This window comes from Neovison vison, chromosome 13 (assembly GCF_020171115.1).
Source record: "Neovison vison isolate M4711 chromosome 13, ASM_NN_V1, whole genome shotgun sequence".
In the NCBI taxonomy this organism is placed as follows: Eukaryota; Metazoa; Chordata; class Mammalia; order Carnivora; family Mustelidae; genus Neogale; species Neogale vison.
Genome location: NC_058103.1, coordinates 36,097,239 through 36,166,903, shown reverse-complemented (window position 1 = coordinate 36,166,903; position 69,665 = coordinate 36,097,239). Strand labels below are relative to the sequence as shown.

General features: G+C 51.3%; 1 protein-coding gene across 5 annotated transcripts; it reads left to right on the top strand.

Moving 5' to 3' along the window:
- The first annotated feature begins 26,419 nt into the window (after positions 1–26,419).
- Positions 26,420–67,654, top strand: PLEKHG3 (pleckstrin homology and RhoGEF domain containing G3). Of its 5 annotated transcripts, none has more exons than XM_044232214.1 (19): positions 26,420–26,630; positions 51,519–51,905; positions 53,024–53,121; positions 54,277–54,346; positions 54,697–54,743; positions 54,856–55,006; positions 55,111–55,242; positions 55,450–55,632; positions 55,998–56,090; positions 56,356–56,442; positions 56,690–56,723; positions 57,032–57,130; positions 60,062–60,151; positions 60,585–60,623; positions 61,050–61,075; positions 61,557–61,916; positions 62,373–62,486; positions 64,182–65,568; positions 66,280–67,654. In XM_044232214.1, the coding sequence occupies exons 2-19, from the start codon at positions 51,558–51,560 to the stop codon at positions 67,011–67,013; spliced, it is 4,092 nt and encodes a 1,363-aa protein (XP_044088149.1). In that variant the 5' UTR covers positions 26,420–26,630; positions 51,519–51,557; the 3' UTR covers positions 67,014–67,654. The 5 variants fall into 5 exon arrangements, with proteins under 5 accessions (XP_044088149.1, XP_044088147.1, XP_044088148.1 ...); XM_044232212.1 differs by lacking the exon at positions 26,420–26,630 and adding an exon at positions 47,016–47,092; XM_044232213.1 differs by lacking the exons at positions 26,420–26,630; positions 60,062–60,151 and adding an exon at positions 47,017–47,092.
- The last annotated feature ends 2,011 nt before the right edge of the window (positions 67,655–69,665 follow it).

Below are 69,665 nucleotides of genomic sequence, written 5' to 3'. Positions count from 1 at the left end.
TAAATTGGGGAGGTGTCAAAATTACATACTTCAGAAAAAGAGAAATTTAGCCTCTTTATTTTTTAGAAATGATATAAACTTCTTCACAAATTCTTCTTTCCATTAACATTATGTGGGAGAATTTAAACTTGCCAACTAAAAGAAAACTAGCCTCTTCTGCTTTTTTTTTTTTTTTTTTAAAGAGATTTTATTTATTTACTTACTTGAGAGGGAGAGAGCAGGCAAGGGGAAGGGAGAGAGAGAATATCAAGCCAACTGTGTCTGGAGCCCAATGTGGGACTTGATCCCATAACCCTGATATCATGATCTGAGCCAAAATCAAGACTCAGATCCTCAACTGACTGAGCCTCCCAGGCGCCCCAGCCTCTCTAACTCTTCTAACTACTTTAATACAACTTTAAAATCATTTTATTAAAGTAGCTCAGCTCAGGGCGCCTGGGTGGCTTAGTGGGTTAAGCCTCTGCCTTTGGCTCAGGTCATGGTCTCAGGGTTCTGGGATTGAGCCCCACATCAGGCTCTCTGCTCAACAGAGAGCCTGTTTCCCCTCTCTCTGCCTGCCTCTCTGCCTACAATAAATAAATAAAATCTTTAAAAAAAAATAAAGTAATTCAGCTCCTTTTGCATACATATGCAGTCCAATCTGTCTGCATTATTACCTGCTGTCTAGGTGTGCCCCTTCTGCCCCTTCCCCTGCGCCCCTCCCCTGTGGCTGGGTCTGGAGCAATGGTAGAGGGAAGTCTGGATGCTGGACCTGGTGCTGTCGTCTGGTTCTCATTGGCCTCTGTGGGGCTGTCCTTCACCCGCCTTGTCTGCTGGTGTCCGTGGTGAGGCCCTGACTGGTGGGGCCTGATGGCTCACTTGGTTCACTGGTCCTGTCTCAACTCTGCTGGTTCTGTCCATACAAACCTACACCTGTTCCATGTCTTTGCATGTTTTCCATTTCCCAAGGCAGGTCCATGGGCTCTCAACTCTCCACACCATTCTCTATTCCCTAGCAGCTCTAGAAGCTTCTGGGTTTCTCCTGGGCCACCCTCAAGCCAAGGGGAATTAGGATGGGGCAGGGTAGAAGGAAGATACCTAAAGACTCTCCCAGACTAAACATGCCATGCAGTTGTCTCTACTTTGCTGCATCCACCCCTGGTAGACATAGGGACCCATGGCAAGGGTGACCGCCTCAGGGCTCCATTCAAGGAGCAGGGCACAAGTTGTTTTTGTTTCTGGCATGCTCTCAAGCCTGGGGAGGTTTTCTACTCTTCTCTACACTGCCATCAAAGTTTAACATGAGTGGGAGAGCATGAACTTCTGGTCTCCCCATCCCCTTCCTCTCTCCCTCCAAATGCCAAAACAGTTTGTACTTCTTCCTGATGTTTTTCAGAGACTTTTTCTTCATCATATCTCCATCATATCCAAAGCACAGGATTTTATTGTAGACGATCTACCTTGCTCCTTCACTAGAACATTAGGCCCCATGGTGCAGTGAGAGAATATAGCTTAATGATAATGAAAAAACCTTGGGCAGTATTGAGAAACAGTATCTCCATTGCTGTAGGATCTTAGGAATGAGGCAGCTGTTTCCAAGTGAGTGTTTTTGCTGGCATGTTAAGGAACTGTCTTTGAAATGATGCAGGTTTTCTATAAGTAGAGGAATTCTCATTCCCGTCAGCTATATAGCACATTCTGCACCATCTTTGAGACTCCTCCTAGACTACTTTCTTCACACCCCGTGTATTACTATATATTCCTTTTCTTAACCTGGAACAAGCCTTGTCTGTGTGTCCTCTCCCATCCCCACTGCTACTACCTTAGTTCATGTCCTAATATTTCTCACCTAAATTGTTGAAACGGTTTTTTGATGGATCTTTCTATCCCCCTAGACATGTTACCTGCTTTCTTCTACCCATCCTTGCCCCTGGTCTTTCCAAAGACATATTTTGGTCTTTCCAAACACATATCAGACTGTGTTCTTCCTCCACTTAAGAGCCTTCAGTGAGGGGCGCCTGTGTGGCTCAGTGGGTTAAGCCGCTGCCTTCAGCTCGGGTCATGATTTCAGGGTCCCGGGATCGAGTCCCGCATCGGGCTCTCTGCTCAGCAGAGGGCCTGCTTCCCTTCCTCTCTCTCTCTGCCTGCCTCTCTGCCTACTTGTGATCTCTCTCTGTCAAATAAATAAATAAAATCTTTAAAAAAAAAAAAAAGAGCCTTCAGTGGGGTCCCCGTGCCTCTATGATGGGCAGAAGCCCATCACTCAAGATTCATCTCCTTTTCTTGTGAACAAAATCTCTGCTCCACCCATATCAAGCCAGTGCAGTGCAGTGGACTGGCTGTGCTGTGCTGGTGCCCACCTCTGTGTCTCTGCACCTCCTGCTGCTCCCTCTGGTAGGAATATGCCTCCTCACCTTCTTACCATGCAGCGCTCAGCTCAAAGTGTTCCTTTCCTCACATCTTTACTTATCCCTCCAAGCGAGACTCTATGGTTTGGGTCATTGTGATACCAACTTGCCTCTGTTAGGACACTCACCACGAAGAACTGTGTTGGAGTGCTGGGATGTGAGCTCTTTGGGGCCAATGATGGGCTATTGTAATCTCCGTTTCCCCAGCCTGTAGCACATTGCCTGGTCCAGGCTCATGGAATGAATGAATAAACAATGAGCATCAACCACGCAGTGGGAAGAGACTTTGAAGGTCACTGGGTTCAATGTTTGCATTTTCTAGAGAAGTCTCAGAGAAGTCAAATCACTGGGTTGACTTTGCACAGGTAATTATTACATAACTTAGTCTGGGGCACGTGGCTGGCTCAGTTGGAAGAGTGTGCCATTTTTTATCTCAGGGTTGTGAGTTTGAACCCCATGTTGGGTGTTGAGATGACTTAAAAATAAGATTTCTTTTTTCAAGTTTGTTTATTCTTCTTAGTAATCTCTATGCCCAATGTGGGGTTTGGACTCATGACCTCAAGATCAAAAGTCACATGCTGAGTCAGCATGGTGCCCAACTGAGTCAGCCAGGTGCCCCCAAAATGGAAGCTTAAACACACACACACACACACACACACAATATAGAGCTCTTTCAACTCTCTACAGGGCCTCTAGACACAGGAGGGGGGAGTGGTGGGGATAAGACTGTGGGCAGGGGTCAGTGAGAAGACACCAGGGCCAAAATAACTCAGAGCCTGGTGTAACCTATTCTCAAGCAGAAAAATGGGTCAACTCCCCCAAGGGGTTTTGTAAAACCCTCTCACCTGTGCAGCTGGAGTGATGTACACAGTGTCAGCAGGAGCAGCTGGCATCTGACGTTACAATAACAATGTTGTGAGAGGAACTTAAATAGAAGCCTTGCTTGTTCACTGCTGATTTGTTTGAGGCCCAGCCGTGTATCTTGGCTGATGATATTACCATCATCACAGGGATGTTATTGCTTCATTTCCTTAAAAACAAAATTTGTATTTTATGATTTTAAAAAAGCAGTCATAGGGGCACCTGGGTGGCTCTGTTCATGAAGCGTCTGCCTTTGGCTCAGGTCACGATCTCGGGGTCCTGGGATTGAGCCCCACATCAGGCTCCCTGCTCAGTGGGGAATCTGCTTCTTCTCTTCCCTCTGTGCTCTCTCCCTCTTTCTCAAGCAAATAAAATCTTTAAAATATATATATATATATATAAATAAAATAATATATATTAATTATATATGTGTGTGTGTGTATATATATATATATATATATATATATATATATATATATGTATGTTATATATAGCAGCCATACATCCTAAGCCCTCACCTTGTTTATTCCTGGAGATTCGCTGTGGGATGATAGAAAGAGCTCTGGGGACCCAGGCTGAATTTGGAGTCTGTGGCTTACTTACATAGGGCAAGTCACTTAACTGCTCTTCACCTTAGCTTTTATATTTATAAAAATAGAGGCCATGCTAGTGCTCCCTGCGGTTGTCATGGGGTTGAGAAGAAGGCACTAGGGAAGGGACCAGCAGGGTGGGGAAAGCCTGGCCCTGGGGCCAGAAGGTCCGGGTTTGAATTTGGATACACACCTTTCAAGGGATGTGAGCTCAGACATGTTCCTTGTCCTCTCTGTGGCTCAGCTTCCTCTCTTCTGTACTTAGTATCCATGTGTCACTGGGATGGAGCCCAGTTGGTGAAAATGCCAAGCCAGGTGTCAGGCACATGATATGGTGATAGTTCCTTTCTTCTCCCCTCCTGGAGGGAGCTATGTGTGCATCCATCTGACGGATGCTCAGGACCCTGGCCTGTGCCCCTCAGCCCACCTGTGTCTGCTTGTGGTAAATCTGGAGAAACCCAGCCTTCTCTGTGGAGCCAATGACATACAAGCTTTTTTGGTTGGTCCCTGAAGTCACCACAGGGTGGCCCACCCTGACCCTATGGGTAGAGCTTGCTCTCTCCCCACCTTCTGGTTTGCATATCAGGGATGACAAATGCGAACCCGGTCCAGGGCTGGTGCCTGCCCCCAGATCTAGAACCCTGTGGCCTCCCATCTGGCTTGACTCAGGGTGTTTTGTTCAGTTCTGTGGCCTGGGCTCGGGCTCCTGAAACCTCCCTGAGGCTTGCTTGGACCTGTTGTTTCTTGGGCTTATTAGTCTCGGCTCACTTGCTCGCCTCTCAACTCTGCATTCCAGCCCCAGTCGCCTCCTCCATTTGGACACACCCCAGCCTCTGAGAGGGGAGGCCAGCCCCAGCCCCCTGCTGCAGCCCTGGGGCTGGTGGAGGGAGAGGTGGGGGGCAGGCAGGGGCCAGACCTGAACTGGGAAGAGGAGCAGCCTGAATCCAGCTGCCCAGGAAAAGTTGAAAACAAAGACAGTCCAGGTCGGCAGGTCTGGCTTCTGTGTCTCTTGGAAGCTCCTCTACCTCGGGGCAGTTCTGGGCCTAGGATTCCAGAAACAGAAGAGACTTTAAAGCTTCTTGAGGCCTGCTCTTGCCTCATTGGAAGCAAAAGGCCATGTTCTGGCATCCCAGACAGGAGGTCTTCTGGGCCCTGCGTGAATGTGCTCCATACTAGAGCTCTCTACTACTCCACCCTGTCTGTGCCATGGCCGAGCCCCTCCACCAGCTGGAGATGGGGCTTCTGGGACTTTGACCCAGCGCTCCTAGTCCCTTTCCCATGTGCTGGTCGGTTTGAGCGATTATCATACGCCCTTTATCCACCCCGCCCCCGTCCCACTGCCCTCAACTTCCCCAGGCTGAACACCCTCACAGTTCCTCATAGAACACGATTTCCAGACCCTTCCCCATTCTGCCCGTGATCACTGGGCTTCTTTCATGTCCACAGAAAATCAGATGTAACAATAACAACAAAGCCAGCAAATATTTAGGGACCTCTTGTGTGGTGGGCGTCTCAGCAGGTGCGGGGGTGGGGGGCAGGGAAGCACACAGGTATCGCCTCTAGTCTCTGTCCTCACGGAGCTGACCACAGAGGTGAGAGGGAGATAGCTTACCCTCACATTTGCAGGCCAGTGGGGGCCACCTGCCATATACCTAATAGTAAAAGTTTAACAGTCCTGTGATTGAGCCCCACATTGGGCTCCCTGCTCCATAAAGACGGAGCCTGCTTTTCCCTTTCCCCTCTGCCTGCCGTTCTCCCTGCTTGTGCATTCTCTCGATCTGTGTCAGATTAAAAAAAATGATTATAGTGAAGGTTGTACACATCTGTGAATATACTAAAAACCACTGAATTCTAGAATTGAAGTGAATTCTACTAAAATTCACTTCAAATGGGTGAACTGTATAGTATGTGAATTACATCTCCATAAAGCTGTTTAAAATTTTAAAAAGTTAAGGGTTAGTAGAATTATATTCTACTTTCCTATCATGAAAGTATTCCTTCACATAATAACCTGGAAAGCCAGGTTGGAAGTGAAGAGTTCTCAGAGTCTTTGGAATTCTGCATGAGAATACAGCAGCACAGGGAGAGCTGGTCTGGTCCTCCCCGCAGTCCCCTCCACCTCCCCACGCCCAGCCCCTGCACCTTGAGAGCTTCAAGATGCCAGTGGATTCTTAAGTTCTTGAGTTCTAGCTCCATCCACAGCACGCCTCCTTGGTCACCCTTATGAGTAGGGGTGTGCCCATTGGCAGTAGGGTCTGGTCTTGGGGAGTCACACCCAAGGAAGACATCAATTATCACAGACCCAAGTGGGCTAGTGACTTTTGACCAGGGAATTCCGGAGTGCGGTACAGAGCAGTGCTCTACGAGAGAACATTCTATGTATTGGAAATGCTCCATATCTGTGTTGTCCTGTATCATAATCATTATCCTCAGGTGGCAATTGAGCCCTTGAAATGTGGCTAGTGCACCTGAGGAATGGAATTTTTAATTAGAAATTTTTAGTTAAGTAACACTTAAATCTTAATTTCTCATGTAGCTGCTGGCTACCATATTAGGTAGCATGGGTCTGGAATGCAGTGGGGTGGGGTGGCTCTGAAAGGATGCGTCCTGTCCCCTGTCGACTGGGTTGACTTTGTCTCATGGGTGGGGGTGGGCGCCTGGAGAAGGATCAGAGCTGAGCTCCCAGGGCTCAGGATGATATGGGAGATGGAAATGAGATTTGTTCTTGAAAGGAAACTGCCATATGAGGCTGCATATTCGTGGCCAGTGGAGCTTTCTGGATCTCAGAGGAGAGGGAGGCAGATGGCTGTGAGCTGGGGGAGGGTAGGTGACTTGAGGGCACCCCCAGACAAGTCCTCCTGAGATCTTTGCAGGGACCTGTTTCACATAAGAAGCCTGCTTTGGTAGTTCAGGCCTGCTAGTACTGTGGGTCTTGGCAGAGAGAGAAGGCTCTGTTATTTTTTCTGCTGAGGCCATGTGAACGGAGCAGGCCGTGTGCATAGTTTCCATGGCATAATCTGACTATAAAGCCCTGTGTGTCTGTGGGGGAGGGATGAGGAGAGGCCCTCAGCCCAGCCTCAGTCAGGACCGGGCATGGGCCCAGGAGGCACATTCTCTCCTGATTCCTGCAGGGTCCTGAGCCGTGATGCAAGGAGGGCCGGGCCTGGCTGGCCTGAGCCCTTGGACGCTCATTTGGTTGCTGACTGGGGTGAGGGTGTTGGCTCTTTCCGACGCCTGGATGGGAGGTAGAGGAAAGATAATCTCCCAAGAACTGGGCCGGGTGGAGGCTGGGGCAGAACACAGGCTGTGGATTCACTGGGAGGCAAAGCCGAGGCAGGCGAGGAGAGCCTCCTTGTCTGCACTTGGCTACCAGCTCCCACCTGCAAAACAGAAGCTCTCTGCAGGCTGGCTACAGCCCAGCCCCAAACAGGGTGATTTGCTTTGAGTGATTCTAGGCAGGTTCCTTGAGCACCTTTCCCTGCTGGGCCCCTCGAGAGCCCACCCTGTTCACTGCAGAAACCTGGGGCTTCTCAGACAGAAGTCAGGGGTACAGAGCACGGCCTAGCAACATTTATTAAGCAACTGTCATGTACCAGGCTTTGCGTTAAGCATTTTGCCTTTCTGATTTCACTTGGAACAATATAGATTAATAGTCATCGTGATAGCTATAATTCTTGAGTGCCTACCAAGGTAACAGACATCCATTTGTTTGATCCTCACAACCCCCCTGTCAACAGGGTGAGAATAACTGTGGCCTCATCTGTCATTTTGTTTTGCCCTATGTCACTTAGCCAGGAAATGTGCCAGTTGGGATTTGAACCCAGACGCTCTGACCCCACACTCCCTGCTCTCAACCATCAATTTTCCCAACAGAGATTCTGAATGTAGGTTTTGTGAGGCTCCAACCTGGGACCTTCAGAATGGTCCCTCAGCTCTGAATGATCCAGATTGTCCCCAGGTTCCCTCTTCTGGTCTCTACCCTGGCCCCTTGGGGTCTCGAGGGCACCCTGTCCTGGGAGAGTGGCTGTCCCTCTGCCTGCTCTGGGTTTGTTGTGACGTTCAGGATGGCAGCCCCAGGCCGCGGACGTTGCCTGAGACAAGCCTGCCTTTCTGAGGGGCGCAGCTCGGGCTGGGGCGCCCGCACACAATGCCCTCTGTCTCCACTGGGGCAGAAAGGCTCATTATTGCGGTCGGGTGACTCGGGCTCTGGAAGGAGGGGTGGTGATGTCTGTGGTCTGCACATCCCCCACCCCATACCTCCCTACTCCAGTGGGTTGGCCAGAGGCTGGGGCAGGGGCTCAGGGGAGGGGCCCTTCCTCTTGAGGCTCCTGCCTTGCCTCCCTGTCAGACTCGGCCCCTCAGGCTCCAGCCCCTCCGGGAGGCCCTTCACTGAACCCACAGCTCACACTTCCAAGCCTTTGAGTGCTCAAATTTAACTTATTCTGGAATGCACACGGCACTGTGCCTGGTACAGCCGGCTCTCCGCAAATGTGACCTTCTGTTCTGTTCAGGAGGTAATTTTGTCATCAGGAACTTTGACAGAGGGGCCCCTGGGAGGGTCAGTGGGTTAAAGCCTCTGCCTTCAGCTCAGGTCATGATCCCAGGGTCCTGGGATCCAGCCCCCGCATCGGGCTCTCTGCTCAGTGGGGAGCGCTTATCCCTCTCTCTCTGCCTGCCTCTCTGCCTACTTGTGGTCTCTGCCTGTTAAAGAAATAAATAAAATCTTAAAAAAAAAAAAAAAAAAGGAATTTTGACAGAGACCCTGAAAACCAAGTGTGTTCCTCAGAGCAGTAGAAGCCCTCCCCTGGCATCCAGATTCTTATGGCAGCTCCGGGTGGGCCGTGCCCTTTCCAGTCCCATGTTAAAAGTCAGAAATGAAGGCTCAGAGGACTGGAGTGTCTTCACCAAAGCGGCAAAATGAGTAAATGGCACAGCGGGGAGTCAGACTCCGTGCTGACTGAGCTTAGGTACACGTGTTTGGCCATGGTAGGATTGTGCCAGTCCTAGCTTCCCTGGGCTGCCGTAACAAAGTACCCAAAACTGGGTGGCCTAGAACAACAGACATGTATTGTGTCACGGTTCTGGAGGCTAGAAGTCTGAGATCAAGATGTTGATAGGGCTGTTTCCTTTTGAGGGCTGGGAAGGAGAATCTGTTCCGTGCCTCTTGCCTAGTTTCTGGTAGTTTGCTGGCAATCTTTCGTGCTCCTTGGCCTGTAGGCGGATGGTCCCGTGTCTGGCAGACCCTCACGTGGTGTCCTCACTGAGTGCCTGTCTGTCTCTGTATCCCAGTCTCCCCTGATTGTCAGCATGTCAGTTGTGCTGGATTTGAGCCCGTCCTCCTGACTCGTTTTAATTTGATCATCTGCAAAGATCTTATTTCCAAATAAAGTCCCATTCACCGGTACTGGGGGTTAGGACTTCAACGTCTTTTGGGGAATCATAATTCAACCCATAGCAGTGCCCTTCCCCCACTCAGTTCCCTGGTGACCCAGGCTTTTTTAAAGAGAATTAAAAGGAGGTGATATTTCCCTCAGCCCCAAGGGCAAGAAGATCTCTTGTCAGGACCCCCTTTTGCTTGCTCACACAGTGTACACAATGCACACAGTGGCAGCAATGGTCAGGACAGAGTGGACAGGCTGAGTGGCCACATTCACATCTGGACCCGGCGTTGGTGGCCCATGTGGCCCAGGCGAGGCATGGAGGATGCCAGGTGCTCTGGTGGGACAGAGAGAAAACGGCTGGCAGAGCAGACGCTCTGCCCTCTGAGCCCAGCAGTTTGCACACAGCCACACCAAGATTGTTCTCAAAATAGACCCCTTTCCCCTCCAATCCTTCTACCCTTCCCAAATCCGCTCCCTTCCCCTCCCCGCACTGGGCCTCAGGCCCTCCTGGCAGTCCGATTAGGGTGGAGGTAGGGGGCCAGTCTGTCTCCGCAGCTCTAGCTTTGGGTGCAGAGTGAGTTTAGTGAGTTTACGGGGCATGGAGGGCAGAGGGAGGCAACCTGCCAGCCCCGATGTGGACCCTTCTGTCCGGCCCACTTACTGCTTTCCCTTACTGGGTCTCACCCTGTTTGGTGGGGCCAGGGAAAAGGAATGCTGGGCTAGGGATGTTGCTTCCTGGGTCCCTGGCTTGAGGGATGCCGTGGCAGTCTTTCAGCCCCAACGCATGGAGAGGCCCTTGTAGCCTCCAGCTGGCTGCCATGGGGCCTTCTCTCCCAGGCTCTCGCCACATCTCCATCCGTGTCCAGCCCATGCCCCCCTGCCTCTTCCCACTCCCCACATAGGCGCCCATTCAACTTTATGTCGTCTCAGCTTCCTGCCCACTTCAGTGACTGGTTTCCCCTGGGTCAGGGCTCCACGGGCTTCAGTACAATCACTCATACACATGTTCATAGCCCCACACTTTACAAGTCACACACTCATACACTCACATGGTTTGCATGCTTACACATGTGCACACCTTCACACATGCTCACACACACACACCCATAATACTTACACACATGCTCATACACATTCACACACACACACACAGCCTCACACAGGCTCCTAGAACCTCCCTGCTTAGGACTCTGCCATGGCTAAGGAGGACCTTCCTTGAGCTGGCTCCTTAGGGGTCTTATAAATGGGCCCCCCGGGGTAAAGCACCCATAGCTAGGAGAATGAGAACAGACAGGAAGTGTTGGGCCCTGAGATGGAGGCACAGGAGACCGACCAGAAGCCTGCCTGACTTTCCGGTTAAACCCCAGCTCCAGTGTTGTATGTCCGCGGGAACTGGGGTACTTGCTTTATTTCTCCAATTCTCAATTTTCTTATTTGGAAAATAGAGATTATGCTATGCATTTCACAGAGTTGTGCTAAAACTAGAAAATGCGTTTGAAAGATACAGCCTGGCATACAAGAGGCATTTGTTATTATTTATTGAAAATTTTTAATTGCATTTACATTTAAAAATAAATAGCAGTTACATGATTTAAAATTCAAAAGGCAGAAAAGGGTATACAGTGATGTTTCCCTTCTACACTGTCCCCAAGCCACCTGGCCTCCTTTCCCCCAACAAGTGTTATAAAATTCTTATGTTTCATTCTGGAAAGATTTTAATATCATGAGTAACTATATATGCATATATTACTATTCTTCCTTTTTTCCATGAATGATATGTACTGTACATACTGTTCTGTGCCTTGGTGTTCTTACTCAGCAGTATATCTTGGAGGGGCACTTGGGTGGCTCAGTCATTTGACTGACTCTTGATTTCACCTCAGGTCATGATCTCAGAGTTGTAGGATCAACCCTCACATCTGGCTCTGTGCTCTGCAGGGAGTCTGCTTGGATAGTCTCTCCCTCTGTCCCTTCCCCCACTCACCCATTCACTTTCTCTCTCAAATAAATAAATAAATTGAGAAACAAAAACAAAAACAAAAATCACCCAATCTATCCTGGAAAATGTTTTATGTCAGTACTAAAGGGCTTCCTCCCCGTTTTACGGCTGCACTGAATTCTACCATATGGAGGTACCATCATTTATTTAACCACTTCTCAATGGATGAGACATTCAGGCGGTTTCCAGTCATGCTATTTCAAAGCTGCAGTGAAAAATCTCGTATAGATGTCATTTCCCACAGGTCTGAGGCTACCCATTAATACTGTAAATATTAGACATCAAAAAGCTGCTTTTCTAGGCCATGGGTCACTCTTCCTCTTACATAGGCAGCCTCAGGCTGCAAGAAGTCTGAGCCCTACAGGCAAGCCCTAGAATAACCCAGAAGACCCTCGCTTTGGTGATAAAGACAATCCTCTCCTTTCCATTTCCAGCCTTTCTGCTGGGCTCAGTTCACAGGTAGTGAGCTAACACGGCCTGGAGGCCTAATGACAGTGAAGGGTGACAGTGAAGGAGCAGTTCGAGAAGGCATTTGCAACCCAAAGAGCCTAGTGCTCCTGCATTTTCCTGTGGCTTCAGCAGCTGCTTCTGCCTACTGGACACACACTGCCTCCCAGGCACTGTCCTGGGGACTAGGGGTGCAGACAAGGCAGGCAGGCCCTGCCTTCAGGGAGCCTGCCTGTATGGTGGAGATAGATACAAAGCAAATAATTCACACACTAGCTGTGACTGTAAAACAGGGAGTGGAAAGAGTATTCCTCTTTTAGGCCAACCCCAGAATTCTGAGAGAGGCAGGGGCACCCCTTGACTTCTTTCCAGAAGCCCCTTCAGCTTTTCTCTGGAACCATCCCAGAGCCTCTGCCTTCTGTGCTGGTTATCTTTCTATCTGTCCCCCCTTTCTCTCCCTGGCTCTGGGCAGGTGGAGTCCTGTGGGCTGGCTTGGGAGGTGCCTCAGGCTTCTCCACTGCTGACATAGGCCTCCCGGGCTTGAGAAAGTAGCTTGGGTCACTGGTGAGAGTGGGGACTATGAAGTGGGGAGAGCTCAGCTGTCACCCACTCGGGTTTTCAGGGAGGGAGTACTCAGCCGTGGCAGCTGCCTGGGGCTGTCCTTATCGGGGCCAAAGCAGGCTCGCCCTTCCTGACACACAGGAAAGTGGCTATCTGATAAACTAGATCTCACTGAGGTGTCAGCCACTTAACTTGGTAGCCCTCCCAGAAATATTTGCATAGTAGATGACACCACCGTGAGGACTTCGCTTCTCACAAAGGAGGGAATTGCTAATTACACAGGGGAGGCAGGCGGGCTAGTGCGAAGATTTTATTTGGGTGGATCACAGGGGACCTTCCCATATTGGCAACCATTCACTTCTTCTCTGATGGTAAACTCCATAATCTCTGCCCTGATTTCATTGTTTTTTTAACTGGGAGGAATCTGTCAAAAGGAAACATTTGCTTAAGTGTGGGAATCCTGCATATTCTGAGCCCTTGGCTGGAGTGGTCCCATGCAGTAGGAAGTGTAGCCTTGGCACATGGAGAGAACCACACCCACAAAGTCACAATTCTGTGAGCACTATAGGTTATGGTTAACTTCTAGTATCAATCTATAGTGAGAAAGAAAGATGGAATTAGAGGCCATCAACCATAACAGTGTAAATGTAGAAATACAGCTGGCAGAAGTCGGGGGTAGAGGGGGACATCTCTGTGGGAAGATAGGTAAGGAGCTCATTTAGCTGAGCAAGGGGAGTGTTGAACACGGACCCAATAAGAAACCAGGCGAGGGGTGCCTGGGTGGCTCCGCGGTTAAGCCTCTGCCTTCAGCTCAGGTCATGATCTCAGGGTCCTGAGATTGAGCCCCACATAGGGCTCTCTGCTCAGCGGGGAGCCTGCTTCCTCCTCTCTCTCCTCTCTCTCTCTCTGCCTGCCTCTCTGCCTACTTGTGGTCTCTGTCTGTCAAATAAATAAATAAAATCTTTAAAAAAAAAAAAAAGAAACCAAGCAAACTGTAAGCGCATTGCTTACAGTTACGAAGATAACCAAACAGAGGAACTGACAGCTGTCTGTAATGACTAAACCCGGGAGGATTGGGGAAGAACGTGAGGGTTGGGCTAGGAGCTAAGTCCTCCCGTTTCTCAGTCCGGAGTCACCACTGAAGTTGAAGGGAAAAGTTTTACAGCAAACTACGTAGTGTTAGGTTGATGACCATCTAGAAGCAGAAAAGTCTAGAACTGGCTGTCTCTGGAAGGGGAGGAGAGCGGGGGTGGGGGAACCCAGAGTGGGGCAAGGATCTGTTTTTTTTCTCTGTAATCCCTATTAGGTCACATTTCATTTATGGTCAGGACTTACTTTCACAAAACTTACAAGAAAAACCTCAATTTTCTGTGTTTTCCCTAATGGGTATGTAGGACAATATAGGATAAGACAATAGATAAAAACCTTTATTTATTAATTATTTCAAAATTTTTAATTGTGCGAAAAACACATGACCAGAATGTACCATCTTAACCACTGTCTCGTGTTCACCATATTCCCATTGTTGTGCAGCAAATCTCTAGAACTTTTTCATCTTATAGAACTAACACTATCCATCGAACAACAACGCCTCATTTTTCCTGCTGCACAGTCCTGGCAACCACCATGCTACTTTCTGTTTCTGTGAGTTTACTACTTTAGATACCTCATATAGGCGGAATCATGCAAATTTGTCTCATTTTACTTAGCATAATGTCTTTAAGTTTCATCCATGTTGTAGCGTGTAACATGATTTCCTTCTTCTTTTTTTTTTTTACTGTTGAATAATATTCCATTGTATATATGGACCACTTTTTCTTTATCCATTTTTCTAAGGATGAACATTTGAGTTACTTCCACCGCTTGGGTATTGCAAATAATATTGCAATGAACATGCACGTGAGCTTAATTTATTTTTTAAAAAGGACACCTCAAATAGATAGTCAGAGAAGACCCTGAATTTATTTAAGCCTCTCCTGGGCCAGAGCAAGCCAAGTCATGGAATAGCATGGAAAGTGCACAGAAAGGAACCAGCTTGGCGGAAGCCTGGCACACAGTCTGCCCTGCCGACCACCCTGCTCTGCCTGGGCTCTTACAGCCCTGCTGAATCTACCCAGGGCCAGGCCTGGCTTCTGGTAGCTCTGTGCAGCTGCAGGGGGAGTTCAATGGGAAGACAGTCTCCACATGACTGACCGGCTGCCTTTCCCACAAGCTTACTTTTGTCTTTTGGTCTTGGGCCCGTGGCTTGGTGCTCATTTGCAGGGGTGGTTTAGGTCTCTCCTGGGTTGGTCAGGACTCCTTCACCTAGTAGCCCCTGATGGTCCTGATAGCGCCGATCTCTTTCTAGGCTGGAGGCTGTGGGTGGGGCCATGTCACACTGCTGGCTGGCTTGGACAGTTTCCCACTGTGCTAGGTGACAGATTGTTCTTGGACAGGAAATTATTTAAGTTCAGCTTTTCCTCTGATGATCTGGGAGGCACTCAGTCAACAATGTGGAACTGAGATCCCTTAGAGATCTGCCCATTTATGGGGTCCTTAGGCATAGCATGAGATACTTTCCATAGTGAGGGAAGAGTATTGGGATACAGGGTCTCCCGTATCAATGGTGGGAGGGTGTTCCCTTTGGGGCTATGGCAAGGTGTGGAAGTTATTTCCTTCCTCACTGGACTGTGGGTTTGGAGCCACCTGGTAGCCTCAGATGACCTTTTGTGAGGTTCTTTTCGGAGGCAGTGGCTCTCAGAGGGAGGGGGTGGGGGACAGTTGCCAGAGTTCAGGCAACCGATGTCTGTGTCTAGGAAGGAGGTTGACACCAGGGGTCTTCTTCATTTCCCAGTTCTGCACCATCTGCCTTGCCTGACGTAGATGGTTGACTGGGATGTTCCATTCCAACTTATCCTGCCTTTTTCCCTTCCAGGCCCTAGAGGTGCATGGAGGAAGGATGTTCTCTAAGACTTAGTATCGAATACATAACCACTAGCCACATGTGGCCATTGAAATTTAAATTCATTTCAATTAAATAAAACAAAAAATTCAGTCTCTCGGTTGTGCTAGCCACATGTACATGCTCAGCAGCCGTCTGTGGCTCCCGTGGGGGACGTTGCAGTTATAGAACATTTGCATCCACATAGAAAGGTCTTTCCGCCAGCATGGCCCTAAGCCTCCACTCTGTTTTTCCCTCTGTGATTCTGCTCTGGAGGGATGCATAGCTGCTGCTCCCTTGCCCTGGGGACCCCCAGCGTGCTGCCTACTGAGAACTCAAGAGCAGATGATGAGCAGGGTGGAAATGCCTTCAGTGTCTGCTCAGTATTGAGTCTGGTCTGAAATCTTGCTCTTCCTGAGTAGGACACCTACTGGGTCCTTGCTCTTCCTAGTATGACCTCTACTGCCCTGAAAAACCCTACCCAAGCCCTTTAAGTGAGTTCTGGCCTGCAGTGAGGATTCCGTTCTGCTCACCACCTGATCCATTTCAGGATTTTTCCACGGTGTAAGGGTTTACCAGCCTAACCCAGTCTTTGGAGCTAGGTCCCACCCCTAAGATACCTACAGCCCTTTGGATGTTTATCCAGTTACTAACCCTACCCCAGTGTCTTGTGATGGGTAGCTGTTAACCATTTGTTAACCTTTGGGTAGATGTTAACCATTCCTAGCAATTAACCATTTGTTTCCCCACAGAAAGAGCCTGGCTATTAGGGATGGGAAGAACTGGGGACATGTGTCTATCTGGGAGTCCGTAACAGGGAATGGGGTCTTCCAGAATAATGCAACACAGCCTTGCCTGCTTCCCCAGGCCAGCCCTATATTGTCCTTTTAGTGTTTGGGTCTACCTCACAGCATAGGTATCCCTCCACATGACAGCCAACTTTGGGACTCTGTAAGTGAAACTCTTCTACCTCCTTCATCAGGGATGCTGGCTGGGGACTATGAAGAGGGAGTAGTTGGTGTTGATAAGTTCAGAGAATATGAATCTCAGGTGACTGGCAGCCATTTTCTCTGCCTCCCTGTGAGAGCCAGCGTATAAGGTGATTCTGAGTACAGTAGAACAAGGGAGAGAAAACAGAGCCCTGAGATAGTATTAGATCACTTAGAGGCAGCTATGCCTTAGTACTCTAGTTAACTAATGTGCCTTCATACCTAGATTTTCCAGTTCTAAGAGACAAAGCTCTTTCTGCTTAAGTTAGTTTTATGTTGAGTTACTGTCACGTGCAACTCAAATAAGTCTAACTCATACAGAGTCATTAGATCTGAATGTTTGGAAGGAGAAGCCCCTGCTTGATGATAAAGTTCAAGTCTTTGCCAAGACAACTGGGAAGAATGACTAGCCTGGACTACCAGTGAACCAGAGAAAACTCACATGTATACCAGCGCCACACACAGACCAACCTTGAGCAGAGGTTTGCCTTCCCAGCACTGTCTTCTGTCCCTCATATTTCCTCTCCTCTTCAGCTCCCCCAAATCCACTCTTCCTCTCAAGACTCTGGTCAGAGGCCGCCTCCTCCAAGAAGTCTTTCCTGACTACTCCGGCCTCTAGACTACAGTAAGCTCTCTGCCCTCTGGCTTTTAGTACCAATTAGAATTATCCAAAAGTTGCTAACTGTCTTGTACCATGCCTGCTTTCATTGTCTAGAATGGCACTTTAAAGATTTTACTGTTACATGTTTAGAGTTTGTCACCCTTTCCCACCTGGCTGAGGTCAGAGATGGGGTCTGATGCTTTCATGTCCTTGACAAGAGCCAGCATAATGGCTGACACATAACAGAACTGCGATGAATGTCTGTGGATGAGAAACTTGTGGAAACAAGTGTGAGAGCTACAGCAGTCAGGTCTGTGTGCAGCTCTCCTCAGTGGGAAATAAGCACTCCACTTAAATGCCCAGGAGGAGGAGGGGTGGGGGGTTACATCCCCCAGTAAGCTCTGTAGTCTACCAAAAAATTATTTTCCACCTCAGGGAGTGAGGATGAGGGAGAGGAGGAGCCTGGGAAGGAAATGGAGAGGAGGTGAGAATGTAGATCTTTGTTTGATGGCGAAACATCAGGGAAGGGTCCCTAGGTCACATGGGCTGGTGGAGACTAGAAGTGACTCTGGGCCTCAGACTTCTCTCAACTTCTCTGTCCTGGGAGAGGAGAGCACCCCTGGAGGGTGGGCACAGGTGGGGGAAAGGCACAGTGGGCATCACCTCCTCTCTGGAAGCACCTTTAGAATCGGCTCATGGGCCCCCTGGGAGAGACTAGTGTCCTCACTCCACTGCATCGTCTCATTCCGGATCCATATTAACGCAGCCAGAGATTACATTTTCCACCTGACTAGGGTCTGAATGGTATTTGGCTATTTCCCAAGCATCCTATCCCAGCAGCTGAGGCCCAGGGTTTGCCAATATTAAAGCCATTATAATCATCTGAAGGAGGCTTCCCCACCCCCAGGGAGGGCAACCCACTTTACTCAGCCGTCCCATTCAGATGCTAGTCTCTTCTGGAAACACTCTCATAGACACACCCAGAAATAACATTTAACCAGATGTCTAGGCATCATATGATCCAGTCAAGTTGACACAGAACATTAACTAGCACAAACCCTAACATCTCCTAAGCACTTACTATATCCCAGGCATGTGCTAAACACTTTCCTGATATTATTTCATTCTCAGAGAGAGCAATGTATGAAAACTACATAAGGAAACAATACTTACCTCAGGTGACTTCTAGTCTCTAACAGCTGTAAGATTCTTTGACTTGACAGGGCATTAGTGAAACCAGGGTGTTGACATGGTGCTTGGGGGAATAACCCTTAGAGGCAGAAGTCCAAATAGCATTAGAAGCCACCTCTTTCTGCGGATGAGGATCTATGTGTTCCTTACAAATATTTTCTCATGAATTCCTGGAAAACATCCTGTGAGATAGGTATCACTACTCACCCCATTTTCAGATGAGGAAACTGAGGCCCTGTGAGGTTAATGGCTTGACTAAATATCGAGTGTGCAGGTCTGTTGATTCTGAAGCTTGCCCTCTTAACCACCGTGCTTGCAGAGGGAGTGCAAAGCCCTGCATGTCTGGTCTGGATACCTGGGAAGTTGCCCTGCCATGAGGCCAGGGGATAGAGGTGAGCTGGGGGATGGGGGAGGGCAGAGGGAGTGTTGTCATAGGGACCCTGAGTTCCACCATAAGGACAGGTAGCAGGCAGTGCAGCTGGGGTGGAGGCAGGTTCTAGAGACAGTTCTGCAGAAGTCTCTGAGCCCAGCAGGGACCTGACTCCGCACTCCCTTCAGCAGCTCTTGGTAAACTTTAGCTCTGTTCCCCGTCTTTCCAGGGGCAAGCAGGACAGGATGTTCTCTGAGTTCCAGCAGCCCAGTGATTCCTAGGGAACAGGTGGCAGGGCCATGATTAGGGCTCCAGAGACTGTTTTTGCCAGGCAGATGTCCTGCCTTCCCTTTTATGGCTGGCTTGCTCGAGATGTCACAATTCCTTAGAGATTTTCGCATTTTTCCCCTTCTCATCCTCTTTATGACCCTGAACTACATTCCTCCTTCTGTCCCCATCACTTGATTTACCAGCCCCTTGAACAAGTCTGGAACTCACTTGTGAACCTAGTAGGCTTTCCAGTCAGTCATGAGGCAATTTGCAGCAGTTTGGTTGGGCAGAACCGGGAGGGGACATTTCTTTTCTTGGGTTGAATTCTTTAAGTTGCTCCCATCTGCTGCAGTCTAGTGACTCCTTGGGAACTGGGTGGGGTATTTTGGTGGCAGGCTGACAGTTAAGAGGTTAAGTTCAGGCTGCAGAGGGGCCTGGGAAGATGTTCCGGCTCTACCATTAAGAGCTACATTACCTGGGACATGTGATTGACCTCTCTGAGCCTTGATGTTCTCACCTGTAAAATGGGAGAGAACAATTACTTGCCTCCAAGGATTGTTGGGAGGATGGAATGAGAATACTCGCGGAGCACTGAACACTGCTCCTGGCACAGAGCTAGCCCCATAATCTTCCTAGCAGGCTGAGGACGGCCACAGGCCCGAGATAAGGGCATTTGGATTATGGAGTCAAAGGTTGTGAAGTCAGACTTGTCTCCCTGATCAAGCTTGGAGGTAAAAAGATAAGAGAGCTTGTTGCTGAATGGTCAGTTTGGGATTCCTTAAGATGATAGAATCCAAGATTTTCAGGATTGGAAGAAACCCTGGCAATCCTGAGAAGAATGCAGTTCTGTAGCATTGGAGTGAAGAGTGGACCTGGGTGACCTCCACAAAGCACCACCTGTGAAGGGAGGTGAGGTCTCCATGGGAGTGCCCGGCAGCCGAGAACAGAATAGGACTGCGTGGGCTCCATGAGCCTGCTCACTGCTTGGGTGGAGGAACACTTATTCCTTCTACCCCTGGGTCAGTTCCTCATTTCTCCTGGAGGAGTTGCTGGTGACTTAGGAAAATAGATGGACTGGGTCCCAGTTGCCCCCATCTGGTTATTACCATGTTTCCTGTAGGGTCTGGCACAGAGACCAAAGAAAGGGTATGCCAGGTGGCTCAGATGGTTAAGCATCTGCCTTCCACTCAGGTCATAATCCCAGGGTCCTGGGATTGAGCCCCACATCTGGCTTCTTGCTCAGCGGGGAGCCTGCTTCTCCCTCTCCCTCTGCTGTTCTCTCGCTCACTCTCTCTAATAAATAAATAAATTCTTAAAAAAAAATAGGACTCTTTCTCCCTTTCCCCCCAATATATAAATCTTTAAAAAATAAAATAGGAAGGAAGGAAGAAAAGGCAGGAAGTAAGGAAAGAAAGAAAAGAGAAAGAGAATGCCAATCTGGGCCCCACTGGTTTCTTGGAACAACAACTACTCTGTACTCTTTGAGCAGGATGCTCTGGGGAAGCCAGGGCTGAATCTACCTATTATAGGCCCCTGTCTAGGAGGAAAACATCAACAACCAAAATTATAGTCAGGAAGAACTGCCTCCATCTGCAAGTAACTGGGCAATTACCTCCTAATTAAGCTCTTATTAATTTGTTTTTTGAGTGTTACAGTCTAGTACTTGGGAGGTGCACCCCGCCCTACCTGTCACCAAGGTGTGGAAGGTTAAGCATTTCACATGAATCAAGGTAGAACCCTTCATCTGATTAAATCTAAGAGCTTGATTTGTTCCAACATCGTGAGAGCCGTAGCCTTTCATCTTTGGAGCACTGGGTTTGCAGGGTTTCTGTTTTGAGTCCTAAGTTTCAGGGGAGGAAGAGGAAGCATCAGGAGGGGAAAAGGCAAAAGGCAGAATTCAGACCACTGTTTTCCCAAGTGTGGTCTATGGGTCTCCCTTGCATCTGAATCATTTACTGTTAAAAAGCAGATTCCTGGGGTAGGCTTCAGCTGTGAGTCAGAAACCTCCTAGGTGCTTCTTATGAATACCCAGGTCTGAAAATCTCAGAAGCAGAAAGTCTTATGGGATATTAACAACATAGATAAAGAAGTACACGGACAACTCACAATACCATTTCAGCTAATAGTTCCTGAACACTCCCCAGAAAATCTTTTGCTTTAGCAATAAGCTGGGGAAAGCTTGACACATTTATACTTTATCTACGGGCAGCGTTGTAAATAGAAAAATGTCTGGCCCAAAGGCCAGAAGTCCAAGAAGGGACGGTCACTGTATTAACCAACCCCTAGACCATTAAAGGCTTATGTCTTAGTGCCTACTCTCTGGCCTCAGGTGTTGTAAATGCTGCCTTACAGCCCCTTTATCTGCTGATAGCAAAGGTGGATGTAAGTGGATCTCCAGAAATGGTTCACATGAGCCTCCCAGGTTCTTGAAAAACCACAAGCGATTGGCAAATGTTTCTGTTGCAGACACAAACTCAAACAAACAGCTCATTTCCGTTAAGAGCTCCTCACAGCAGTGGCTGGGAGCCTGAAGGTACTAAGGAGTGGGGGGAAGTCTTCCTCTCCCTTCCCCCATACCTTCTTCCCCTTTCTTACTTCTTCTTCTTCTTCTTTTTTTTTCTTTTTAAGATTTTATTTATTTATTTGCCAGAAAGAGATTGAGTGAGCACAAGCAGGGGGAGAAGCAGGCTCCCCGCTGAGCAAGGAGCCAGATGCCGGACTCAATTCTAGGACCCAGGGATCAAGACCTGAGCTGAAGGCAGACGCTTAACCTACTTAGCCACCCAGGCGTCCCCCTTCTGATGTCAGATTTTTTTTTTTTTCAAAGATTTTATTTATTTATTGGACAGAGAGAGACCACAAGTAGGCAGAGAGGCAGGCAGAGAGAGAGAGAGGAGGAAGCAGGCTCCCCGCCGAGCAGAGAGCCCGATGTGGGACTCGATCCCAGGACCCTGAGATCATGACCTGAGCCGAAGGCAGCGGCTTAACCCACTGAGCCACCCAGGCGCCCCTGTCAGATTTTTTTTTGACACTATGGAGTTTATTTAGGCTGGGGGAAAGAAGCCGCTGATAAAGAACTTCACGAAGGGGATTTCTATTTTCCCACCCTCCCAGCTCCCAGGTTTTGACCTCTCAGAGCGCCTTACAGACCTTCCATTTCACTCATTTCAGGAAGCCTGGAACCACAAGGCTCCGAATCACAGTCTTGTAAAGCACGGTGTTAGGCTGAACTTCAGTGCGTTCTGGGGGAATGCGTCGCAGGGGCCTGCCCACCAAAGATTCTGACAGGATTCTGATAGATTCTGATAATATGAGGTCTGGTCATTCTGGAACTGGTGGTTGTAGTTCACAATTTTAAAAAAATGAGTTAACAGCTTTATTGAGATATACACAGTTCACCCACTTAAAATATACAATTCCATGTGTGTTGTTGTTGTTGTTGTATTTCATTTTTTGGGGTATAATCACTATTTTGTTGTAGGGCTGCAGGGTCCTTGTCTCAGAGTCGGAGAATGACTCTCGAGGACACTTAAGGGTGAAATGAAGTGAAAGTTATATTAAGTGAAGGTGAGAACAGGAAGGAAAGAAAAAAGAACTCGGGAGGAGCCCCTCCCGAGTGGATTGCCACTGAGGTTTTTTATGGTCGGTCTTTTACAGAAGACTGACCAGGGAACTGAAATCTTGACGTCACCACTGATAGCACCATGATTATTTCTCCTTTGAATACCTCATCTCTGATGTTTAAGGCCAACGAGGTGGTCTGGTTTTATTGCCTTATCTCTGGTTCCCTTATACCTCAGCATTTCTGGGATTTTTGGTGCGCCTGATCACGTAGCCCCCTACCTATCTTTCCCCACCTGACCCTTCTGTCCCTTACTCATTTTTAGCAGTCCGTTGCCTTAACCACTCGGCCACTTCGTCTCCACCCTTACTCATTTCTAGTGTTTATAGCACTCCTAATAGAAACCCCGAACACATTAGTAGTCACTCCCCATCTCCTCCAACTTCCCACCATCCCAACCCCAGCTCTAAAGCAGGCACAAATGGACTTTGTCTGTATAGATTTGCATATTCTGGACTGTTCATATACATGGAATTATACAGATGTGGTCCTTTATGGCTGACTTCTTTCACTTAGCATAATGACTTGAGAGTTCATCTATGGTGTAGCTTCAACCAGTACCTCATTCCTTTTATGACTGAATATTCCATTGTAGAAATATACATTTTGTTTATCCATTCATCATTAACTGGTGGACATCTGGGTTGTGCCTACTTTCTGGTTATTATGAATAATGATGCTGTGAACGAACACTCCTGTACAAGGTTTTGTGTGGACAGATGTTTTCAGTTCTCTTGGACACACGCACACACACACCTGGGAATGGAATTGCTGAGTCATATGTTCACTGGGTTTAATCTTTTATGTATGAGAGTTCTAATTCCTCCACAACCTCATTAACACTAATTATTACACGTTTTGATTTTAGCCATCCTAACAGTATAAATGAGATTTCATTAAAAAAAAAAATTTTTTTTGAGGTGGGGAGGGGCAGAGGGAGAGAGAGAAGGAGAGAGAAAACCTTAAATAGGTTTAACGGACTGAGCCTCCCAGGCATCCTCATTTAAAAAAGTTTTTTTTTTACTTTTTATTTTTTTTTAAGTAGACTAGACTCCACACCCAACATGGGGCTTGAACTCATGACCCTACAGATCATGAGTCACATGCTCCACTGACTGAGCTAGGCAGGTGCCCCTCATTTTTAAATTTTCATTTCTATGGTGGCTAAGGTTGTTGAGCATCTTTTCATATACTTATTGGCCATCTGTATATCTTTGGATAAATGTCTGTTTAGATTTTTTGCTCAGTTTTAAATTGGGTTGCTTTTTTATTTGGGTTATTTGCTTGTAGGGATCCTTTACACATTCTAGATAAAATCTCTTATCAGATACATGATTTGCAACAATTTTCTCTCTCTCTCTCTCTTTTTTTTACTTTCTTGATGCCTCTTGAGGCATAAAAGTTTTAGATTTTTTATGACATTTCGTTTGTTTATTCTCTTGTTGCTGTGGCGCACACTTTGGGAAATATTACTAAAATGCCACTCGATACTCTGGAAGCTTTGAGACATTAAAGCTTGTTTGGGCTTTTTAGGTCACCTTGGAGGAGGACTTCCTACCCCATTCCAGTCAGCCAGGGTTCCTTCTCAGAGCTGGAAGCACAGAGCCTCAGGACCTTGGCAGTTTTTACATCCCCTCCCTCTCCTGAGGTCTACCACAATAGAGCAGCTGAAATGACAGTTTGGAAATGTCCTTTATTGTGAAACTCAATGGTCTTTGTCTCTGGGATTTGAAATTTTGATGCAGATGTTGGCAGCCAAGAGTTAGGAAGGAGGAGGGCAAGGGCTGGGAGAAGAAACCCTTCCACTGACTTTCATAGTGAGTCATTTCAATTCTCTGTGCCATCCTGGTTTTCTCACCCATAAAAATGGGGGAGAATACCTCCATCTGCCCATCTCAGTGGGGGTACTGTGAAGATGAATTAATCTGTATTTTTAAAAACACTTTGAGATCTTGGATTAAAGACATTACTGGAGCACAAGGTATTATTATAATAATAAATGATTTTATAGCAGGGAGAGTGCAGACACTAAAGCAAGGATTGGAAGGGGCAGGAAGGAGAGAGGCTCTGATCGCTGGAGCCTGGGCCCAGACACAGGTTTTTATCCTTAGAGGTGAGATATGATTTCAAACTGTTTGGGTTATTTCACCTGAATTGCTTTACAGAATGCTTCCTATATAACTTCTGCCATAAGGAAAGATTAAAATCTTTTTAGGAAATAGGTTATGTACATTCAAACAATTAGAAGCAATGCAACGCCTGAATATAACAGGTGTCAAAAAGAACGCAGAATAGATGGTGACGAAGATCGGCTTTGCCCAGGTCTATCACACACTAGCTGTGTGACCTTGCCTCTGTTTCTTCTGTGACCACAACTGTTTGTACAAAGGGCTTAGAATGATGGTTAGCAGATAGTAAGTACTCAGATGTTAGACGTATCTGGGATCTTGTCAGGGTCTGTTTTTGCTGGTTATGTAATCTTGGTTAAGTTGCTAGTTACCTTCTGATCCTCAGTTATCGATCTGTAAAATGGGCATAAGGATACTGACTAGCTCACAAGGTAACTGTTAGGATAGAGGGAGACAATGTAAATAGCATAGCACTGGGCCCTACAAATGGTAAGCATCCACCAAATGAGTTATTATTACTGTCATTGGCACTATTCCCTGCCGGAGGTGTGACGGGTGCCCTCAGTAATGGCTTAGATAAGTCTAGGGCCTTCTTTGGAACCTGGAGTTTGAGGTGGACAGAACGGGATTGATAGGATTCAGGTGATCAGAGAAGAAAGCAGGCTCACAGAAAGGCCGAAGTATGAGGAAGGACTGCCTCCCCCACCCCCAGCCCCAAGACAGGAAGGGACTCGGGGCTTCTCACTTTTCTCTTCAGCGGGGGGCCCTGGCTGGCTATATCTGGTAGAGCCGCGGCGGCTGTTTACCCCCAAACTCCTTCCGCAGTCTCGGCTTTCACCTTCCCGGGAGGCAAAGGTAGGGCTCTGCAAGGTTGGAGCCGACCCTCCCTCCCCGAGGAATGTGGGTCCCGTTTCCACTTAACCTCTTCCCGGGCAGTCGGGAGCTAGGAGCCCCTCTGTCTTCACCCCACCCTCTGCCAGGATCCAGTTTCAAAGTCACCTGAAAGCCATTTCCTTCCGCTCCAGTCCCTCTCCTCCCCTCCCCTCCCTGTAAATCACCTGGAGTTTGCTCCCCTCCCCTCCCTGTAAATCACCTGGAGTTTGCATTAGCCTGGAGCAGATTTTCTTTTTTTTAAGCTTGTGTTCTTTAACAAGAACTCTCTTTGCCATTTACTATACACACTTGTCTACACAGAACCCAGTGATTCGATATCAGAGTCCCATTCCTCCTCCCCAGATGGTAATGTCTAAGCAGTGGGATCTCTTCTGGGGCCCCACCCTGGCCTCCTCTCCTGCCTTGTGCTGAAACAGACAGCATCTTTTCCCCATCTTTACTGATGAATTATTTTGCGTTTTAAAATTTATGATCTTGCTCAAGTCCTTACTGAGTGTCCGTGACCCCCTTCCAGGTGTGTACCTTCCCATGGCCATAGGATTACATACAGCCGTAAAAACAAGAGACAGGGTCTCTATTACACAGGTTTCTGCATCTTGTTTTATCCACCTAGCAGCCTTTTAGTGGACTCCCGCCAGGTTACCCGTTTCTTCATCTCCTCAGCTTCCCCGAGGCCGGGATTTACATTTGGAACGGATCACAGGGACCGAGTTGAGGCGAGAAATTCGTGACGTGCCTTTCTGACTCAGAAAAGCCAAGGTGACCTGCTCTGGTAGGCTCGAGACCGCCCCCCCCCGCCCCAAGCCGAGAGCAATTACTGTCTTCCTAAGCCCCCTTTCCTATCCGCACAACTGGGGCTATTTGGCTGTGACACCGGCGTGACCCCCACCACGTGCGTCTTTGTATCTGCGAGCATCTAGGCGGCCCGGGAGCGGCTCGCGTGGGGCGGGACGGTCACCGTCGGGGCGGCGCGCTCGCCCCACCTGCGGGCGTTAATCATTAGCGGCGCCCGTTCCCCTTCACCCCGGGCTCCGGCTCGCCGCGTCGCGAAGGTTCTCCGGTCCCCGCGGAGCCGCCAATTGCTGGATTCCAGCGGCCGGCCCGAGTCTCCACCCACTGGAAAAATTCCTGGCCCGCCCCTCCCTCCCGCTCTCCCCTCCCTCCGCAGCTCCGGCCCGGCTCGCCCGGCCCCGACTTCCTGCCGGGCGCTGGGAAGGCGCGCGCGGGCTGGGGTCCCGGGGGCCCGCGTCAGCAGCTGGCCGCAACCCCGATCGCGGAGGGGCCGTACCGTGGGCGGGAGCGGCCGGCAGCCTCAGCCCCTGCGGAGAGCGACTTTCAAACTCGCGCCTGCGTCGCGGCCGCACCTGGGCAGCCTCGCGCGCCGAGCGTGCGGGACCCGGCGGGGCGGCGACCGCGCGGTGAGTGGCCCTCGCTTCTCCCCTCTCTCTCGGCCAGTGGCAGTGCCTAGAGCCCCTCCGAGGTCCCCCACCCTCCCGGTCCCTCGCTCCAGCCCCCCGCCGGGTGAGGACTCGGGACGACTGAGGAGGGCCCGGGGCTGCGTTGGCGCCTTCCAGGGCGACCTCCCCCTCTCCCCCAACGCCAGCAGAGGACCAGAGCGCGGGAGGCTCGTACACCGAGACCTTTTCTGTCCTGTAGTCCCCACCCCGGAACCAAAAGGAGCGAGCGCGCCAGGTGGCTCCGGGAAACTCCGTTTGAAAGCCGGGAAGCCCGCGAGGCTGCGCCCGCCCGCTCCCCCTGCGCGCTCGGGCGCCAGAGAGCTGGCTCTTCCCTGGGACTCTGGGACTTGGGCCGGGTGGACCCTTCTGGGGAAGGACCTCAGCCTCTGGTCCTGGGAGCCCAACGGGCGCCTGCAGCTTGTTCCGGGTTGGTACTCCACAGTGCTCGTTCTTGAGAATCTCAGCTCCTGTCCTGGAAGGGTTAGAGTGGGTGCCAGAAAGGGAATGTCGGGAGCCGAAGGCATAGAGGCCACTGCCTGCCACTGTCGGCCTCAACATCGCCCACTCCTGAAATCTATTTGGTTTTCTCCCCATTCTCAGCCCTTTGGTTTGGAAAGCTAGGAGGAGAAGGGCAAACTTAAAATTTCAAGATATTTTTAGGTAGCTCCTTTTACTCTTCGGAGCTGCTTTTGAAAACAAAGAGAAGAGTGGGAAATGTAATGGTAGGAGGCTGGGGAGGTGTGGCCTGGCGGGGGTGGGGGGAGCGGCGCGGTGTTTGTGGCCGCGGTAAGAGTTTTATCCGCTAGGCCACTTGCTAAACTGAGGGCAGGTGGAGGAGGCTGTCTTCTCCAGGGCCCCTGGGGAGGCAACTCAGACTGCATTATCCTACATGGAACCCTAGACTGGGTTCTTAAGAGTCTCCCTAGCCCTGCCTCTTCTTGAAACCCAGTCACATAGACCTTGCTTAAGAAATAATAAGTAGGGAGAGTAATGACATCGCCTGCTTCCTTTTAGGAGAGTGCTTTTCCAGCACCTCCCTTGATGGACTGGAAGTGGAATCCTCATTGACTTAAGCTGGGAATGACTTCATTTCAACCTCCCAGCAGAAAACCTAGATAGTAAGAACCAAAGGAAGGTGTATCCCGTCCTGCGATCCCAGGGTGCCCCGTCTCTTCCTTCTAAGCCATGTTAGATGCTCCTGGTGCTTTTGCTGAACCTGTTCCCTTCTCGGGGGGCTGGATGACCCCTTGGCTCCCTGGTATCTTGCTCTGGGGATAGAGCAGGGAGTCAACATGGGGTAAACCAAGTCCTAGAAGCAGAGGGAGTGGTTTAAGGGTTGTTTTATTAGATGTGGCCTATCAGGAAAGTGGAAAGAGCACTGGCCTGGGAGTCCAGCACAGGATTTTGCTTGAATTTTAATCCTGGCTCTACTGCATACCATCAAAGATTGTTAGAGTGGCTAGTGCTGGAAGGCGCCTCTCATTAGCTTACGCTACACATGAAGGAAGCAGAGACCAAAGATGTGAGGTGATTTGAGCCTGATCCCTGTTGGCCAAACAGGGACTAGAACTCAGATTTCATGCTCTGGCTAATCCCTGCTTTCTCCAACATGACCTGGGCAAATCACATATCTTTCAGACTCAGTTTCCACGTGAGTAAAGCAGGGTACTTGTGTTCTCTTCCTTATAGAGGTTGTGGTAAGGATCAAATAAAGCAGACATGTAGAAAGCGCTCCATAAACTCTTATACTGAATAAAGAGCTCACTGTGGCTAGAGGGGCTCTCGAGAGCTTTAACGTTTACTGGATATGTCCCCTGTGTGCCGCAGGAGATGGTAAATACCAGGGTCCTATGGTGGAGGTTTACATCTGTGGCCTGCAATATCTCAGCTCCAGAGTAAACATTTGGCTTACCAAATCCACAGCTAACCCAGGGTCACTGTGTTTACACCGGAGGAGGCCAAAGGCCATGGCTTGAGGGATGACTGGGGCTAGAGGGGAAAAGGGACTGTGTTCCAGACGCGTGGCTTGCCCCTTCACCTCCACCCCCTCTCAGAACCTTGTGAAGGAGGGCGCTGGGCTGCTGACTTTGGAGGGTTAATCGTGGAGCTATCTAGTTATTCTCTGTTTTATTGGGGTTGAGGGGACTCTGGGCTTTGGAGGGGTGTTGCCTTTGCAGCTGCACTGAGGCTGTCTTCAGCGACTCATTTGCCTCCCTCCCCCTTCCCCAGGCTGCCCCTCTGGCCCCGGCCTCTGCTCTGTGCTGGCTCTCTGGCCAGCTGCTTGTCCATAGGCCTTTGTTCCAGAGCTGCTTGCCCACCCTCCCCAGGAGAAGCCCTCAGGCTGGAGGCTAGGCAGCTGGAGGTCACTCCTGGGCAGGAAGGCTCTACTGGAATCCACAGGGGACCTGGCAGACCCTCATTGCCTCCTCCCATCCAAGTACTAACCAGGCCCGACCCTGCTTAGCTTCCGAGATCAGACGAGATCGGGCGCGTTCAGGGTGGTATGGCCGTAGACACCCTCATTGCCTCCTGTTGGGCTCCTCTTAGGGCTGCTAACTTGCTCCTGGCCACGCACTCTCACTTTCTTTTCTCATCTCTTCTTTCCCTAAATGGTTGGATTGTCCCTTTTTTTTCTTCCTACAATTACGCTTCTTAGTTCTATTTTTAAGTATTCATTCATTCAACATTTATTTGGCACCTACTGTATATGAATATAGATGTAGTGAACAAAATATACAAATATTGACCGGGAACTGACTTGTAGTGGGGGACGCTGACAGTGAGCAAGATAGAAAATGAAATAGAAAGCATGTCAGTAAAAAATAACAACAACAAAAAGAAAGAATTTCAGTGATAAGTAGAGACATGTGATAGGGAAGGAGGTGGATATGCATTGCCATGGAGGGAGTAAGATGGCATTTTGGATGGAGTGTCCTGGGAAGCCGCCTGAGCAAGGGATATTGGAGATAATGCCTGGAGGAAGAATGTCCCTTCGGCTCTTATCGCCTTTACTTGACTCCCACTTAGAGCAACCCACTGTGGGATTGAGGGGCTGGATTTGGAATTGGGTGCGCCCGGGTTCGAATTCCGGCTTTGCAGCTTGCTAGCCCCTTGGTGCTGAACTCCTCTGAGCCTGTGTTTTTCTCGTGTAAAATGGAGTTAGTCATCATATCTACCATGTATGGTATTCTGTGAGAATGAACAATGAGAATGTGTTAAACGCTCAGCAAAGCCTGCAGAGGTGTTCAGTAAATGATAGTTGTATTATTTCTCCAACCAAAGTGTGTGGGGTTGGGGTAGCCCAAGATAGTTCATGCCATTGCTAAGGACTTAGGATGAAAGGCTTTGTGTTTCAAGTGTTGGGCAAGGGTGAGGAATTGGAGGGAGATAAAACAGAAATCCTGGTTAGTGCAGACTTTGTTAGTGAGACTTTTCTACCGTATCCTAGATTTCCGATGGTTGCGCTGAGGATGCCAGGCTCCCAGGTGTGTGCTGCTTTCCCCTGGATAGGCTGAACTGGGGGTAGCCCTGGCCTTCCCTTGCTCTGGAATTCCCCCAGCATCTAACCAACGCTGATGAATCACAGCATGGTCCCTGGCCTCTCTAGGCGGCCTCACAGCGGGGAAGGCTATCTGCCCCTCTCCCAGCCTCCTGTAGATAAGTTATGTTCCAGAGAGGGAGGGAAAAGGGTAGGGGAGATGAGAGAGAGGGAGGGGAGGGCTGGGGAAATTGCATGGGGGGCAGGAGGATTCTGATGGAGCCTTATCTTGGGTTCTGCCCAGACTCTAACTGCTCAGCTCCCGCCGTGTCCACCCAGCCAGTCTGCAGAGTCTCTTCTCCGAGGGAACCACGGCCCTCAAAGGGAGGGGCCGGCTCTAAGACTGCTGTCAAAGCTGTGGTGAGCGGTTTCCTGGGGGCCCTGCCCTGGCTCAGGAAGCAGGGATGGGCTGTGGAGGGTGAGGTCTAGGGAAGTGGTCATCAGCCAGACCACACCCCCTGCAGGCCCCGTGGCACAGGCAGGACAGGCAGGCAGGCCCTGTGGTGAAGGAGCTTTCTGGGCCTGCCAGCTGGTGCCTAGAGACTGCATAAAGCTAGTTATAATCCGGCCTCAGAGGAAGTTAAAAAGATAGATGGCCCTGAACAGCCCAGGCATTTTTGTTTTTGTTTTTTGGGTGACTGTAGTCAGAGGAGGAGGAAACCTGGGCAGGGTCCACTACCGCATGAGAAGGAGGTGCACCTGGAGACGCGTGGCAGTCCCCCTGGGAGTTAGCTGGCGGGAATGATGGCTGGTCCTGTTAACTGGGACCCCGCTGTGTGCTCCTTATTTTGATTGGAAGCTGTCTGAGGGCAGGAACTGTGCTGGCTTCATCTTTGTTCTGTGGCACCGAGAGCTGTATGAAGTGTAATCACAAGGGTGTGAGCAGCTTGTGCTGAGGTCCGGGCCGGACACTGATCTGGGCTCTGTGGGCTCCTTGGCTCCGGCTTTTGTTCTGTGGGAGCTGAGTTGGGGGGTGGGGGCGGAGAAAGCAGTGGTGAGGGTTAGGCCCCTCCGGGTGGGCTGTGGCCATTTGGGAACGTAGGCAAGGGGAAAGCTAGGCTTTTTACAGTTCTCTTACAGGCCTTTGGGGAGGGCTCTCTGGTTTAAGCTGAGGGAATGGATTTATAAGGACCTTAAACTTCTTTCCTGGTGAGCAGATTGTGGGGCTGGACACAGGACCTGCACAAAGGCTCTGTCGGGCTCAGTGGCGGCTGTCCATGCAGCCTTTTGGAAAACCCAGTCTGAGAGTCCTTGAAGTTGCTGATTGTTGCTGGGGTCTGGCTGAGAACGCAGGGAGAGGTGTGAGAGGAGTGAGGTCTAGTTCTTACTGTGGTAACAGGATCTCAAGAGGAGAGATGGGTCCTACAAGTCCCGGAAGCGCTTCAAAACACATATCCTCTACTGTCCCGGCTGCAGGACTGTGCGTGTCTGTGTGTGTTTGTGTATATACATTGGAGGTTCTGGAGCAATAGTTGGCAAGTGTTTGTTGGCAGGAAAAGGGAACCAGTATTCATGCAGCGTCTTTCTGTCCTGCACGATGCTACATCCCCAGTGCTTGCTGCATAGTAGGAGTCCAGTAAATATTTTTTAAAAAATTTGTTTATTTATTAGAGAGAGAGAGAGAGAGAGAACATGAGTGGGGGTGGGGCAGAGGGAGAGGGAGAAGCAGGCTTTCGGCTGAGCAGGGAACCTAACATGGAACTTGATCCCATGACCCCAAGATCATGACCTGAGCTGAAGGCAGATACTCAACTGACTGAGCCACCCAGGCGCCCCTACCAATAAATATTTTTCATATAAGTGAAACCCTATTGTGTGGCAAAACCTTAGGAATTCAAGAAATCTTCACAAATGTTCTATTCCTGTCTAAAGACGCCTAGGAAAGTTACGAAAGTTAACCCGTGGTGGGCTGCTATGGTGCTGGGGGGGCGGGCAGGCAGCTCTGGATTTCTGCACCCTGGAGGAGAGCACGGCTGCTGGGATCACTGGGTCCAGTCCTGCCAGGTGCGCTGTGGGCTTTGCCCCCCTGCGGACAGGCGGGTGTACATACAGTTTTGAGTATAGTTTGTCCCATACTAGGTCCCATATTATGCCATTGAAGGCAGTAGTGGTCACCTCTGTGCTCTTTAGGACCTGTCCTCTCTGCAGCCTCGCTTATCTGCATCTAGCCAGTGAGCCTCAGAGCAGCCAGATTCCTACATTATTATTCAGCCCAGCTCCCTCAGACTCTTAACTTTTATATGTACGTTATGCTATCCTCTTTCCGAGCCAGCAGCTGAAAGGAAGTAGCCAAGGAAAGAGAGTAAAGAGGTGAGCACAGAGAGGAAAAATGACCCCCTAGTTGTGGAAAGTCGGCAGTGAGAGTGGACAGAGGTCAGAATAGCAGGAAGGGCCAATGCTGGTGGAAGCCAGGGTCTCTCATTTAGGAGGAATGGCCTGGCACACCTGGGCCCTGGGCCCTGGGGGAGAGGGGGTCATCATTTTCATAATTGATGCTTTGCTGTAATTGTGACCTTGAGTCATCCAGAAAAGGTTAAATTATGCTCCCTTGACTGTTGAGGAAGGCATGCAAGGAAGCCCTTACTGTGTTTTTTTTTTTTAAACTTTATTTATTTATTTGACCGAGGAAGATTGAAAGTAGGCAGAGAGGCAGGTAGAGAGAGAAGGAGGAGGAAGCAGGCTCCCTGCCGAGCAGAGAGCCCGATGCGGGACTCGATCCCAGGACCCCGAGATCATGACTTGAGCTGAAGGCAGCGGCTTAACCCACTGAGCCACCCAGGCACCCCCTTACTGTGTTTTTTAAAAAGATTCCCAACCTGATTGATGAAAAGTTTCAAAAATGCTGATACTCAGATACTAGTATCACTCTTCCTCTCAACAAGGCAAAATAAGTGGTGTCACCCCCAACCACAGATAAGGAAGCGTAGTCCACCCGAGGTTGGAAATCGGTCCAGGATCCCAAGCCAAGACTTAGCAGGAATGAGATTTGAACTTTTGAATGACTCCCGGGCACAGGCACTCAGCTTTACTGAAGACTGGTTCAAAACTCTCTTAAAAATGTGGCTTTTTGGACAGCAGTCTCCACGGGCATCCAGCCAGGGCGGTTTACTGTGTTATGGCCCCACCCAGGTAGATTGCCAGCTGCCCCACAGGGCACTTGCCTTAGGAGAAACAGGAATGCTTTCACTCCATTTGCATTTTAAGCATTTCCTGGGTGCTGCGCAGCACTTTCGGAGGCCAGAAAATAACAGGGAGGAACTGCAGTTTCAGACATCACAGGCCTCTTTCCATCAGGAGCTTTGTTCCTTTGTTCTGGTCCGGGATGCTGCCGCAGAGTGCTTTGGTGTGCAGTCTTGGTGCTGGTTGTTGGGTCAGTCTCTGGGAGCCTGGGACCTGCCCCTGCCTAGGAACCCCGACATGACTCCCTGTTCCCACTATCCAGTCGCGGCAAATGGTCATGGTATCATCATACTTGCCTCTCATTTATCATCGAGATAGAATGTTACGCATGCAATGGAAGCTTCCTTTTTCTTGGGGAAACCTTTCTCTGGCCTCCCTCCCCAGAAGAGACATTCTCCTAAATATCTTGTTTATTATACCTTTGCAGCATGTTTTTATACTTTTTACTGTTGTCTATAAGTCATGTATGGTATTGGGTTGTTTTTAGTTTGACTATAAATAGCATCACGTTCAGTGTGGTTTTCTTGAACTTGAATTTTTTACCCAACATTGTTATCTAGATTTATCCATATTGATGTGTTTAAATCACATTTATTCATTTAACTGTTGTGTGGCACATATTGTATAATTTTGTCACAGTTCCCTTACTGATGGACATCCATTTTTGCACCACTTTAAATAATACCACGTCGAACATCTGGGCACCAGTCTTCTCTGCCCCGTGTGTCGGCAATAAGTTGTGCTTTTCAAGACGCTGTGAAACAGTGTCCCAGAATGGTTTGGAACTAAGTTACGTTCTTACCAGAAATATGAGAACTGCTGTTTCACTAACTTTTGTACTGTGTCTTTAAATCTGGTAGGTATGAAATGGTATTTAAAAATTATTTAAAGCAAGGGTTTTTAAAATTAACACTTTGATTATAGGTAGGGATGAACACTTTTCTTGTTTTTTTTGGCGAGTCATGTTATTCTGTCTTTGCCCTTTACATTAAAAATTTCTTTTTGTTTTTAAGTGAGTAAAACACGTGTGCTCTGCAGTCCCCCAGCTCCCCTGCCCCCACTTGGTATAGATTCTGGTGCACTTTACCGAGAGTTGCCTTTGCCTTGGGGTGTCTGGGCGGCTCAGTCTGTTAAATGTCTGACTTGGGTTTGGCTCCTGTCATGATCTCAGCAGTTTGTGAGATTGGCCCGCATCTGGCCACATGGTCACGGAGCAGCCTGGTTGAGAATCTCTCCCTCTCCTGCTCCCTGCTCTTGGGCTCTTTTGTCTGTGAGTGCTCCTTCTGGTGTGCGCTCTTTCTCTCTCAAATTTAAAAAAACAAACCGTAATTGCTATTGCCTTTTTCTTTTTGATTTAAAGTAATTATATATGTTGAGTAACTGCTCTTTGGTAGGTTATATTCATTATAGCACTGTAAGTTATCGTAACTATTAATAAATGTCTTTTTATAAGGAAGTTTTAATTTTAATGTCAGATTTACTGATTTTTTTCTTTGTACCTTTGTCTCTTGTTCAAGGAATCTTTTTCTATTCTGATTTTATAAATATATTAAAATATTTTCTTTTAAATTTAAGTTTCGCTTCTCATGGTTACGTTTTAAATTCACCTGCAGTGTATTTTCTTTATATGAAACCGGATCTCAACTCTGGCTCCACACTAAAGCCTTACAAAGAGCTGTAAGAAAGAAAGGACTGATGTCTGAGTCTCACCTCCGATCAGACCAATAAAATAAAAATTATCTTGGGGTGGGGCCCAGGCTAGGTTATGAAATGCTCCAGGTGACTTTTATGTCTAGCTGAAGTGGAGAACCACCCACCCTTGTAAGGTTTTTTCCAGAGGAATAGCCAGATTTTCTAGGATTAGTTATTGAATAGTCTATACTTTTCCCACTGGCTTACTACTTTTCAGATTTGATTGATTTATATCTTTGAGATATATTTCACATATCTTAAAATTCATCCATGTAAAGTGTTTAGTGGTTTTTAGTATATTCACAGAGTCCTGCAGCCATTACCATGAACTGATCCTAAAACATTTTTATCCTCCCCAAAAGAAACCCTTGCCCCTTATTTGTCATTTCCTGTTCTTCCCATCTCCCATCCCCATGCAACCACACATCTTTCTCTTTCTGTGCATTTGCCTCTTCTGGATATTTCACATAAATGAGTTCGTAAATACGTAGTTTATTATGACTTCTTGCCCTTATCATGGTGTTTTCGAGTTACGCATGTTGTGGAATGTAATCAGACCCTTCTTTTTCTTTTTATTGCCCAATGATCCATCATATGGATAAACTACATTTTGTTTATCTTTTTTTTTTTTAAGATTTTTTATTCATTTATTTGACAGAGATCACAAGTAAGCAGAGAGGCAGGCAGAGAGAGAGGAGGAAGCAGTCTCCTAGCTGAGCAGAGAGCCTGATGTGGGGCTCCATTCCAGGACCCTGGGATCATGACCCAAGCTGAAGGCAGAGGCTTTAATCCACTGAGCCACCCAGGCACCCCTGTTCAAATCTTTGCCCATTTTAAAATTGAGTTTTATTATTGTTGTTGTTGTTGTTGTAAAGGTTCCTCAGATATTCTGGTTATAAGTGTGTTGTCGGATATATGATTTATAGCTACTTTCTCCCATTTTTGATTTGTCTTTTCACTTTCTTGATAGTGCCCTTTGTAACACTGGTTTTAATTTTGATATAGTCTAATTTATCTACTTGTTTCGGTCCGTGTGATTTTAATATTTAAGAAGCTGTTGCTCACTCAGATTTACCAAGATTTACTCCTAGGTTTTTTTGGAAGAGTTTTATAGTTTTAGATCTCACCTTTAGGTCCATGATACATTTTGCCTTGATTTTTGCATATGGTGTGAACTAGACGTCCACATTCATTCTTTTGCCTATGAATATCCAGTTGTCCTAGTACCATTTCTTGAAAGTCTGTTCTTTCCCTGTTGAATCATCTTGGTACCCTTGATGAAAATCAGTTGGCTGTAAATGTGAGGTTTTATTTCTGTACTCTCAATTCTGTTCTGTTAATCTAGATGTCTGCCTTTATGCCAGCACAACACGATCTTACGAAGTACAGTTTCCTAGTTAGTTTTGAAATCAGGAACTGTGAGTTTTCCAACTTTGGTCTTTTGCAAGATCATTTTGTTTATTCTGGGTCTCTTGCTTTTCCACAGAAATTTTAGGATCAGCTTGTCAGTTTCCATTAAAAAAAAAACCCAGCTGAGATCTTCATAGAGATGGTGTTAAGCTGGTAGATTGATTTGGTGAATACTGCTAGTTTAACAATGTTAAGTGTTCTGATGGATGAGAACATAAAATTTTGTCCCATTGATTAAAATCTTTAATTCTTTCAACAGTGTTTTGTGGTTTCCAGTATAGAAGTTTTACACTGCTCTTGTTAAATGTATTCCAAAGTATTTTATGCTTTTTGCTGCTCTTAAAAATGGTATTGTTTTCTTTGTTAATTTCATTTTTGGATTGTTCACTGCCAGTGTGTAGGAATAAAATTGATTTTTGTGTGTTGATCTTGTATCCTGCCATGTCGCTGAACTCTTTCATTAGGACGAGTGGTTTTATAGTGAATTCCTAGGGTTTTGTATATATAAGATTATGTCATCTGTGAATAAGGATAGTTTTACTTCTTCCTTTTCAATCTGAATGTCTTTTATGTTTTTTTCTTGCTTAATTGCCCTGGCTAGAACTGTAGTACAGTGTTGAATAGAAATGACATGAGGGGACATCCTTGTTTTGCTCCTGATCTTAGGGGAAAGGCATTCAGTCTTTCTCCATTAAGTATGAAGTACCAAAAAAAAAAAAGTATGAAATACTTACAGTTTTGTTTTTTTTTTTAAAGGATTTTATTTATTTGACAGAGAGGGAGAAAGAAAGGGAATACAAGCTGGGCTAGTGGGAGAGGGAGAAGCAGGCTTCCCTCCGAGCAGAGAGCAGGGTGCCTGATGCGGGGCTACATCCCAGGACGCCAGGATCATGACCTGAGCTGACCTGAGCTGAGCGCAAGGCAGACACTTAACGACTGAGCTACCCAGGCACCTCCTGCAGGTTTTTTGTAGATCCTCTTTATAAGGATTGGAATGTTCCCTTCTCTTCCTAGTTTGTCGAAGTGTTTTTATTGTGGAAAGGTATCAGATTTTGTCAAATGTTTCTTCTGGGTCTACTGAGATTATCAGGTGGTTTTGTATTTTATTAATATCTTGAATTCTGTTAATTAATGTTTAGATGTTAATCCAATCTTGTATTTCTGGGATAAATTCATATGGTCATAGTGTATACTCCTTTTTATGTATTACTGGTTTCTATTTGTTAGTATTTTGCTGGGGATTCTTTGCATCTTTATTAGGGATTTTAGACTATAGCTTTTTTCTTGTGATATCTTGTCTGGTTTTGATTTCAGGGTGATACACTCATAGAATAAGTTGGGAAGTGTTCCTTCCTCTTCTATTTTTAGAAGAGTTTATAAAGGATTGGTATTAATTCCTTTAAGTATTTGGTAGAATTCACCAGTGGGGCCATCTAGTCCTGGGCTTTTCTTTATTGGGAAATTTCTTTATTTCTTTATTTTAAGATTTATTTATTTGAGAGAGACAGGAGGAGGGGCAGAGCGAGAGGATCTTCAAGCAGACTCCCTATTGAACATGGAGCTCTCCAGAGGCTTGATCCCACAACCCATGAGGTCATGACCTGAGCTGAAACCAAATCATGTGCTCTATTGTCTCAGCCACCCAGGTGCCCAGATTTTTCTTTTAGCTAATGGAGTAACAGTTTGTTCCATTTTTTTACTCCCTTGTGATGGCTTATTTTGTTGTATGGTTATTAATGTTTATACTCCTCTTCAGTGGTTGCAAAGAGTGGGATGCTTAAAAGTAAGGTGTTTTGGAAGTCTGCACTTACTGTTGATGATGATATCTAGGGCATAAAAGGGGTGGGTGGGTGGCTGAGGCAGAGTAGAGGAAAGGATTGTTGGAAGGCTCTTCCAGAACTTTGCATGTCTGTCTGCTTCTTAAACAGGACTCTGCTCAAGAGTTACTTCCTCAAAGTTGAGAGGCAACGTGGGGGGGGCTTGGGGGATAGGAAAAGAATGAATGAAACAAGATGGGATCGGGAGGGAGACAAACCATAAGAGACTCAATCTCACAAAACAAACAGGGTTGCTGGGGGGAGGGGGGTCAGGAGAGGGTGGTGGGGTTATGGACATTGGGGAGGGTATGTGCTATGGTGAGTGCTGTGAAGTGTGTAAACCTGGTGATTCACAGACCTGTACCCCTGGGGCTAATAATCCATTATATGTTAATAAAAAGATTTAAAGAGTTACTTCCTCAGAGTCTTCCTGGACTTCTTGACCAAATAACACCCGATCCCCCCACTTACTCCTTTTTTTTTTCCTAAACATTTATTTTTATATTTTTGAGAGAGAGAGCCGGGGAGTGCGTCTGAGCAAGGGGAGGGTTAGAGGTGGAGGGATAAACAGTCCCGCTGAGCAGGGAGCAGGACTCCACCCAGGACCCTGAGATCATGACCTGAGCTAAAGGCAGAGGCTTAACCCACTGAGCCACCAGGCACCCCTCCATCATTTTTTTTAAGAGATTTTATTTTTATTTATTAGAGAGAAAGCCCTACTCTTTTCTCTGCTTTATCTTCTTTATGACACTTATCACTATCCAGAAATATCTTAGTCATTTGTCTGCCTTTTAAGTCCTTCTCCACTGAAAGGTAAGCTCCTCATAGCAAGGGTTTATCTTACGTATTGCTGTGTTCCTATGACTGGGCATGTGGCTTATACTGCCAGTAAATGTTAGGAGTTGGAGTAATCCTGCTTGCAGATGGAAGTCATCTCAGCCTTGATTCTATAGCCCTCAGCTGGTCTGGGTCTGACCAGGCAGTCAAGAAGAGGTGAACAGCTTGGCTCTCTGTTCCCAGACCTTTTTCTGGGCCTCCACTGGGTTTGTCTTTTTGTCCCATAAGATCTCAGAAAATACCATCCACCCTGTGTGCTTTATTTCGGCCTTTTTCTGTGTTTGCACAGCTCCCCAAGTAAGCAATAGGCATTTGAGTGTCAGAAGACATGGAGGCAAAAATGTACAACAAGATCTGGTTCTTAGCTTAGGAGGCTGTAACTGAGTTAAGAAGAGAGAGCATTCACAGAAGACTCTTCAGGGACTTGCTCGTCACAGAGCTGCTGTGAGGATGAGTATCCCTCGCAGTGACAGGGTGGAGAAAGGGCACATAAGCCATTCCTTCTAGAAGCTTCTAAAAGGGAGTTATAATTTGCCAGGTGTCTCCATTTTGCCCCCTTAGATTGCCCTGCATGGGAGAACTTGTTTTGAGCAAAGTTTGTAAAACTTAAAGTGCCCGAGGGCGGGGCTCCTGGGTGGCTCAGTGGGTTAAAGCCTCTGCCTTCCGCTCAGGTCATGATCCCAGAGTCCTGGGATCCAGCCGCATCTGGCTCTCTGCTCATCGGGGAGCCTGCTCCCCACCCCCCTGCCTGCCTCTCTGCCTACTTGTGATTTCTGTCTGTCAAATAAATAAATAAAATCTTTAAAAAAAAAAAAAGGGCCGTAGGGCATTGGTACAAAGTGGGCTGAGGGAGTGCCATCTGCCTCTTTTAAGGCCCTGGGATTCCAGGAAACCCTGGCTGTCCCTCCTACGTCCCTGTTGGCCCTTGGGTAAGTGAGCACATAGCTCTGGACCTTGGGGTTGTTGGGAGGAGATTCCGTAGGGACTGTGTTGAGCACAGGGCCTGGTGCAGCCTGATGACAGGCTAGTTGGGATTCCAGGCTGGCATTTTGGGAGCCTCTGGTACCTCTGTTTCCTGATCTGTGAACCGCCTGCTGCCCACCTGCCCCTGCCCCTGGCTCCTCGATCTTGTAAGGACAAGGGTTAATATCCTTCAGCTGAGGACCTGGGGTGGGGGAGGAGCCACATAAATGGAGTATTGTTGTGCTGGTCAATGATCTGGCTTTGTTCAAGTGTCTTCGGGGTTTGACTTCCTGCAGTCAGTGTCCCCTTGTGTTGAATGGCTCAGAGATTTGCATGTCCTCACTGGGGCAGTGCTTACCTGCCAGATGTGATGGGGGTCCTCACTCAGGGGGACCTGCTGAATGAGGGAGAGAAGCCTCATTTCCTCTGTCAGAGTCCTCCCAGGAATCAGGAATGAAAGAAATGCAGCAAGTAGGACCCACACGCGGAAGTGGTTCTGAATAGGACATTTATTGAAGAGGTTTTGCAGGAGGCGGCGGGCACTTTAATTCCCGAGGCTGTTGGTGGCAGCTCGCTGCTTGCCCCAAGCCTGTTAACTGCTCGGCTGCCAGGCCCCAGGTGGCCCTCCCGGTGTGCTCCGATGGGAGCCCTTTTGAGGAAGGCGGTAGGTACCCTGCCGAGGCCAGGCTGGGGAGTACAAGGGGGCCTGATGAGGACTCTGAGCTCTGGGCCTCCAGGCCTTTAAAAACTCTCTCGTGAGTTTATAACCTGGCCAGCCACAGGTTTGGGGTCAAAAGGTAGGTTTCTCCCTTGGGGGTTCAGAAACTGAGGAACCCCATGGATGCAGGTATAGGAGACCTGTTTTTGTTTTTCCTCCTCTCCTGCCCTGCTTTCTTCTAGTGGATTGGTCAGTTGTGGCTGGGTGAGAGTGAGATAATCCAGGGTTCCTTTTTAGAGGAGACTGCGGGCAAATCTGCTGGGGTTTCGGAGGCCCTTCTGGTTTCTGAACATGCAGCGTTGGGTGGTTTAGAGAAGGGGCTGCTGTTGGAGGGACCAGCACCAAAGTGCACACACGCTGGGAAAATCAGAGTTAATCTCTAACTCTCTTCCTGAAGTTTATTTTTCCCAGAATCCATTTATTTAGTTTGGATAAAATCAAGTGGTGGCAGGACAGCAAGTGAAAGGAAGTTCTCCTGACCCTGTCATCCCAGTTGGACCCTGCTGGGCAGGGCTGTGCCCACCACCACCACTTCCGGAGCTCTGGGCCACAGGAGTGGGGAGAGCGGGGGCCAGGCTGTTGCCCTGTCTTGGGTGGATTTTTACCTTGAAGCAAGGCCTTGCTTTTCCAGGAGTGGGAGCGGGCTGCCTGGGCTGTGCTGCTCCACACCACGTGCATCCCCTCACCTGAGAACCTGGGGTTTGGTGACAGCCACGTCTCTGGACTGTGTTCTGGTCTCCTGACTTCTCAGCTGAGGGACAAATCTCCTTTTCTCCCACCTGGGAACTGGTTGGATGAGTTTCTTGGGCCTCCCTGGTTGAGGCCCCTTAGAGGGGAAGGTGAGGGCCCTGGGGGGTGGAGGCAGGTGCTGTGGGGCGGAGAGTGGAGAAGGGGCCGCCTTGGGCTCTGGGAGAGGGTTCTGTGAGGGGAAGTCTGTGAGGCCTTGCTATGTGAAGGGCTGGTACCTTTGAGAGTCGACACTTAACGGGAGTCTATGAAGTCTGTCTGACCTCTCTGGGTCAGGCACCAGGCCCGAGATCAGCATCTGGGGAAAATATTGGGGTGGGGGTTCATCAGTGCACTTTTGCTGTAATGCCCAAGAAGTGGGGCAGGCCAGGGTGGTTTGATGGATGGCAGCAGTTCACAAAAGGGGTTTGCTCACGTGAACGAACACACTTTTCTGGGTCTGGATGGTCATGCTTGGAATTAGAGAGGAAATTGTGTTTGGGGGAGCCGCCTTGTTGGCAGCCTTGTCCCCTAATTCTGATTTGCTTGGGGAGGGAAAGTGAGAATTTGGGGGAAGGGAAGAAACCCTCAGGTGGTGAGATGTATTCTGACCAACCCCTAGCCTTTGGCCTGGAATCCTAGTGGGACATTTTTTTCCAGCGAAGCCCCCAGATCTCAGTTTTCTACAGTCGGTGTTCTCTTCCTGCTGTCAGAAGCATGTAATTTACACGAAACTTTGTTTCTTCACGTTTTCTTGGATCCTAGTTGCTCCCCCCGCCGCTGCACAAGGGTTGGAATAGGTCTTGTTCTTTCTAGCAGATGCTTCCTTGGGTCATTCTCTCTTTCTCCTCCCTGATGCTCTCTCTGAACAGTCAGCACCTTCTTGGGCCTCTGGATTCTTCCCGAGCACTTATTTGGCTCTACAGACACCTGGTGCCAAAGCCATGTGTGGTTTGTGCTTTCCTGGGGTCCATGCTCACACCTCAGCTCTCAGTCCGAGAGTCTCTGTGGTTGGTAGTTTTTCTTCAGGTGTGGCTCTGGTGTGTCCTTCCCACAGAACTACTGCCCATGTGTTCTCTAGTCTGTCCGATGCCCTCCAGCCTGGCCTCTTGCTGCCAGCTACCCCGGGTCCTTGGGAGGTCCTGGGCCTTTTAGGACTGAACTCTCCCATGCTGCTGCCTTTGCCCCTGGGACCCTCTCATTTCTTCATCACTTGGCAAGTACAAGCTTATTCATTCCAAGGCTCAGCTGAAGCCTCACCTCCTTTAAAGCTTCCCAGATGCCCCAGGTAGTACCAGCTACTCCCTCTTCTGCCAGCACAGTTTCTGTATTTTTACATCTGTATAGCACTGAAGGCGTTGCCTGGCAGAGAATTTGTTTATAGGGCTCTTTTTCCTTCTAGAATTCGGTTCCTCAAAGACAGGGACAATGTCTTACTCATTTCATTATCCCCAGGGCCTAGCATCATGCTCAGAAGCGTGGAACGAATTGCCAGACTGGAGGCAGCCTTGAACCCCCAGACTGCCCACGACCCCACTCTCCACTCCTTTTGTTATTGGGGCACTTGTCTTGCTTCTCCAGAGAGAGGATCAACCCTCAAGAGTGTGAGCTCTGTATGTGATTCATCTCTGTCTCCCACAAAGCTGCCATAGTGTCTTTGTGCAAAGTGAGTGCTTGAAAATACTTGTCCAGTGAATTCTGCAGCTCACGGCCTAGGCAGGGCGGGGACTGTTCTCCCTACATGAGATGGTGGGCGCGCTCATCTGCTGCGGCGAAGACGGCTTACTGCCTTGCTCCTTCATCAATCCCCCACCCCCAACAGCAGAGCTGGAGTCCTGGGGCTCACTCATGCTTACTGTGTCATTTGCGCTTCTCCCCGCCTTTGATATTCATGTGATTTAGGAAATGGGTGAGCAGCAAGGCTTTTCCCAGTACCTTGAGTTTTTGTCTTATATCCTGGTTCTTCACATGTCCACCTTGCAGCTGGATTTTGTTTTTTCTTTAAAACACAAGGGTTAGTGTCGGGGATGGTTGTGACTGGTCACTTATTTGTGCCTTTGCTACCTTCCCTTTCCTGTAGTTTTCTGTTCCTGCTTGCCCCTGTTGTCCTCTGTCTTTCTGTTCCTCTTCAGCTCCTAGCAGGACATGTTGTCTTTCCCTGTGGAGCCCTGAGGAATGTGGCCTGCCTGCTGCAACAAAGGGCTCTGGCTCACTTAGACTTCATCTTCTGCTTTGCCCATTTGTTGGCCATGGATATCAGATTCTGCCTTTCCAGCCGAATTGCTTATATTTTCCCGCGTAAGATCATGGTTCGAGTCCGCGTTGGGATTGTACATGTTGGATGGCTGGTGGGGAGGATTAGGTCATGCCAGTTCACCAAGCTGAACTTTTATCTTTATTCTTCATGTGAGATGTGGGTAAAAATTATAGGCACAAATCAGGAAAAAAAAAAAAAAAGCACTTGGCCCCAGTGCTTGTGGAACAAATAATAACTTCTCCGTCCTTGTCATCCTGCCACTTAGGGTGGCTTTACTGTGGCAGATCTTGACTCGCATCTTCTCCATTTCGGGTACCAGTCAGGTGGGTGCTTTTGTTCTCATTTTGCAGATGAGGAACTTGAAGCTCCGAAAGGTGAGGTGGCTTGCCCAAGTCCACACAGGGCCAGCCAGGTGGAGTCGTTGGGTTTTAGACCAGATCTGCCTGGCTGTGGAGCCTGTGGAACCGTTTAGTGTGCATAACCTCTGCTTTGCAGACTCCTGGGCACACGTGTGTGCGCTTCTCTCTCCTCCTCTGCTAGGGACCTAGAGGGTCCTGGTGGGACCCCTCTGTTCCCACTTGCTTCCTGCCGAGATTCTCCAGGGCCTTTGAACGTGATGGAACCGTAAATGCTGCAACTGTTGAAGGTGTTGGCTCAAATTTCCTCCCCGCCCCCACTCCAGCTGAGAGGCTCCAAAACCAGCAGCTCCTGCCCTGGCCCCGCCATGGGGACAAGAGGGCTGATTTGCAGGGAGAGGCTCCTGAAGTTTGCTGGTAAGGAGTGGGGGTCCCAGGGCTTTTGTGTCTAGTGAGAGAGAGGTGGGGCCTCTGGGACACCAAATTCGTCTGTGATTTCTAGCCCCAGCTTTAGCTGCTCCATCTTCTGGGGACATTGTGTTATTTCTGTTGACTTACCCTGGCTGTGAGTGGTAGTGATTGCTCTCATTGGCCTTTAGTATGTATGCATATAAAACATCCTGGTAGACAGCTTTTTCTGGGCTATTTGTAGGGGGCCCTTGTTATAGTCATTTCTAAAAATTCCAAAGTGGCTCCTTGGCCACTTTTCCCTTCCTCTCAGTTTTTTGTGGCTGGTCACTTGGTATGTGGCGTGACAGCAAGGCAGCTATGCCTCTGCTCTAGTCCCTTGTCTGGGGCCAAGTAGGACAGGATTGCTAGGTTGAATGAGCAGTCCCTGTTCCTGGGTACCTTGGCAGACTGGAAACCTCCTGGTAGTGACTAATGTGGAAATGCGTTAGTCTGGGAGGATCTGGCCCAGCCCTTGGTTTTGACCACTGTTTCTCTTTCACCAGACCGTGGGACCAGTGAAAGGTGCTGCTGCACAGTCCTGCAGCAATTGAAGTGGTCCTCAGGGTCACTTGAGTTAAGGGAAGTGCGTATTAGTGTCCTCTGGCTGTTGTAACAAACCCCACAAGCTTCGTGGCTTGAAACAGTATGTATTTGCTCTTACAGTTCTGGAGATCAGAACTGAATCTGGATCCACATGGCTCTGTTACTTCTGGAGGCTCCAGGATTTGTTTCCTCTCCCTTCCCAGCCTTCGGAAGCCGTCCAGATCCTTTGCTGGTGGTCCCTTTCCTCTATCTGCAAAGCTGCAGCCTCTTTCTGTCTGTCCCTCTGCTTTTGTTGTCACATCAACTTCTGACTCCTGTATCCCTCTTGTAAGGACCCTTGGGATTGCATTAGGCTCACCCAGGGATCCTAAGGATAGTCTCCCCATCCCAAGATCCTTGACTTGATCACATATGCACAGTCTCTTTTGTCATATAAAACAGCCATAGGATCTTTATATCCAGGGACGATTAGGGTGTGCTTATTCTTTGGGGGGGGCATTGGGGAGGGGTGAAGTCTACAGTAGTATGTGTGTTGGATGCTCTAGAAGTGGTTGAGGAGGCCTTTCTGAAGGAGGTTATCTGACTGAATTCGTGTAGGGAGAGATGATCTGGGACACATCCCAGCTCTGAGAAACCACATGAGAAAATGTCGGGGCTAGGAGGTGGTGGGGTTAGTGAGGCACGGGTGGGTGGTCCTCCCACTGAGACGAGATGCCAGGGCCTTTGCTTCCCTTCCAAGGCCAGGCTGAGGAAGTTTTCTGGACTTTAGTCTATAGGCCCAGACTTCCTCCCAGAATTCAGGTGGGAAGGCTCCATTGGCAGCCACGATCCCCTTTCCTTCCCAGCAGCTGAAGTCCTGCTTCAAAGACCCAGCCACACTTGGTGGCTCCTGCTGTTCTGGGTTGGTGGGAAAAGGAATTCACGAGGGAGTATAAATTCGTGAGGGGAAATGACTTTTGAACCAGCTGGCCTGGGTTTGTGGCCCAGAAACCCTGATGACACTGTTTGCACAGCCTCTGTGATAGTCACGTTGCTCACATGGAACATATCGAACACAGTCATTCCCCAGGGAGCCTTCCCTTGTCCTGCCTTAGGGTGCTTAGAGCCCCTGAGTCTCTGGGGAGGGGTGGGAGGGACCCGAGTGAGGAAGCTGCTCCGGCAAGGGACAATGACCCAGACCCTCTCAGGGATCCTCCTGTCCCACGGAAAGCCCCTGTGGCTGTGGTGAGAGGTGGTCCCCCACACCTGTGGTAGAGGGGGAGCCGCAGGAAGAGACAGGCAAGAGCCAGGCGTGGGGCGGTGCTGGGCCGTGGGTGACAGCACAGCTGAGTGAGCTCTGCGCCCTGGCGTGAGATCTCTGCGGCCGTTCCCCTTGTTCCTGCCGTGCTTGTCTGGAGAGGCTGCAGCTCTCCTCTGTTGCTTCCTTCTGGTACCCTTTCTGTGGACGTCCTAACACAGGACTCGGGGGTCATCCTTCTGGGGAAGGTCCAAGGCGGCTGGCTGGCCGGCCAGGTTTGGAGAGCCTTTGGACTGGGTAGGAGGTGCATTTGAGAGATGAAAGGAGCCCCTGGGGAGGTGTGCAGGCTGGCCCGTGTTGGAGCAGCTGCCTCTGGGAGAGTGCCCTGCTCTTTCTCTGCCTGCCTCTAGGACAGGTGTGTCAGGCTTCCGCTGCTGGGGGGTGGGGTGGTGAGGGGCGGAAGGTGAAAGGATGACATCAGCCTCCTCCGCACCTGGAGCCAGCCTCTCTGAAGCAGCCTGTTTTCTGGGGCGTCTCCAGAGTTGACCCACAAAGAGGGTTGTCCGGTGAGTGCCCCCTCCTTCTCCTGCTTTCTCCTCAGCAGCCCGCTGGCCAGGGAGGGAGGACCAGAAGGGAATGTTGCTGAGTCCTGGGGATTCCCCAGGGCCAGAAAAGGAGAGGTTCTCTGGAGGGTTCCAGGTGAGTGCCCCGTGGGACCATCTTTTCTTTCTTTGTTCCTTTCCTTTGCCCCCCCCCTTTTTTTTGGTAGGCTCCACACTGGGCATGGAGCCCACTTGGGGCTTGAACTCAGGACCCTGAGATCAAGACCTAAGCTGAGATCAAGAGTTGGCCACTTAACCAACAGAGTCACCCAGGCACCCCGGGACCATCTTTTCTCAAGTTGGTGGTCGGGGAGCAGGGTCCTTTTGCCTCAGTGACCAGAGGCCTGAGGACAGAACATGAGGGCTAATAATGGGTTTTGTAATTTTTTTCTGTTGGAAGCATGAGTCTGGGTTAGGTTGGGGCATGGGGCTGAGGCCTCATGAGGAGGAGAAGGATGTGAGACTTGACCCCTGTCATCTGTTGTGGGAATCCAAGGGGCCTGCTGCAGCCTGCCTCTCTGCCTGGGGACATTCGGAGAAGCTACTCAGAAGGGAGGGCCAATAACCTGGGGAGGTGTGGGCAGAGGAAGGGTGTGGATTGTGTTCATATAGAGAGAGAGTTAAAAAAAAAGAATCCTTCCTCTCCGGGACCCCCCCCCCCCCGCCATGTTTATCTGAGCTACTTCTTCGGTCCATCAAAAAGAAGGGCTTAGGGGACCATCACAGGTGTGGGACTGGAGATACCAAGTTTTCTAGAAGACTGATTCACTGATTGATGATTGGACTGACTCATGTTGAGAGATGGAAGAGGTCATGGCAGGGGGAGACTTCGGGAAACTGGAGACTGGGTGCGGTAGGAGAAGGAAGGTGTGGGCATCTGGTTTGAGGGTTAGGCGGCTCTCTGCCTGTCTCCTTTAGGCTCCCACTTCCCCAGCCAGACTGTGTCTTCCGGATGCGTCTGAAGACCTAAGTTGCAGTCATGGCTTTGAGGTGAACCTTGCAGTTTGGGGTGATACTCAGTGGAGAGGAAGGAAAGGTTGCCTCTGGCTGGGGCATGTGGGCAGATGCAGGTGCTGTCTCTCTGGGAGTCTGAACTACACACAGAGTAATGGTTGGGCTTAGGCTTTTAGGACCAGAGTGCGCTCAGATTGAGTGCCATGGCTCTGCTAAGAGCCTCCCACCCCCAGATTCTGCCTTGTTTGCTCTCCCTGCTCTACATGCTTGTCATCCTCCCTTTTGTGTCTTTTCATTCTTTTCCAGGATTTCTCTTGTCCTAGAGAGCCTTGTGGTCCTGGGTCTCCTGATCCCTGCAGAGCTTGTCTCATGCGGGGAATTATAGTCCGGTCCTGGTGACCTCAGTGACCTCATGCTTTTTCCCTTTTCCATGACCTGCGATCCTTTTACCTGGAATCTGTATTTTACCATGTTGTTCCAGCAGGAGGGTAAATTGCCAGATGTAGAGTAGCAGGTCTAGAAATGGCTATGAGGAGTCTTTACTTTCATTCCTTTACTGTCTCCATGGCTGTCATAGGATAAAATGAAGTATCATGTTAAAAGCCGTGATCTTTGAAGACTTAATAAGTCCCTTATGGCTTAGGCTGAGGCAAGGCCGTAGCATCCAGGCCTGTGACTAATCGTTTGCCTCTGGCCCTGGCTTGTGTGAAATCCGTTAGGGAGACAGCAGGCAGGGGAGTGGGAACACTGGGGCTTGTGTGCCCAAGTACACATCCAGGCTCTACCACATGCTGCTTTTGTGGCCTCAGGTTTCTGTATCTGTAAAATGGGGTAGTGATAGTACTGAGTTAGTAGAGCTGCTAGGAGATGAAAGTGACTCGCTGTGTCATGGCAGTTAGAACCCTGCAGCACTCGGCTGGTATGCTTTGTTTCAGCCGCAGGGGGCTGCTGGGCATGGAGGTGGGGGCTGCTGGGCACAGAGGGGGCTGCTGCTGGGTATGAGGGGATTGCTGCTGGCATGGCTGCTCCTTTGATGACGTGAGCTTGCTTTTCAGGGAGATGGCTGCTTCCACCAGAGATTTCTCCAAGGAGAAGAGATGCTCTTGTTTTGTTTCAGGATTCATAGGGCAATGGGGGTCCCTGAAGAGTGACCCTCAGAAGGCCCCCCTGAGAGTATAGAGGGAGTGGTGAGGGGTTTTTTAAAACTGATTTGGCCAGCTGTGAAATCCATCTGGGACTTAGCATCCCCATAGGGGCTGACTGACCCCAGGTTTGATCTGGGAAAGGTCTTAGGTCTTAAGTTTCTGCCCCATTGTTCCAGCTGTGACTGAGGACAGCTGTGTGTGGGGGGTGGGGGGGCCGGTGGGGATGGGACAGCCAGCGGCTGGGGGGTTGGGAGGGACGGCTGCAGCAGGCTTTGAAGGACTCCAGAGTCGCATGGCCCTGGGGGTTAAGGACTTGGGTGGAGTTTGGATCTTTGTCATTCTTTGTGCAGAAATGACAGAGCTTTACCCTGTGGGCTGGTGCTTTAGAAAGGCCCAGCTGGTTAATTTTAAAGACTCTTTTGAGGAGGGAGGGAACAGCAATAGTGCTGCATTTCCCAAGGGGCTCTCGTCTGAGATGCTCAGGGTTTCACCAAGATGAGCCTGTTAATTCTCCTTTGTTGTACCTGGAAGGGAGGGAGAAGGCAGGATTGGCTTTAGTGTGCCCTTGTGTCCTTATCTGCAGCTGGAGAAGCTCCTGGAGGTCACTGTGGCCACACCCAGAGCTGGAGCGGGTCCTGCTAGCCTCTTGACTTGAGCTCAGTACAGGTGCCAGTTTGTTTGCCATTGTCTCTTTGCCAGATCGCCGCTACGGCCCCTGAGCTCGGATCACTTAGAGTCTAGGGCAGGGGATCTCAAACTAGTCACAGTCACAGAGGGAGTGGTCGGGGTAATCCTGCGGTGCCTAAGAGTATGTAGAAGGGGGCATCCAGGTTTGTTTTCTGGGGACTGGCTTCTAATCTGAAACCTAAGGATTGGGCATAAGTGACAGGGGTTGGGGGCGAGTATGGTTTGGGATAGATGGGGTGGGGGGTGTGGTGCGTGGGGACTTGGGAGTAATGTCCAGGCAGAGAGAATATTTGCAAAAGCCAGGGCCCAGGGCCCAGGGGTGCTGGCACAGCCAGGGCACTGGTTCCAGGTTTGGGCAGAGGCACAGAAAAGCAGGGGGAAATTCAAGATTCCTGGAGTGATGGCACCTAGATCCTTCTTGTAGCTGTAGCCTGTGGTCTAGCAATTTCTGAGCCCTAGAACTAGTGGTGGAAGGCTTTGGGGCAGTGCAAGTGAGGGTGATACTCTGGAACTCTGTTCCTTGTGCAGACAGCAATGAGATACACATTCTGGAAAGGGGTGGTGTGAGCCGTGGTCTTCTGGAGTTGGGGTCCAGTGTTCCTGTCCTTCCCTGAGGCTTTAGCCCCTCCTAGACTTACTGCTCTAGGGTTTTCCAGGTGGGCCTACCTGTGAACAGCCCCACCTGCCCAGGGATTGAAGTCCACATGAGTCTGTGTTTGCCTTACCTGGGAGCAGTTTCCTGCCTCCTGTGCTACCTGACCTCACTGTGCTAAAGGGAGTTTAGGGAAACTCCTCAATGGCTCAGCCCTGGGGCATTTCCTGTGCGTTGAAATCTTGACTGAGTCAGGGCCTTACCGGGTGCTGCTGGTCGGGAGCCTTTGGATTCTCTCCTCTGCCTCCCCTGTCAGTATCTAGAAGGTTTCTGTTCGTGGTGCAGCTGCTGGTGCCCCCGGAGATGGCATAATCCTGAGGAGAATTTTACTCTCTGGCACGTGTGTCATCCTAGATCCTAGGAGCAAAGTCTTCTGCTGTCCCTGCTGGTGACCCCAGCACAGGCCCCGACAAGTGAGCACTTGGGAAGTGCTTTTTGACAGTTGTTATCATCACTGTCTCGTTGGTTTATGGAGCCCTTGCCCCGTGTGGGGCACCACGTTGAGACCCATCGCTGTGGCAGGTCACTGCATCCCGGGGGACACGGCCCCAGTGTAGGTTCTGAGAGGCTGACTACTTTGCCAGAGCAGCGGGGCTGGGCTTTGGGTTTCGTCTGAAGGCACCCCGATGGCTGCTCTGGTGGAGACGTCCTCTCTGTTCTCCTGGGGCTTGGGTTTCTGAGCCCTTTATTGTCCTTGGATGCGGGCACCCTTTCTTCCTGGGAATGCCAGAGCTGTTGGAGTCAGGAAGGGATGTAACTTGGGCATCCTTGTGCACACTTGTGGAGTCTGACAGAAGGGACTTCCTCAACATTCACAGCTGTTGTGTTTAAAACTGTGGTGAAATACACAAACATAAAATTTCTGTTTTAACCATTTTTAAGTGTATGGTGGTTCGGTGGCATTACGTACATTCACATCATTGCTCCTCTATCACTACCATCGTCCAGGACTTCTCTTATCTTGCAAAATGGAAACTGTACCTGTTAAATACAAACTCCCCATTCCCTCCTCCCCCAGCAGCCACCGTTTCACTTTCTGTTTCTGTGATGATTCTGAGATCGAATTCTGTGTCTGTTCTGCCCAGAACCTCCCTGGAGTGCCCTTGCTAGGCAGCGATGCCAGGATGCCCGTCTCTGCCTCCCTCCGCCAGGATGGCAGCCAGGAGCGACCGGTGAGCCTGACCTCAAGCACGTCCTCATCGGGCTCCTCCCGGGACAGCCGTGGGGCCATGGAGGAGCCCAGTGGCTCCGGGGCGTCGGCCGAGAATGGGGCAGGCTCCCCGCGTGGCCGGCATCCCCCCAACGGCAACACTAGCTCCAGCAGCTGGCTGAGCGGGAGGGGGCCGCTGTCCCCGTTCGGCGGACGGGCCCCAGCAGCCCCAGTGCACAAGCTCAGCTACCTGGGCCGCGTGGTGCGGGAGATCGTGGAGACGGAGCGGATGTACGTGCAGGACCTGCGCAGCATTGTGGAGGTGAGGCCCTTCATGTCTATGGCTGCGGTTCCGAGGCTGCCGTGGGGCTGGCCTCCTCCTCTGGGTGGCCCACCTCGCTTGGGAGCCCGCTTCCACCCCTGGAGGGAGAGTTCTCCCTGACAGCCGCGTCAGAAGAAGTCGCCTTCCCTTGGAGCAGCGGGGAGGCCTCGTGTCCCTGCTCCAGGGCAGCGGGTTGGGGGTAACCTCAGACTACTCCTGCTGCTTCGCGACTTTGGATCCGATGAGGAGCTGGGGCCAGGACCTCCTGCAGACCCTCGGTTGGTGGGGAGGGGCAGGGACCGCTGTGCTCACAGACATGGAACCCAGGGAGGAAACTGGCCCAGATGTTGCCCATCTGTGCCCGGATCCCTGCCCTGCTGTTTCCTGGCTGCGGGGTCTCAGGCACTTGTGTGAGGCCTGAGCCTCAGGTTCCTCTGTGAGATGAAGACGCACCCGCCTTGTGGGGCCAGCACAATGTGCTTCACCCTGCGGTGCCTGGGCAGGTGCCTGGGTGGCTGCCGCTGAGGAAGCCCTCTGGTCTTGGTGAGAGAGGCGTGTTTGTTTCTACTGTAACAAATTAGCACAAACTCGGGTCTGAAACGCAGAGGTTTCTTCTGTGTTGGTTTAGGAAGCCAGAAGTTGAAAATCAAGATGTTGGCAGGATTGGGTCCTTCTGGAAGGTCTGAGGGGAGAATGCATTCCATGCCTCTCTCCTGGCTTCTACCAGGAGGTTGCTGCCAATACTTGGATTTCCTTGGCCTGTAGATGTTCTATCCTGATCTCTGCCTCCATCTTCCCATTGCTGCCTTCTCCATGTCATCTGTGTCCTTTCTTCTTATAAGGACACCTGTCATAGGATTGAAGGCCCACCCTAAATCCAGTGTTCTCTTGTCCTGAGATCCTTGACTGATTATATCTGCAGAGACCCTATTTCCAAATTAGGTAACCTTCTGAGGTTCCGAATGGATATTGATTTTGGAGGGAGAGCTGTCCAGCCCAGTACAATGGGCAGTGTCTGTGAAGTCTCAGCTGTGTCAGTGGAGGACAGAACTAGGTGTAGCTGGGGAGGACAGGACTGCGCCGGGATGGGCTGGGTTCTAATGCCTCCCTCCACACAGGACTACCTCTTGAAGATCATCGACACACCTGGGCTGCTGAAACCGGAACAAGTTAGTGCCCTCTTTGGGAACATAGAAAACATTTATGCACTGAACAGGTATGGAATGGGCCTAACACACAGCATGTTCTGCCTGTGAGGCCCATGTGGGCCTGGAGGCCGGAGGAGGAGCCCTGGATGTCTGTAGTCTCCTGGGCTGTGACATGGGGGCCTGGAGCCTGATCGCTGGGGTGCGTGATGGTGGTCCCTCCCTGTACAGGGGGTTAGTTAGCACCCTGTGGTAGAGGGCGTGTGGGACATGTGCCCCCTCAGGGAACTGCTGGCCTCTGGCACGTGACGATGCTCTTCTCTCTACCTTTGTGGCCCCTCTCTGTCTTGCATCTTTACCCCCATTTGCACATCTCTTCATTTCTTCCTCACCTTCCTGCTGACCCCATGGAAAGTCAGGTCTCCCTGAGGGTGATCTTACCCATTAGGAGAATGATAGGCCAGACAGAATGTGATGGGGGAGGCTGAGCGTGGCCCAGTGAAGGGCTGCTTCAGGGCACAGCGCTTCCTCGAGGCTCGGCGTGTGTTGCCTGGACCCATAGATTCCCCAGGGAAGGGACCCTGATTGGGAGGGGCAGTGGCTGAGGGGACAGCATCAGTAGACAGGAGGAACCTTACCCTGGGCCCTTTAATGGGGGCCAGAGGGGCTCCCTGCTGGTCCGGCTGCAGAGTCTGGGAGGGCAGGTGTGGGGTGACTTGGGCTGGCCAGTGGTGGGTTGACGGGGAGGCATCAGGGGAACCGTGTGTTTAGGGTTTCCCCTAGTGCCCCATCTAAGTTCTACGGGTACTGGGACTCACCCTCTTTCTTTCTCTTTTCTGCATCCTTTTGAACTGGGAGCCTTTGGCTACTTTGGGAGTCCCCCCTCTCTCTCATTCTCCCTTTAATCTCTGCTTTTGTGTGTTTGACTCCTTCTGCCTGCAGAGGAGCTGTCTCCCCTCCCGAGGTGGGTACTGGTGTCCCCTCTCTTTTTCTTGCTTGCTGAGCATGTGGGGGCCCTTTGCTCCCCACCTTTGCGGCAGTGCCTGGTACTTTGTGTGGTTGCTGGCCTGGGCGGGGCTCACTCTGAGGATGGACGCCCGGACTCTTTGGCATGACACCAGGGGCTGGCTGTGTATCTGGGCACCGGGAGGCCGGGGAGGGGCATGTGGGAAGCAGTGGAGGCTGTGTGCCGTCCAGGGTCTGATGAGCACTCTTCTGTCCTCCAGCCAGCTACTCCGAGACCTGGACAGCTGCAACAGTGACCCTGTGGCTGTGGCCAGCTGCTTTGTGGAAAGGGTGAGAGGGGCTGCTGGGTCCTTGCCTCTTGTCCTGCCTTGCTGGGGGCTCCGAGACACAACAGTGCCCAGCTTAAGAGGGTGTGTGAGTCCTGGAGGCCTCTGTCCAGGGGAAGTGCAAGGTGCCCTGCCTCAAATGGGAAGGGCATTCTGGCCTAGAGCCAGCGGCTACTAGATGAATGAGATGGCCCAGACAGATGGGTCCCAGGATGGGTCTGCAGGTGTTCAGGGAATAGGGGGCAGAGTGTGTTCACGGGGGTGGGGAGGGGGTCAGGGCCATGTCTTTGCTATACCCAGGTTTAGAGTCAAATGGGAGGCTCCCAGAAATCACCATCTTTGGTCTCCTCTTAGAGTCAAGAGTTTGATATCTACACGCAGTATTGCAACAACTACCCCAAGTGAGTAATTGGGGTGGAGAGGGGAGGAGGAGTTATTCTGTGGGCCTGGAGCACCCCACATTCCCATGCAGGCCTTCCCAGGTGGTGACAGCCTCTTCCCCCGCACTCCCAGCTCAGTGGCCGCCCTGACGGAGTGCATGCGGGACAAGCAGCAGGCCAAGTTCTTCCGGGAGCGGCAGGAGCTCCTCCAGCACTCTCTGCCCCTGGGCTCCTACTTGCTGAAGCCCGTGCAGCGCATCCTCAAGTACCACCTGCTGCTGCAGGTAGCCCAGCCGGTCTTCACACCGTGGGGGTGGGTGGGGGGTCCGTGGGGTCGGGGGGATGCAGGCCTGAGCCTGGGCTGCCTACGTGCCTGTCTTCCGTGCAGGAAATTGCCAAACATTTTGATGAAGAAGAGGATGGCTTCGAGGTGGTGGAGGACGCCATCGACACCATGACCTGCGTGGCTTGGTACATCAATGACATGAAGAGAAGGCACGAGCATGCGGTCCGGCTCCAGGTGCTCCGGGGCTGGTCGCCAGAGGGACTGGCAGGCTGGGGAATGCCGAGGGCGGGCTTCCTGGCTCGGTGGGCTTGGTGGGGATTGGGGGGCGCCTGTGGCTACGTGTGCCCAGTGGCTGTGTCTGTAGGAGTTTCTGGGGCTCCGTGTTGCCCCCGGAGGGTCATGAGCAGCCTGACTCTGAGGGTCGGGGCTTCTCTGCTGTAGGAGATCCAGTCGCTGCTCATCAACTGGAAGGGGCCAGACCTGACCATCTACGGAGAGCTCGTCCTGGAGGGCACGTTTCGTGTGCACCGCGTGCGCAACGAGAGGACCTTCTTCCTCTTCGACAAAGCGCTGCTCATCACCAAGAAGCGCGGCGATCACTTTGTCTACAAGGGTCATATCCCGGTAAACAGGCTGCTCTCACGGCCTCTGTCCCTTGGCCCTCTTATCCTTTAGCCCCCTTGCAGTGGGCTAGGCTCCATTCTTTCCTTTTTTTAAAACAAAGATTTTATTTTTAAGTAATCTCTCCACCCAATATGAGGTTCAGACTTACACCCCTGGGATCAAGAGTCTCTGGCTTTAATGTCCGAGTCTGTCAGGCGCCCGCAGGCTCCGTTTCTTGACCCCCGCATGGGCCCTGGGTTGGAGTGGATGCAGCCCAGTCCTTCTGAGATTACTCTCCCTACCTGCATGGGTGGTCTCAAGGGGCTAGGACCCCAGGTCAGCCCCCGCCACTTCCTGTGCTTGACTGTGCGCTCCCTCTGCCCCAGTGCTCCTCCCTGATGCTGATCGAAAGCACCAGAGACTCCCTGTGCTTCACTGTCACCCACTACAAGCACAGCAAGCAGCAGTACAACATCCAGGTGAGGGCCGGGCCAGGGGGGTTTGGGCTGGGGACACACCTGCCACCGCGGCTCGCGTAGATGTGTGGGGACTCCTGGTCTCCCTCTGTAAGGTGGGGATCCTTTGGGCATCTCTTGGGTTTTTGTGGAAGAGTCCAGGTAACCTCACAGGTCCCGGCACAGGCCGTCTTTCTGCCTCGGCACCCCTGACGGAAGACTGGCCCATGGCGGATGGCTTCAGGCTTGTGGTCGTAACCCTGGCTCCCTCTCCCTTGGGTCTTTTCAGGCCAAAACAGCAGAGGAGAAACGGAGCTGGACTCACCACATCAAGAGGCTCATCCTGGAGAACCACCACACCACCATCCCGCAGAAGGTGAGTTCCCGGGATGCCCCACCTACCCCTTGATGGGGTGCAGGGAGAGTCAGCCAGCTCCGGGGTCCCACCAGTGCCTCATCCCTGGAGGACGTTGGCCTCACTGGACACTGGGGGTCACTGCAGGGGGTACCGTGGGCTTCGGCACAGCCCTGGGGGGTGTCCCAGTGCAGCAAGAGCAAGTCGGTGGGCCAAGAGAGGCATGAATGTAGAACGTAGTAACTGGGTGTGTTTCCTTTCCTTCTAGGCCAAGGAAGCCATCTTGGAAATGGATTCCTACTGTAAGTGTACCCTTTCTGCCTGCTTTCTCCCTACTTGGGCATATCTCTAGATCCGTGGGAAGCTCTGCCTGAGACTTCTGTTCCAGGGAGCAGGGAGAATGGGGAAGCTCTTTCTGTCAAGGGCTAGGGGTCTACTGCAAGACCAGGGGCGTAGTCTTGGCTGGCCGGTGGGGCTCCCACTGCCTACCATTTCTGAATAGAAGATGGAAGAGGAGGGAGCTCAGCATCTTCTGGCCCCTGGAGCTGGGGCAGGCAGCAAAGGTGTGGTCAGAGTCCAAGCCCAGGCTGATTGTCCGTCTTGTGTGCAGATCCCAGTCGGTACCGCTGCAGCCCAGAGCGCCTGAAGAAGGCCTGGTCTTCCCAGGACGAGGTGTCCACCCACGCGCGACAGGGGCGCCGACAGTCTGGTAAGGGAAGGGCGCTGTGGGCAGAGTGGCTTCCCCACAGGACTCTTGACCAGGAGGGGGACTGTCTGCAGCAGCATTTGGGGCTGGCTCTCTCCTCCATGGACATCCTGGGAAAGGGCAGGAGGGAGGACCGCCAGTCCCACGTGGCACGTCCTGTCCCCGTGCTTGTGCTACCCTCCAGCAGGCACTTTTTTCCAGGCCCTTCTTGCCCACCAGGGCTGGGCAGCCCACCTTTTCCAGGGCCCTGGGAATGCTTGTTCACTCAGGCCTCCGTGCTCTTTCTTAGCTCTCCCGGGACCAAAACTTTGCTCCTTTGCACTCAGGATCCTGGGACTCAGCCAGGAGCGACGCTCAGATGTCAAGGGGATCCCCAGCCCAGTTCTGGAGCAGAGCAAATGCAGGACGTGGGGAAAAATGAGTTAGACATCAAGTGGCACCAAATCCAGACAGGAAATATTTACTTTGGGTCTCAGGGAAAAGTTCCATTTTCCTCTGCTGGGTTTTCTTCCATGACTGGGCTTGCTACTGTGTACTTGGATTTATTGGAATGAATTGTCTGTTGAAGAGGAGAAAACCTTGCTTTTGTTCTTAGCTCTGGGGGTGATAGGCTGTGTGTTTTCTGTGTCTGTTTGTACTCTGCTCTTCAGTCCAAGGCCCAGGACAGATTTAGCTTCCGCTGGGCACCTGGTGAACACAGATGAGGTGAGAGTTGGAATGAGAAGTGTCTCAGAGGCCCCTGGAGAGAAGATCCGGGAATGACTGGCGCACTGTCCTGGTGTGGATCTCCAGGGTGCACTGGGCTTTGGCTGTGACCCATGAGTCCCCTGAGCAACTCTGGGGATTGTGTCATATTCTGGAAGATAGAGCCAAGTGGTCTCTGGAAAGCTTTTGTAATTTTTGTTTTGTTTGGTATTACCCCCAGTGGATCTTGAACCCTGGGCAGATTTGTGACGGTCACAAACGTTTTATGACACCGTGTGTGAAAAGCCCCTGACTGGGGGTGTTACTTTATAGGTTTCTGGCCCTCTTCATTTTCCTTTCTTCTGAGATGCTCTTCCTGTCTTTCTAGCCTTCCCCTCTACCTTGTCATGTGGCTTTGCATTGGAAGCTTCTGGCACATGGAGGAGCTGCTGGTGGTGGTAGGAACTGCGGTGCCGCCTGTCATGACATCAGCGTCCACACCGTGGCTGTCATGGCGCGCAGGCAGTGAGTTGTTTCAGAGCTCAGTCTCTGCTGAACTGAGATTTTAGCCTGTGAATGAGTTGGGTTCTGCCTGCTTGTTTTCGTACTTTAGTCTTAACCATTGTGAAACAAACCTCTCTCTAAAGCATGCTTCATCTTCTGCAGCTTCTTAAGGTAGAGGATGCCAACCACTGTGGAACTTTTCCTTTTCTGGCACCAGTGTGACAGCATCCGTGGGGCGTGTGCGCTGCTTGGGGCAGGGGGTCGCCATGGTGGCCGTGCACCCGAGGTGTGGTATTCCCCTTACCCAGCAGGTCCCCCCCCCCACTAACCTGGAAGCTGTCCCCTCTTACCCGGAAGCTATCCCCCCTTACCTGGCAGCGTGGTCACAGTGTCCTTGCCTGGAGCGGCTCTTCTCCCTGCTTGTTTGAAAGCAGTCGATTGAACTTGTGAGAAGTCTGGGTAAGGACCGGCCAGCAAGGGGTGCCTCATTGGCTCAGTCAGAGGAACATGCAACTCTTGATCTTAGGGTCATGAGTTCAAACACTGTGTTGGGTTTAGAGATTATTTTTATTTATTTATTATTTCATAGACAGCGATCACAAGTAGAGAGGAGGGCACAGAGAGAGGAGGAAGTAGGCTCCCTGCTGAGCAGAGAGCCTGACGAGGGGCTCGATCCCAGGATCCTGAGACCATGACCTGAGCCGAAGGCAGAGGCTTCAACCCACTGAGCCACCCAGGTGCCCCGTGATTATTTTTTTATTTTATTTTTTTTAAAGATTTTATTTATTTATTTGACAGCGTGATCACAAGTAGGCAAAGAGGCAGGCAGAGAGAGAGAGGAGGAAGCAGGCTCCTTGCTGAGCAGAGAGAGCCCATGCGGGGCTCGATCCCAGTCCTGGGATCATAACCTGAGCCGAAGGCAGAGGCTTTAACCCACTGAGCCACCCAGGTGCCCCCCGCCATGATTATTTTTAAAAAGGAAAGTTAAAAAAAAAAAAAAAGGCCAGCAAGTTGCTGAGAGGGAAACGGGGCCCCTTGTAAGCCCTGCAGTGACAGCTTGGAGTCCCCTGCTCTGCCACTGGGCCTCTTCTTCCCAGAGAGCTGAGATGGGCAGAGTGGTATGCTCTAGATAATTAAGGTGCTGCTGTCATTGCTTGTCACTTTTTTTTTTTTAAAGGATTTTATTTATTTGACAGAGAGAGAGACAGTGAGAGAGGAAGTACAAGCAGGGGAAGCAGGAGAGGGAGAAGCAGTCTTCCCGTGGAGCAGGGAACCTGATGCGGGGTTCGATCCCAGGACGCTAGGATGACCCGAGCCAAAGGCAGACAGATGCTTAATGACTGAGCCACCCAGGTGCCCTAGCTACTTGTCACTTGTTAAGTAGTCTTGATTACAAGTTTTAAGATGGACGAGTAGGGCATTTTGTGTTTCTCACTTTAAAAGCTCTCGGATTTGCAGCGTACTTAGGTTGTGCAGATGGTGTGCGTGGATACACACGTTTCAGTAGAAGAAACTTGTGCATTGCGCTCCCCTGTAAGATTTTCCTTGGCCTCTGAGTGTACCGTGGGCTTCCCAGTTAACACCAGCTGGGCAAGAACCTTGTGGGGTAAGGTCACGGCTCTGTGGAGAGGTCCCTGGACACATGTCCTCTCCTACCAGCTTCTCTCAGGTCTGTTTCCAAAAAGGCTGGGATACAAATTGGTGACACCATCAGCCTAATGGGTGTGTTTTATATTTTGTTCCCAGAGCCTGGTCAGCCCTCGTTCCTCCGGGCCACACTCCCCAGCAGGCAGCGAGGCTTCGTGGAGCCAGGCCTTAATGGCCGTAGGAAGTCGGGTGCGACCTCTGCTTTCTAGCCAGGCTGCTGCAAGGGGGCTTGGCCTTGGGTGTAGCTGTTGTGCTCATGAGCTTGTTGCAGGGAAGGTGGGGCTTGAGGTAGAGCTCAGATCTCCAAGGATGCGGCGAGTCGGTCTGAAGGAGGCAGCTTGGGACTGCAGATCTAGAAGCTGGGGCCCTGGGTGAGATGCACTGATGCAGGGATTGTGGGCGGGGCTGTTCCTGCGGGGGCGGCAGTCATGGAGCAGGTCTCTGGTGCTGGATGGATGTGGCCCAGGCCCTGCCTCCCTGTGGGAGTAGGTAGGAGGGAGGGGGTGCCCAGGCTGGAGTGGACTTTGAGCTGCTGGTGGCGGTGCGGCTGTGAGCATGGGACCAGGGCCAGACACAGCTGTTTCCAGGCCTGCACTGACTGTCCGTTCACTTTCCTTCTCAGAGCCAACCAGACATCTGCTCAGGCAACTCAGTGAGAAAGGTGAGTGTGCGCGTGGCCAGCCATTCCTGCCAGGCTCTAGGGTCGGGGCAGGGAGGTGACACAGGTAACCTTCTGGGTATCGAGGACAGTTTGGAAGGGTCCCTGCCTCTCTTCCTCCCTGGAGGTGGGCCTCACCCCTTGCTGTCTGATGAAGGGGCTGAGCTCGCCTTCCTGCATACTTCTAGTCCCCTGTCCTTGGGTGACAGTCCTTGATGGACACAGACCTGTGCTGCTCTTCCCCCAGGGCCTTTGCTCTGGCAGTCATTCCTTTGAAAGCCCAGGAGACCAGATGTGGGTTCTGGGTATAGGATCCCCAGGGCACCCTTCCTTGGGGGGCTCCTGGTCTCTGTAAAGAGGCTCTTTCTCCTGCTTACTGATCTCTTCTCCCTGCCTCCTTGCCTGTGTGCTGGGACCTGGCCGTGGCAGGTGCAGCCAGAGCAGCAGGAATGAAGGTAAGGCCCGTGGGTGAAGAGAACTGGCCTGCCAGAGTGGGGTGGGACTGCCAGGTCAGCGCCCTGGCCCCTTCAGCTTCATCTTTGTGCAGTGGACAGATACCTGTCAGGCCACTACTGTGTGCTGGACTCTTGTCACAAGAGTCCCAGAGATGAATAAGCCACGGCCCTTGCCCTGGGATCCTTCTGTACCCTTTCCCTGGAATGGGACCCTGGTGTTGGCCCACCCTGGATCTTCCACATTTTCTTTCTCTGGGTAGGCAGGCCTCTCTGGGTCTTAAGTGTCTGACCCAGCTTTCCCAGGTCCCAGAGTCCCACCTTGAAGACTCCCACCCCTGTCCTCCCTCTGCTCTGGTGGAGACCAGGGGTTGGGTATTTAGGTGTGGCTTTCCCCATGTAAAGCCTCCACACCCCTAGCCGCTGGCGGGAGGAGGGGGCTTGCGTGGAGGCCAGTCACAAGGGGGTCTTCTGCTCTGAACAGCATGCAGGCAGTGCCGGTGCTCTCCTGGACTTTGGGCGGCCTCCTCGTGCTCAGGGTGTGCAGCCGGAAGCTGAAGGGGCTGCCCGGGAGCAGGAGGAGGAGGAAGAGGAGGTGGTGGTGGAGGAGGAGGAGGAGGAGGAGGAGGAGGAGGAGCGGGCCTTTCAGGTGTCTCTGGAGGACCTGGCAGGGCATGAAGGCAGCGAGAAGGGGGCCAGGCTGGAGCCCCCAGGCTCGGAGGAGGAGGAGGAGGAGAGTCTGGCAGTGGCGGAGCAGGTAGCCGACTTTGCCAGCTCGCTGCTGGCCGCCCTCCACTGCTGGCACTATCGGGCCAACGCTTTACTTTTCTCCCGGGGCGCTATGGTGAGGTGTCTCTTTGATCTCCCCTCCTCCTTGCATGTTCCCTGGCCAGTGCATGCCCATCCGGGAGTTCTCTCCCCTGCCCTCCCACCCCCTCTGTCCTGTTCCCTCACTCCTGCCATTAGCACCTAACCCCTTGCCCGCTGTCACGCCCTGGTGAGCCCTTGGCATGTGCTGTTTTGGTTCTGGGCGTGAGCTAGTGTCCTACCCAGTGAGCATGACTAACGGGGTGGGGGCGGCAGAGAAGGGGAGAAGCCAGCGGGTTGGGCTTTTTGGAGGCTGCACACCCGGTGGGGAGTTCTGGATCCCCCAGACCTGGCGGTTCAGGCTCAGGTCTCAGGCTGGCTCTCAGTATGGCCCAGACCCCTTGGGGCTCAGAAGGTTTGCTCTTGTGGGGCTGCAGAAGGGTTGAGCTCCCAGTTGTCCCAGGAGCTGACAATGGCCCTCTGTTTGCTTCAGGAGAAGGGGCGCAGGGAGTCCGAAGGCCCCCAGAGCTGTAGAAGATCCAGCAGCCGATCTCCAACTAGTGCTGAGAAGTGCGTGAGCTTCGAGTCCACTTCTCCCCGGCTAGAGGTGAGCGGCCGGCGGGCAGGAGGGCCCGTGCAGGAGAGCCCAGAGCGCAGGTCTGTGGGTGGGGCTTGCTGGCCCCAGACTCGCTTTTTGGGCCCATGGGGACAGGGATCCCCCCACAGTCTCGGCCCCTTTAGGAAGCCGGTCTGGCCTCTGGGCCTGTGGTGGGGTGAGCAGGTGGCCTTCCTGTGAATTAGAAAAAGAAGACCCTTTTTGACAAGATGCAGTCGTTTGTCAAGGGCCCTGTTAGCAGAAGTAATAAGATCTTAGGTCCCTTCAGCCAGGCCTCCTCGTATAGGGCGTATGACCCTGCTCCTGCCAGCTAGACAGACAGTGGACTCACGCCTGAGCCCCCCGACTCTGGGTTCTCACATGTACTGGCCACGTCCTCCATGTCCGATGTTTTATTTCTTCTGTTCCCCTCAACAGCTCAGGTAGAAAGAGGCTCAGAGAAGTTGAGTGACGTGCCTGGTGTTGGGCAGCTTCTGAGGGGCAGAGCTGAGCTCAAACCAGTCTGTGATTTAGAAGCCCACATTCTACTTCCTGCCACATGCTGTGTGGATGGAACCCATACCTTTGTTTTCTCAAAGTTACAAGAAAAAGGGTAGGAGGCCTTGACCTCAGACAGGCCTACCAACCCCGGCAGGTCTGAGGAACCTGAAATTGGATTGGAGTCTGGGGTGGTGGTGTCCTATGATAATAGGAAGCAAGCAGCATGTATAACTAAGTTTTCTAGCAGCCATGTTAACAGATTATTTAATTATTAAATGTTAGCTATAATTTCAACATGTAAGCAATGGAAGAAGCTATTAAGGACATTTTATATTGTGTATGGTGTTTTTGTGGTCTGGTGTGTGTTTTAACCCTTACAGCTGTTCTCAGTTTGGACTAGCCACATTTCAGGTGGTCAGAAGCCGTTTGTGGCCAGCAGCTGCTGTGTTGGGAAGTGCAGGCCTTGCCCATGGGTCCTGCTTTGCAGACTCTGGACTAGAACAGTTGGGATTGGGTCTGGTTCCTCTGAATGTGGAGTGTCTGCCCTTCTTCCTCAAGGCCTCTCTGGGAAGCTGCCTGTACTGGCTGATTTCACGGTGCAGATTCTTCAAGGTGGTCAGGAGGAGGTTCTTACATGTGCTTCTTCCTTCCTTCCCTGTCTGCTGGGCATTGGCCGCGTTGTGGCTAGGGCCAGAGGCTGGCTGGGAGGAGCCAAGTCCCTGTCTTCACCCACTCTGACGGGACTCTAGCGTGTGGTCCTGTTGCCCTCTGGACCCTCATCCACACAGGACGTCCTGGCCCCTCTGGGTCTGAACCCAGAATAGCCTCCGTGTGCCTCTAGGGCTTTAGGAAGCTGCCTCTCCAGCAGGCATACCCTGTGCCGTGTGCTGCCACGTTGTCCCTGTAGCTCCCAGGCAGGCTGTCCCTGAGAGGTGCCACCTCTCTACCCCATCTGTGTTCCCAGGATTTTCCTTGCCTTTTTTTTTTTTTAAACAACCCAAGGCCGGTAGCTGAATGATGGCCGAGGGACCTCCGCACGTTCCTCTCCCTAAGGCCGTGTCTCTCCCACTCTCGGGTTGTGTTCATTCTCATTGCCTTTGGTCCTAAACTGCATGCCCTCTCACTGGGCTTTGAGCAGGTCATGCTGTCCCTTTCTCTGGGTCTCATGAGGGAGGGTTTTGACTCATAGGAGCTCTGTTGTCCCAGGTTGAACCAGACCCTGAGCCTGAGCTGGAGCAGGAAGTATTTGTCGCCATGGAAGTTCCCAGCATTGAGGAGATGCCCTCAGACACGGAGTCTCCAGAAGTCCTGGAAACACAGCTTGGTGCCCACCAGGAGCTGCTGGGGCTGGAACCCCCGGGTGACATGGTGGGCTTCGTGGTGGCCGAGAGCACTGAGGACCTTAAAGCTCTGAGCAGTGAGGAGGAGGAGGACATGGGGCCCACACTGGACACCGAGAGCCTCCTGCCGCCCTCTGTGCTGGACCAGGCCAGCGTCATTGCCGAGCGCTTCGCCAGCAGCTTCTCTCGGCGGAGCAGTCTGGCATTGGAGGACGGCAAGGCCAGCGGCTTCGGGAGCCCAAGGCTGGCGAGCCGCAGCAGCAGTGTGCTCAGCCTCGAGGGCAGCGACAAGGGCCCAGCCTGGCCCGGCAGCACCACGGATGCCCTCAGCTCGCAGCCGCCCCCTGACAGCACTGTGGGAGTGGCCACGGACAGTGGCCCTTCGGTCAATGGGTTGGAGCCCTCAAGCCCAGGCTGCCCAGCAGAGCCCGACAGGCCTTCCTGCAAGAGGAAGGCGTCGACCCTCTCCACCCGAGACCGGCTGTTGCTGGACAAAATCAAGAGCTACTATGAAAGTGCAGAGCACCGTGATGCAGGCTTTAGCGTTCGGCGCCGGGAGAGCCTCTCCTACATCCCCAAGGGGCTGGTGAGAAACTCTGTCTCCAGATTCAACAGCCTTCCCAGGCCAGACCCAGAACCCATGGCTCTGCCGGGGCATAAGAGGCAGGTGGGCTCCCAGCCGCCTTCGTGGGCTCTGTGTGACCTCCCGGGAGCTGGCCAGGCTAGTGCTGGGGAGTCAGCTCCTATCACAGATGCTGAGTTCCGGCCGTCTTCAGAAATCGTAAAGATCTGGGAGGGAATGGAGTCTTCCAGGGAGAGCTCTCTGCAGGGGCCTGGCCAAGGCCAGGCCAATGGTTTTGACCTGCACGAGCCCCTCTTTATCCTGGAGGAGCACGAGCTGGGGGCCATCACTGAGGAGTCGGCCACCGCCTCCCCTGAGAGCGCCTCCCCCACGGAGCAGCCCAGCCCAGCCCACCTGGCCCGGGAGCTGAAGGAGCTGGTGAAGGAGCTGAGCAGCAGCGTCCAGGGGGAGCTGGTGACTCCGCTGCACCCCCGCATCGTACAGCTCTCCCACGTGATGGATGGCCCCATGAGCGAGCGAGTCAAGAACAAGGTCTACCAGCTGGCCCGCCAGTATAGCCTCCGCATCAAGAGCAAGTCTGTGACAGGCAGGCCTCCTCTCCAGTGGGGAAAGGCAGCTCCCACCATTCCTTGCCTGCAGGAGGAGGCCGGAGCACCCTCAGGCAGCAGAGGTACAGCCATGCGGGTGGGGAGTGGGTCCTTCCTGCAAGTCTGGGGTGGAAGAGCCTTTTAAGAGCAGGTTGGCTCCTGGGGGAAGGTGGCCCCGTAGAACCATGACCAAAGAGGGGGCTGGACTCCACACACAAGTGGTGTGACCCCGGCCGGTTAGTCCAACACCCAAGGCCCAGCGTGTGGCCCTGGTTGAGCCTCCTCACGGCCCTCCCCGAGCCCTACTTGTGGAGCAGGGACCTTGGGAGGAAACATGGCCATGGGCCTTCTCTTCCAGGATATTTGTAAAGGTTCTTGTCTTTTCCTTTGACTCCTGACTCTGTTCACTAGCTTTTCTTCATTCTTCCCATTGCCTACCCCCTGCCTTTTTCTTTTTTTAAGATTTGATTATCCGACAGAGTACAAGCGGGGCAGAGGTAGTGGGAGAAGCAGGCTCCCCACTGAGCAGGGAGCCCAATGCAGGACTCCATCCCAGGACCCTGGGATCTTGACCTGAGCCGAAGGCAGACGCTTAACCGTGGAGCCACCCAGGCACCCCCCCACCCATTGCCCTTTGGTAAAGGGACTGTGGATGCTGAATGATTTCTCTCTCCTCACAACCAAAACCCCAGTAAGCAGCCTTGCCTGGAGCACGAGCAGAAGGCAGTGCAGAGTCGTCGCTTGCCCTCTCCCGCCCCGCCCAGTCACTCAGTCCATTTACTCTCTCTTCACAGGTAAGAGAAAGCCGGTGCTGTCCCTCCTCAGCGATGAGCAGATGGTGGCCCAGGAGCACAGCCCGCCCAAGCCTGGCTCTCCTCGGCATTTCTCCTTCAGCCCCACTACTGCCAGCCCGAGGACCACCTCGCCTGGGGCCCGGCCTTCCTCTCGAAGCCCCCTCAGCCCCTTTGACACTGAGACCTTCACCTGGCCTGATGTCCGAGAGCTCTGCTCCAAGTATGCCTCCCACGACGAGGCATTCCAGGCCGAGGGTAGCCGGCACCGCGGCCCGCCTGTCAACCGCAGCCGCTCGGCGCCTGAGAACATGGTGGAGCCCCCTCTGGCGGGCAGGGTGGGCCGCTGCTGCAGCGTGGGTGCCAGGAGGGGCCAGGGGGGCCCAGAGGCCGCCCAGCTTGAGCCTCCTGGGAGGTTGCCCCAAAGCAGGCCGGTTGGAGAGGAGGCCCTGTATGTCACGGCGGACCTCACCCTGGAGAACAACCGGCGGGTGATTGTCATGGAGAAGGCGCCCCCGCCCCGCTCCGTTGGGGGACTGGAGGAGGGCAGTGGGCAGAGACCTCACACACCAGTAGCCACAGTGGGACAGGGCCTGGATTTCCAGGAGTCTGGAATTTCCAGGAGTCCAGAGTATTGGCAAAAGGAAGAGGGTCCCAGGGACCCAGCGGACCCAGGCCAGCAGGGCAGAGTGAGAAACCTGCGGGAGAAATTCCAGGCCTTGAACTCCGTAGGTTGACTCCGAGTCCTGGGAGAGGGAGGAGCTGTGCAGCGGAGGGACGAGGAGGAACCTTGCTGGGCTTGCCCACAAGCCTGGGCTCCCTGGGCTCACATAAGCCCCTGAAAGAATGGGCTGATGTGCTCAGCCAGTGCCTTCACCTGCTGGGAATGGCCCAGTGCTCCCCGGGGCTCGTGGTGACTTTCCCAGGGCCAGCTGAGCCCTGCTACCCACCCAGGCCAGTGTGGCCACTTCCCTTGTATATAGTTCTTGTCTAGTAAGAAGCCAAATATTTAAGCTCTCCTCTTCCTGGGGGAATAAGCTGTGCTCTGGCCTCCAGTGTTGGGCTGACCACTGCCAGGCTGAGGAGCCTACCCAGGGGAGCTGTGGAAGTGGCCTGGGGAGGCTTTGCTCTTTAGTTGTGCCTTTTCTTAGGATCCAGGCAGGAACAAGACCCATAATTTATTGTTTCCCATTCTGTGGTGCAGTTGCGCATATGTCTGTGAGTGTGTGTTCTCCGGTTGTTGATTCCTTTCGTGTGAATAATGTAATGGACTCTGTTCAGGTACTTTTGTAGGTTGTCTTGCTGACCCTGTGGTTGTCGCTCATGTACATACATTTCATTATTTGCCAACGGTGCAATAACGCTGCTCACCAACCAACTTGTGTCTGCTCCTCACTGGGCCTTGGTGGGGGGTGAAGGGGTGGGGGGGTTGCTGACTGAGGCCACGGATGCCTCAGGGAGGCGGGCCGTGTGGTGACTGCTGCCACATTCTCTCTTGCATCAGTCGTGCTTGCGATGCATAAGGCAGCAGGGTGTGCGGGAAGGAACCTGATCTCTGCCTGCCCTGGCCTGGTGTCCTGCGGGGTTCGGAAATAGCATCATGCTAGCCTTAAGCTCTTTTCCTCAGGGACCAATGTTGGCCTAAAAAAGGTGAGGAAATGAACATTTTTCTAATGGGCAGAAATTTCCAATGTCTGGTGCCTTTTCTCTCCCTCTCTAGTTCCCAGGAGACCTCCTAGGAGACAAGGATTCTAAATTTGGAGCCTAGACCTGTCTTGCGGTGGCTTGCAACGTCACATCAGGAGAGCAAATGCACTTTTTCTGGGGATGGAGCCTCCGTTTTCATCCTATTTTCAAAGTGCCTTTTCTCAAAAGGACTGGGAGTGCCTGCCGATTTCTGATTGGGTTTTCTGCCCTTTCTCTGTGGTGGACCAGCCTTGTTTGGCCCTGTTTCTGTAGGCAAGTGTTCCACTGGTCTGCTGGGTCAGGGCTCCGTGAGCTTCTGATCTTGCAGGACAGACTCAACCTGAAGGCGGTTGTGCAGAGTCTGAAGAGGTCAGGGGGAGAGTGGAAGCCAGGGGAGGCCTCTCCTAGGCAGAAGCAGATGGGGCAAGCTACCTGCTGTCCTGAATGTTCTGTGACCATTGCTACTCGTGCTGGGAATAGTTGACTCCTACCAGGTTTGGGGTTTGATGCTCAGGAGCCAGAAAAGTACTGAGGTGAGAGGACACCCAGGTTCTGGTCCCAGCCCTGCCTGCCATTCATTAGTTAGGTCACCTGAACTCTTGCTTTTTTCCCCTCATCTATGATTTGGAGAAAATGGATCATATACTGCTTCTCAAACTCCCTGACTCAAAACTTTTTGGAGGGTAGGGCCTGGGAGGTTTTAGTGAATACTTTCCCCCAGGTTATCCTTAACCATCTAGGTATGACTGGGAGCCTAGAACCAGCTCACAGGTTCTCATTCGCTCCCACTGAGCGTCGTCCGTGGAGCCTTTTGAAAAGTGATGCCGGTTTCATCCACCTAGACCAAAAGAACCCGCTCCCGCGCAGATGAATCTCGGGCATGGCACCTCTAATTCCCATGTCCAGCGAAGGCCAGGAGCTCTGTGGGGAAGGGCTTGCTGCAGGCCCTCAATGTGGTTGACTGTATGAACAAGTGAGCTTCTGTCAGGGTCTCTGGTGAGGCACAGCAGCTGGGCCTGGGCACGAGACGCTTCGGGGACCAACCAGAGACTGGCTCTCCCTCTGTCTCCATGGTGGTCCCTCCCTGCCCTTACTCACTCAACCACCATTCCTTGGTCCAGTTCAGAGGGAAACAAAACCAGTCAAATAAGTAACAGAGAAAGATGGAGCATTATTGATTTATTAGAAAACTAGTAAATGGGTTTTCTCTGGTTGGTGGAAGCACATTTGAGCAGGTGGAGGACAAGGCCCAGCTGGCCCCAGGGCCAGCACCAGATTGTGTGGTCTGTGCCCAACAGGGCTGCAGTCTTGTGGAGCTGCCTCCTCCCTTGTGTCCTCCCTGAGCTTGCTTGTCCAAGGGACCAGGCCGTATGGTCCTCTGGATCCTTGCCCGCTCCCGCTAAAGGGTGGAGAGCGAGATCCAGGACCAACCTTGGGAACCCTAGCTGCCCTCCAATAGGCAGGAAAGAGAAGTGGTGTGGTGGGGACGCTGAGCCTTCCACAAGCTTCCAGTTAGGGGTGCTAGTTTGTGGGGGCTGAGGGGATGCCCGGCGACCTTCCATACTGCCCTCCCCCCACCCTCAAGCAACCATGAGGGGCCAGGGGATGAAGGGGAAGGAGAGAAGGAAGGAGGACCACCTGACCATACCCAGAAGGAGCTTCCTCTAAGCTGCCCTGGGGAGGAAGCCTGTAATGCTGGTGTG

Coding starts and splice junctions, on each gene's coding strand:
- PLEKHG3 (XM_044232212.1), top strand. CDS start 47,030: ATGTTGCTGAGTCCTGGGGATTCCCCAGGGCCAGAAAAGGAGAGGTTC. Junction 55,633..55,997: donor TCTACAAGGGTCATATCCCG/GTAAACAGGCTG, acceptor CCTCTGCCCCAG/TGCTCCTCCCTGATGCTGAT. Junction 60,152..60,584: donor TAATGGCCGTAGGAAGTCGG/GTGCGACCTCTG, acceptor TTTCCTTCTCAG/AGCCAACCAGACATCTGCTC.